At 43.5% G+C, this 72089-nt stretch overlaps 1 protein-coding gene across 1 annotated transcript; it reads left to right on the top strand.

Moving 5' to 3' along the window:
• The first annotated feature begins 29193 nt into the window (after positions 1-29193).
• On the top strand, positions 29194-64868 carry LOC142209163 (uncharacterized). The gene is made up of 9 exons (XM_075278094.1): positions 29194-29265; positions 30835-30918; positions 32367-32444; positions 35282-35365; positions 42578-42655; positions 43796-43879; positions 52625-52702; positions 61205-61288; positions 64644-64868. The coding sequence occupies exons 1-9, from the start codon at positions 29224-29226 to the stop codon at positions 64866-64868; spliced, it is 837 nt and encodes a 278-aa protein (XP_075134195.1). The 5' UTR covers positions 29194-29223.
• The last annotated feature ends 7221 nt before the right edge of the window (positions 64869-72089 follow it).

Raw genomic sequence — 72089 nt, 5'->3', positions numbered from 1 at the left:
TCAAAGAATATATTGGGAATACAAATACCCTCATTTCTTGCTACTGCCATATAGTGCCAGTGTCTGACTGGGAATTCAAAGAATATATTGGGGTTACGTGCACCCACAATTTTTACTACTGGTATACAGTGCCAATTTCTAACTAGGAATTCAAAATGCGCAAGGCTCCCGGAAAGGGACGTGGACGAGGCCGTGGGCGAGGTCGGGGGAATGGTTCTGGGGAGCAAGGTAGCAGTGAAGCCACAGGGCGTCCCGTGCCTACTCCTGTGGGGCAGCAAGCATTGCGCCACTCCACAGTGCCAGGGTTGCTTGCCACATTAACTAAACTGCAGGGTACAAACCTTAGTAGGCCCGAGAACCAGGAACAGGTCTTGCAATGGCTGTCAGAGAACGCTTACAGCACATTGTCCAGCAGCCAGTCAGACTCTGCCTCCTCTCCTCCTATTACCCAACAGTCTTGTCTTCCTTCCTCCCAAAATTCCGAAGCTTTACAGAACAATAACCCAAACTGTCCCTGCTCCCCAGAGCTGTTCTCCGCTCCTTTCATTGTCCCTCAACCTGCCTCTCCACGTCACGATTCCACGAACCTAACAGAGGAGCATCTGTGTCCAGATGCTCAAACACTAGAGTCTCCTCCATCTCCGTTCAATTTGGTGGTGGATGACCAGCAACCCACCCTCATCGACGATGATGTGACGCAGTTGCCGTCAGGGCATCCAGTTGACCGGCGCATTGTGCGGGAGGAGGAGATGAGACAGGAGTTGGAAGAGGAAGTGGTGGATGATGAGGACACTGACCCGACCTGGACAGGGGGGATGTCAAGCGGGGAAAGTAGTGTGGATGTTGAGGCAGGTGCAGCACCAAAAAGGGTAGCTAGAGGCAGAGGCAGAGGTCAGCAGCTTAGGCGAAGCCAGGCCACACCCGGAATCTCCCAAGATGTTCCAGTTCGTACCCAGCCCCGAAAAACTCCCACCTCGAGGGCACGTTTCTCGAAGGTGTGGAGTTTTTTCAAGGAATGCGCCGAGGACAGATATAGTGTTGTCTGCACAATTTGCCTCTCGAAATTGATTAGGGGCTCTGAGAAGAGCAACCTGTCCACCACTTCAATGCGCCGTCATTTGGAATCCAAGCACTGGAATCAGTGGCAGGCAGCAACGGCAGGACAAAGGCCGCCTGCCGTTCACGCCACTGCCACTGCCTCTGCCACTGCCTCTGCCTCTGCCACTGCCACTGCTGACTGTGCTGGCGATGCACTCCAGAGGACGAGCCAGGACACCACTTCATCTGCCTCCGCCACTTTGTTGACTTCTACCTCATCCTCCCCTGGTCCTGTCTTATCTCCTTCTCCTGCACCATCAAAGGCACCATCAGGCGTTTCTTTACAACAACCCACCATCTCTCAGACATTGGAGCGGCGGCAGAAATACACTGCTAACCACCCACACGCGCAAGCCTTGAACGCCAACATCGCTAAACTGCTGGCCCAGGAGATGTTGGCGTTCCGGCTTGTTGAAACTCCCGCCTTCCTGGACCTGATGGCAACTGCGGCACCTCGCTATGCCGTCCCTAGCCGTCACTACTTCTCCCGGTGTGCCGTCCCCGCCTTGCACCAGCACGTGTCACTCAACATCAGGCGGGCCCTTAGTTCCGCGCTTTGCACAAAGGTCCACTTGACCACCGACGCGTGGACAAGTGCATGCGGACAGGGACGCTACATTTCACTGACGGCACACTGGGTGAATGTAGTTGAGGCTGGGACTGCTTCCCAAACTGGCCCGGTGTACCTCGTCTCCCCGCCTAACATTCCTGGCAGGGACACGAGAAGAACACCCCCCTCCTCCTCCTCCTCCTCCACCGCCTCCTCCTCCGCCACCGCCTCCTCCTCCGCCACCGCCTCCTCCTCCGCTGTTAGATTGACCCCAGCTACGAGTTGGAAACGTTGCAGCACTGGCGTTGGTAGACGTCAGCAGGCTGTGCTGAAGCTGATCAGCTTGGGGGACAGACAGCACACTGCCTCCGAGGTGAGGGATGCCCTCCTCGATGAGACGGCAATATGGTTTGAGCCGCTGCACCTGGGCCCAGGCATGGTCGTTTGTGATAACGGCCGGAACCTGGTAGCAGCTCTGGAGCTTGCCGGACTCCAACATGTTCCATGCCTGGCCCACGTCTTCAACCTAGTGGTGCAACGTTTCCTAAAGAGCTACCCCAATGTTCCAGAGCTACTGGTGAAAGTGCGGCGCATGTGCGCCCACTTTCGCAAGTCGACAGTAGCCGCTGCTAGCTTAAAATCTCTCCAGCAACGCCTGCATGTGCCACAACACCGGCTTTTGTGCGACGTCCCCACACGCTGGAACTCAACGTTTCAGATGTTGAATAGAGTGGTTGAGCAGCAGAGACCTTTGATGGAATACCAGCTACAAAACCCTAGGGTGCCACAAAGTCAGCTGCCTCAGTTTCACATCCATGAGTGGCCATGGATGAGAGACCTTTGTGACATCCTACGGGTCTTTGAGGAGTCCACAAGGAGGGTGAGCTCTGAGGATGCGATGGTGAGCCTTACAATCCCGCTCTTGTGTGTTCTGAGAGAATCCCTGATTGACATCAGGGATAACTCAGATCACACAGAGGAGTTAGGGATAGCATCCGATCCGTCACAGCTGGAGAGTAGGTCCACACATCTGTCCGCTTCACTGCGTTTAATGGAGGAGGAGGAGGAGGAGGAGGAGGAAGAAGAGTTGTCCGATGATGTGATGGTGATACAGGAGGCTTCCGGGCAACTTCGAATCGTCCCATTGTTGCAGCGCGGATGGGTAGACATGGAGGATGAGGAGGAAATGGAGATTGAACTTTCCGGTGGGGCCAGAGGAGTCATGCCAACTAACACTGTGGCAGACATGGCTGAGTTCATGTTGGGGTGCTTTACAACCGACAAGCGTATTGTCAAAATCATGGAGGACAACCAGTACTGGATCTTTGCTATCCTTGACCCCCGGTATAAAAACAACATCTCGTCTTTTATTCCGGTAGAGGGGAGGGCCAATCGCATCAATGCTTGCCACAGGCAATTGGTGCAGAATATGATGGAGATGTTTCCAGCATGTGACGTTGGCGGCAGGGAGGGCAGTTCCTCCAGTAGGCAACCAAGTTCTCACCGGTCCACACAAACGAGGGGCACACTGTCTAAGGTCTGGGACACCTTGATGGCACCCCCTCGCCAAAGTGCCGCCACGGAGGGTCCTAGTGTCACCAGGCGTGAGAAGTATAGGCGCATGTTGCGGGAATACCTTTCCGACCACAGCCCTGTCCTCTCCGACCCCTCTGCGCCCTACACGTATTGGGTGTCGAAGTTGGACCTGTGGCTTGAACTTGCCCTATATGCCTTGGAGGTGCTGTCCTGTCCTGCCGCCAGCGTCCTATCTGAGAGGGTGTTCAGTGCAGCCGGTGGCATCATCACTGACAAGCGCACCCGTCTGTCAGCTGAGAGTGCCGACCGGCTCACTTTGATAAAAATGAACCACCACTGGGTAGAGCCGTCATTTTTGTGCCCACCTGTGTAAAGCACCCCAACATGAAACTCCATGTCTGTACTCAACCTCTCCAATTCCTCCGCATCCTCATACTCATCCACCATAAGCGTTGCACAATTCTGCTAATACTAGGCTCCCTCCACCCTGATTTCCCCCAACTCTGCTGGATAGAGGCTCCCTCCACCCTGATTTCCACCAACTCTGCTGGTTAGAGGCTCCCTCCACCATGAATTTGCCCAAACTGGGCTGGTTAGAGGCTCCCTCCACCATGAATTGGTCCAAACTGGGGTTTTTAGAGGCTCCCTCCACCATGAATTGGTCCAAACTGGGCTGTTTAGCGGCTCCCTCCACCATTAATTGGTCCAAACTTGGCTGTTTAGAGGCTCCCTCCACCATTAATTGGTCCAAACTGGGCTGGTTAGAGGCTCCCTCCACCATGAATTGGTCCAAACTGGGTTTTTTAGAGGCTCCCTCCACCATGAATTGGTCCAAACTGGGGTTTTTAGAGGCTCCCTCCACCATGAATTGGTCCAAACTGGGCTGTTTAGCGGCTCCCTCCACCATTAATTGGTCCAAACTAGGCTGGTTAGAGGCTCCCTCCACCATGAATTTGCCCAAACTGGGCTGTTTAGAGGCTCCCTCCACCATGAATTTGCCCAAACTGGGCTGGTTAGAGGCTCCCTCCACCATGAATTGGTCCAAACTGGGGTTTTTAGAGGCTCCCTCCACCATGAATTGGTCCAAACTTGGCTGTTTAGAGGCTCCCTCCACCATTAATTGGTCCAAACTGGGCTGGTTAGAGGCTCCCTCCACCATGAATTGGTCCAAACTGGGTTTTTTAGAGGCTCCCTCCACCATGAATTGGTCCAAACTGGGGTTTTTAGAGGCTCCCTCCACCATGAATTGGTCCAAACTGGGCTGTTTAGCGGCTCCCTCCACCATTAATTGGTCCAAACTGGGCTGGTTAGAGGCTCCCTCCACCATGAATGTGCCCAAACTGGGCTGTTTAGAGGCTCCCTCCACCATGAATTTGCCCAAACTGGGCTGGTTAGAGGCTCCCTCCACCATGAATTGGTCCAAACTGGGGTTTTTAGAGGCTCCCTCCACCATGAATTGGTCCAAACTTGGCTGTTTAGAGGCTCCCTCCACCATTAATTGGTCCAAACTGGGCTGGTTAGAGGCTCCCTCCACCATGAATTTGCCCAAACTGGGCTGGTTAGAGGCTCCCTCCACCATGAATTGGTCCAAACTGGGGTTTTTAGAGGCTCCCTCCACCATGAATTGGTCCAAACTTGGCTGTTTAGAGGCTCCCTCCACCATTAATTGGTCCAAACTGGGCTGGTTAGAGGCTCCCTCCACCATGAATTGGTCCAAACTGGGTTTTTTAGAGGCTCCCTCCACCATGAATTTGCCCAAACTGGGCTGTTTAGAGGCTCCCTCCACCATGAATTGGTCCAAACTGGGCTGGTTAGAGGCTCCCTCCACCATGAATTTCCCAAAACTTGGCTGTTTAGAGGCTCCCTCCACCATTAATTGGTCCAAACTGGGCTGGTTAGAGGCTCCCTCCACCATGAATTTGCCCAAACTGGGCTGTTTAGAGGCTCCCTCCACCATGAATTGGTCCAAACTGGGTTTTTTAGAGGCTCCCTCCACCATGAATTGGTCCAAACTGGGCTGTTTAGAGGCTCCCTCCACCATGAATTTGCCCAAACTGGGCTGGTTAGAGGCTCCCTCCACCATGAATTGGTCCAAACTGGGCTGGTTAGAGGCTCCCTCCACCATGAATTTGCCCAAACTGGGCTGTTTAGAGGCTCCCTCCACCATGAATTGGTCCAAACTGGGTTTTTTAGAGGCTCCCTCCACCATGAATTGGTCCAAACTGGGCTGTTTAGAGGCTCCCTCCACCATGAATTTGCCCAAACTGGGCTGGTTAGAGGCTCCCTCCACCATTAATTGGTCCAAACTGGGCTGGTTAGAGGCTCCCTCCACCATGAATTTGCCCAAACTGGGCTGTTTAGAGGCTCCCTACACCATGAATTTGCCCAAACTGGGCTGTTTAGAGGCTCCCTCCACCATGAATTTGCCCAAACTGGGCTGGTTAGAGGCTCCCTCCACCATGAATTGGTCCAAACTGGGTTTTTTAGAGGCTCCCTCCACCATGAATTTGCCCAAACTGGGCTGGTTAGAGGCTCCCTCCACCATGAATTGGTCCAAACTGGGTTTTTTAGAGGCTCCCTCCACCATGAATTTGCCCAAACTGGGCTGGTTAGAGGCTCCCTCCACCATGAATTGGTCCAAACTGGGTTTTTTAGAGGCTCCCTCCACCATGAATTTGCCCAAACTGGGCTGGTTAGAGGCTCCCTCCACCATGAATTGGTCCAAACTGGGTTTTTTAGAGGCTCCCTCCACCATGAATTTGCCCACACTGGGCTGGTTAGAGGCTCCCTCCACCATGAATTGGTCCAAACTGGGGTTTTTAGAGGCTCCCTCCACCATGAATTTGCCCAAACTGGGGTGTTTAGAGGCTCCCTCCACCATGAATTTGCCCAAACTCTGCTGGTTAGAGGCTCAATCCACCCTGATTTTCAAAACAAATGTTGGTGCCAACCTCAACTTACTACAAGGGCCAAATTCACTGCTGGTGACAAGCTCTCCTCACTGCAAGTGCCAAATACACATGTTTCAAGGTGTTTTCCTACTGTCAGAGAGGTGGTATTGAGTGTGTAAAGTGTGTAGTTGTTAGGCTGTGATGTTGGGGTAATAGAGGGTCTTTGGTGTGTTAGATGCCCCCAGACATGCTTCCCCTGCTGTCCCAGTGTCATTCCAGAGGTGTTGGCATCATTTCCTGGGGTGTCATAGTGGACTTGGTGACCCTCCAGACACGGATTTGGGTTTCCCCCTTAACGAGTATCTGTTCCCCATAGACTATAATGGGGTTCGAAACCCGTTCGAACACACGAACATTGAGCGGCATTTTAGTGTTCGCTCATCTCTAATTACAATCATTTTCTGGAAGAAATTGAGTATTATCTGACAGAACTGCAGGGGTGCCAATACTTTTGGCCAGCACTGTATACACACGCACACACACATGCTTATCTATATACACATTTTCATGCCAAACAGAGGAATAAGAGGTCAGCTTACCTTCCCACAGTGGATAATGGGTATGAAAATAAGGAAGCTGTCAGCTCCTATTTATGGGAAGTGGCTGCAGGGATCAGATGATAGGAAACAACTGATAAAGACACTGGGCTTCATACATACTAGCAGAGCGCTACAGAGGGGATGTGTAGGTGAACACTCCTGGACATATGTGGTAGAGGGTTGCAATTAGAGACAATCGTTGGTGTGAACGTCGGGTCCTGCCCCTCGACTTGCAGTAATGATGGAAGGTCACACTTCAGTTGTGCCAAAATTGTTTGATTTTCATTCAACAATTGTATTGTGAGTAGAGACAGAGTTAAACGTTTTTCGGTATCTAGTCAAATCAGTGAATAATACAGTGCACAATATGTACACAATATATACAAAAAAGCCAAGTGTAGCATTGCAGGTGATAGGATTCCGGATTTAGAATCACAAGTGAAGTAATCCTTTACCGGAATGGTTTGACCGCTGTGGGGATAAAGTTTATCATTAGAGATGAGCGAACACTGTTTGGATCAGCCAATCCGAACAGCACGCTCCCATAGAAGTGAATGGAAACACCTGTGACGCTGACTTTGCCGGTGTCACAGGTGCTTCCATTAATTTCTATGGGAGCGTGCTGTTCGGATCGGCTGATCCGAACAGTATTCACTCATCTCTATTTATCATCCTTAAAGCGGTCAAACCATTCCGGTAAAGGATTACTTCACTTGTGATTCTAACTATGTTGTCTACCTGATAAGATGCCAGTGCGGTGTTGCATATGTTGGGGAGACCACCCAATGTGTGCAGGACCGCATCAAAAAGCATAAGTCCAACATCAGGTGTAAGAACCTGTTGTTACTGATACCAGCCCACTTCGAGACAATTGAATCACAACATTTTGCAACTAAGGTTCTGATTGCACATTTGGTATTCTACACTATGTATATGGTTTATAATCTATCGTATATTTCCACAGTGGCTCTACATACACGGCGATTGCCCCTTTATCACACTAGCTGCTCTCCGTATGTATTACCACCTCCTATCTATTATTAGACTTCACTAGACGGCCGTGCCGTTACGTCACCCATGCTGTGTACGCATGTGCATCGGCAAGTCCAGACCGTCGTGGCATTTACCTACACTGAGCATGCGCGCCAGCCGAGTCCGGCCACCACGTCATCATTTTCTACTGGGCATGCGCCGCGGCCACAATCCGATTGGCTGAGCGGCGCACATATGCCCGGACCCCGGCACCAGCTGTACACGGCTGCTGTTCTAGCATGTTTCTGACTGCATGGTCTCTGTTCATCCTAGTTATCAGAACAGCAGCAGATACACAGCATGTATCACTTTACTGCAGTTATAGCAGGTTGTAGCATGTCTCTGATTACTACTGTTTATAATTAACAGAATCCGCTACTACTCCACTTTTTTCTTGAACCTATGGGGATATTCCCTTCGTGCTACTATAATCTCATACTTAGGTATATATGGCATTTCTCTACAGTTTTGTTTTAATTTTTTTGAGTTTCATCTTACAGAATAATTTAGATCATCCTGCCAGTATGTATGAAGCCCAGTGTCTTTATCAGTTGTTTCCTATCAGCTCATTCCTGCAGCCAGTTCCCATAAATAGGAGCTGACAGCTTCCTTATTTTCACACCCATTATCCACTGTGGGAAGGTAAGCTGACCTCTTATTCCTCTGTTTGGCATGAAAATGTGGCTATAGATAAGCATGTATGTGTATATACTGTATATATATATGTACGTGATCTGTCTGTGACTCATCTGTGAATGAGTCATTGGTTTCTATGAGCTTCAATGTTTGGTATTGTAAAGGTTTTATGGGTTCAACCACCCTACATTTTAGTGTAATACTTATCTTTCTGTTTGTAATTTTTTTTTCTGCTTATTGATGCATTTGTGCAATTTTAAGGTTATCTGTATGCACTTGAGAGAGTAAGATTGGCTCGAAACGCATTGTGCGAATAAAGTTTCCTTTTATTTCCATATGGGCGCGCGTTGCTTTTATACCTACCTTTTGGGGGGTTGGTCCGCTTCTGATGTTGTTGCCTTGACTAGAGATGAGCGAGTAGGTGTTCGATCAAATACTACGGTATTTGAAATACTCGTACTCGATTGAACACTACTCGCTGTTCGAAGTTTAAGGTTCGATGCAGAACCAGCGTTGATTGGCAGAATGCTATACATTGCCAATCAACGCTGGTTCTTCTCTTGCCTTTCCAAAGTCTTCTCCGCGCTGCGTCCCCGCTTCTTCTTCCGGGTGGAATTAACTCTGCCTAGGCATCCGGCCTAGGCATAGCCGACTGCGCATGTGCGGGCATGACCGCGCACGTGCAGTCAGCTCTGCCTAGGCCCCGATGCCTAGGCAGAGTGAATTCCAGCCGGAAGAAGACGCGGGGACGCTGCGCTGGGAGAAGACTTCAAGGAGAATCCAGCCCGACCCTCACTTGTGGACTTGGCAAGTATAATATTATCGAATTTTGTGTACCCCTGAAACGAGCATTTCCCCCCCCTAGACTATAATGGGGTTCGAAATCCGTTCGAAAAGTCGAACAGTGTCCGGCTGTTCGAATCGGATTTCGAACCTCGGACATTTTAGTGTTCGCTCATCTCTACTCGAAACGCGCTGTGCAAATAAAGTTTCCTTTTATTTCCATTTGGGCAAGCGCTGCCTTTATACCTACCTTTTGGGGGGTTGGTCCGCTTCTGATGTTGTTGCCTTGTCTTCTCCTGGATGTGCTTTCTAGCTGCTGCCCTGCCTGTGTCATCTTTATGATATGCCCTAGAGGTTGTTGTGTCCCACACAACCTCATCATGTGAGCAGCCACTTTTTTGCTTACCTTTTGACTATTACTGTGTGTCTAAATTACTACACTAGGGTCGGCTCGGTGCCTCTCCCCTTTTTTCTCAATAGGGGTAACAGGGTAGCGAGACGGGTATGGAGTTGAGGTTAACAGAAGGAGGACCAGGGTTTGAAGAGATGTCCCCAGCAACTATTACCAGGAGAATGGAGAGAGACTGCAGATGGTTCAGTGATTGGTGTAGTGTAAGCTGTTGCATAGAAGCTCAATGTGGATTAAGGTGAAGAGATAATGGGAGGATAGGAGAGATGGACTGATGTGGCTAGAAGTAACAGGAGGTGGGAGTGGGTGGAAAGTTAGTAAAAAAGCAACAAATGGAATAAAAAGAAATGCGGTGAACATGGGGTGATAATTCTCAAATGAAATTAAGAAACTTGTAAGTTTTGTTGGTGCGGTTATTCCACAGATTTGTCTTCTGCCCTAAGTGCAACGTTTAACGCCAGCTAAAACACACTTGTGAATGAATTGCCACACCAAAGATTGACTTGCATCATGCCCAACCCTCTACTTATATGACATAAATATGCCTATGGGAAGAATATGCAAATCTGACTTCCATGATGTAATTAGGATGCCAGTGCCTCAAGTATGCACACCAATAGAGGGCGCTGACTGAGAATGTGCAAATCTGTCTTCCATGATGTAATTAGGAAGACAGAGTCTCAGTCAAGACATCCAATAGAGGGTGCTCCCTTTAACATCATGCCGACCTTCTCAGAGGCCTTTGTTTGCAATGATGTTGGGATTTTACCAGGTACAGTCTTCTCAGCCAAGGACAGCTGTTTCGATGTATTGGTATCTCATCAGCTTGGCGCAGAGAGGACTGATCTGGCAGAGGTGAGAGGCTTAGACAGGGTTGAGGGGATATCGTCACTCCATAGGGAGAGAACCACCATTAAGGTGTGTGGAGTCTTATTAAGCCATGAGCGCTCTACTGTGCAAAGGGACATAGGAAGAATATGCAAATCTGACTTCCATGATGTAATTAGGATGCCAGTACCGCAATTATGCACACCAATAGAGGGCACTGACTGAGAATGTTCAAGTCTATCTTCCATGATGTAATTAGGAAGACAGAGTCTCAGTCTTAGCCTCTATTGGTGTGCATACTTGAGGCACTGGCATCCTAATTACATCATGGAAGTCAGATTTGCAAATTCTTCCCATGTTCCTTTGCACAGTGGAGCGCTCATGGCTCAATAAGACTCCACACACCTATATGGTGGTCTCTCCCTATGGAGTGACGATATCCCCTCATAAATATGCCTAGGCATAGGACTAACTCTAGGTTCAGACTAGCATTCGGATTTCCATCTTTTGGGCCCACGTCTTCTTTCCAGGAAAATTCCAATTTGCGCAAAATATTTATAATTTTTTTATGCCTTGTAATAATACTAATTCATTCCCCCTCATGTGTCCTGTTAGTATGCGAGGCAGGTGAGTTACTTACATTAGACCTGGCTGTTCTATATCTATGGGTTGGGTTATTTATTATGAGGAAATGTTCCGGATAATTGGCTTTTATCTCAGACTCCATATCCAGGACTGCGAAAAGAAAGTGAAAGATTGATTGCAAGCTGCTCAGAAGCAAAACAAAGCAGACAAGACTGCAACGTTGTAAGAAATCTCATAAGGAATCGCAAGGTGACTAAAGGTAGGTGATAGTAAGGATAAGGATGTATATAGAGGGACATACATCCGTATACTGTACAGGAGATGTTACTTTATTAAATCTACAGTTGCTTAGGATGTTGTGGCTCACTTTGACAACTGTAAAAAGTGTTGTCAAAGGGGTTTGCCTAAAAAGTCGCAAACTACCTAAAATGTATTCAGTTTCATAACATGTCTTGCTCTCCCATTATCTGTATATACATAAGACTAAGAATTAGAGATTGGTGAACCGTTCCGTTTAGACCGGGATTGTACCAAAAATTTATGGAAATTTTGTGTTCACCCGAGTGTGAAACTTTTGGTGTCCATTACACATGAAACACCATCACTATTACATTGGCTCAGCCGCACAAAAAGAATCATTAACTCCCATCTAGATGATATGGATGATGGACCTAACTCAACTCAATATTCTCCTCTGCAATGTTGAATTGTGGAGCTGTGGAATGGAACAGGGGACCAAGATACACACGTAGTGGGGATGTAGGGGAGTATGACCCATCTGAGATAGAGTTGAGAACCCTCCTAAGATGGTATTCTTGTGTTTTCATTTAACCCTTTCCTGACATCCCCACCAAATCCAGAATTTGTTTGACGAATCCCAATTTGCTCAATTTTGTTAAAAAAAACCTAACAATTTGGACTATTTGTTACAAACATGACTACATGACTCTCAATATTCCTCAGTTATCAAGGTTTCAGTCAGATATGTGACCTTCAGGAACCCTTGTATGGGGCAGGCATCTGCTGTGAGGTGTTTTGTAAGATATGGGAGCTCCAACGTTCAGTTAATTGTCATGGCGCGTTTTTAGGTTCTGAATTTCAGATCCAATATGGCACCCACCACATGAGACATTACAAGGACATTATATTTATATAAAATAAGCATATGAGGACTGAAATGAGAACCTCTACTGTTTTAGATGCTGGACTTACTGATGGAGTGCTGTAAGAGAGTTAAGGATTTTTTTGTTAACTACTGGCTCCATCTGCTGATTCTACTCTTGGTAAGCGTGATCTCTTAATGCATGCTCTTAAAGCGTATCTCCACTTCTCCACATAATATTTTTAAGTCAAAAATTTTGCGCTAAATAATTTTGTGAGAAAACTTTACAAAGGTCAAAACTCAATTTTAATGATACAGATTTGCAAACCCAATGCCTTTAAAAGATAAAATTTTGTCCGCCGCTATAAGAGGATGATGATTTATTCATGATCGACCCCCTGAGAACCCTGCGCATCAGTGGATCAGTTCTGAAGTGGTAGTTGTGCTGTTTCACATTCAGGCTGGGGCCTCACAAGTTGGAAGCACCACGATTTGCCCACGGTGGGAAAAATCGCGGCAGTTTAGAGTAAGTGAAAAGTGAATGGGATTCTAGTGAATCCCATGCCCTCTGTGCGGTAAAAACCACCGTGTGGACACGACACAGTTTCCAAAACCGGCACGATTTTGGAAATCGCAACGTGTCAATTATATCTATGGTAACGCTCCATAGATATAATTGTTAAAGAAAGTCCGTGGAGGAAACTTTGTGAACTTTCTGTTTAAAGTGCTGCGAGAAGAACCGTGATGCATTGCCGTCACGGTTTTTCCCACAGCGCGTTTTAGTCCTGTGAGGCCTTAGCCTCATTGATCACATGTTCTGATCACAGGTCATAAGGATCACCAGGATATATAAAGATTATAACTCCTAAACTGAAAGGGTTTGTCTCATGAACATAACCATATTATATTTGTAGCAATTTAAAGTTAAACAATTTTGTTAATATAAATTATTACAACGTTTGAAGAGTTTTAAACATTTTCTCAAGTAACAGTCTTGGTGGTTACAGTCTTTTGTCTTGGGAAGTTTCTATGGTCTGGGACTTGTCAGAAACCCAGCCATGATTTCCTTATTGTAGCTAGATTATAAGGCAGATGCACTACATGTATCAGAAGATCACGCTGGCTGGGTTTCAGAATATAGAAAGTTACTGCACTCATGCAGTATTGTACTCATTGTATCAATCAGCAAATCTTTAAAATGTCGAAAAATCTTTATTTATATTTACAAAAATGTTTAACTTGTAATTGTCAATAATGTTAGACATGGTTATGTTCAAGGAGATTATTATTATTATTATTATTATTATTATTATTATTATTATTATTATTATTATTATTATTCAGTATGCAGCAACTCCATGTAAAAGGGTTGAAAACTGACAGTGAAAGTTTGTTTCTCACTGCCCTCCCCCCTTCCCCCTTCCCCATTACTACTTTAAGACCAACATTGAGAGACCAATGTTATTGTTTGTATAATAAAAAGTTGTTCAATTTGTTCAAATTTCAAATATATTTTCTGTATCAATTCTTCAGTTTTCTAGATCTCTGATTGCTTTCATTCATTCAGTTCCTTCTAGTGGATAGGGTAGTGTGTGTGTATATATATATATATATATATATATATATATATATATATTATTAATCAGGAATAAAATGATAAAGATGGAGACGAGATGAATAGCAAGTCATCGGGGTGAGGGACAGACTCATTCGCAATTAGTTGTATCAATTAAGATGTGTAACTATCCTCTTATACTTACCTGACCTAGAAGTGTTATGTTATCCCACTATTTATCTCCTGGTAATTATTTCACGTATATGATTCCAAAGTCCCATCTGCGGGAAGACACCTGTCATTTCACAATATACTCTATTGTTTTGTGTCAAACTATAAATATAATGTAATATATATGAACTCTATGAGGAGACCTGAATTGACACAACCATGAATGAGTCTTTGTCCCTGACACCAATGACTATCACTATTTATGTCTCATCTCCATCATGACCTTCCCACTGTAAGAAATATGAAATATTGGGTCCTTATAGATATTTACCCCACATTATACCCTGTCCCTTTCTGTCAGCTGTCTCCTGTGAACAGCTCTTGTCCATTGGATGGTGGCAGATGGTGGACCATATAACTGTGCAAGTCCCTCAGTCTCCTTCTCTGAACCTGTGTAAGTTTGCGGAGCTCAGTGTGTTATAGTTGAGGAGACTGAGTGCCATGTATAGTTGCATTGTCCATCTGTCGTCATATTGGCCTCCTATCTATAGGAGAATGGGGGTGTGCTGGGGAAATATGGTTCACGTACTATTCCTGATGCGCTTGCCGGGGCTTGCTAGCCCCTGATATAAGCTAGAGCCCTACAGATAGTTTGGAGATATAGATTAGAAAGTAAATCTCTGAGAGTTATGTATATGGTAGTATTTTGTTATATTTCTGTACTATATATAATGAGTTCACTATAACTTGGGCAGGGGCACTCTTTGTGAGGAACTATGATTTTGGGGGGCATAAGCATACATAGCACATTTTCTGTATGGTATTAGAATACGTGGTCAGGTGGGGTCTGGATCATAGAGGCCACATGAAGTCTGCCACTTCTTATTTTGCTATGGACCTTCACAATCCTTATTATCTGCCTTGGTACAGAAGGGGTACTTTGTCACCTTTGCCTCAACCATGCATGCTTGGATAAGAATTCTGGCAAAGGAATTTTGAAATAAGTTCTCATTGGTGGAAAAGAGGAACTTGTTCTAATGCCACGCTTTGGAAGATAGAAAACCTGGACTCCCAGGCATTGATCTATAAGGAGTTACTTTCTATAAGGTTGCACTAGAGCAGACCTGGGCAAAGCCCGGGCTCTGGGCCACATCCGGACCTCTGACTGATTCAGTCCGGCCCGCACAGCTTGACTTGGGGGCGTGTCTTAGTGCCAGCAGGAAGATGGAGAGATGTGGAGTGTGTCATAAGGTATTGAGAGACGTAAGGTGAGATGCAGGGGGGAGAGTGTGTGCGTGTGTCTATATGTGTCTGTATGTTTGTGTGTCTATATGTGTCTGTATGTATGTGTGTCTATATGTGTCTGTATGTGTGTCTATATGTGTCTGTGTGTCTGTGTGTCTATATGTGTCTGTGTGTCTATATGTGTCTGTATGTTTGTGTGTCTATATGTGTCTGTATGTATGTGTGTCTATATGTGTCTGTATGTGTGTCTATATGTGTCTGTATGTGTGTCTATATGTGTCTGTGTGTCTATATGTGTCTGTCTGTGTCTATATGTGTCTGTATGTGTGTCTATATGTGTCTGTATGTATGTGTGTGTGTTTGTCTATATCTGTCTGTCTGTCTGTATGTGTGTGTCTCAGTAACCTAGGGCCAGACATGGAAGGGGAATGTTATACTAGGGCAGAGATGGCAGATGGAAGGGGAGGGCATGAAACTGGAGGAGAGATGGAGGGGGGGGGGGCATGAAATGGGACAAATAAAGGGGGATATGAAACAGAGAGAAATGGAGGGGGGGACATGAAACTGGGGTAGATGAAGAGAGCACTTAAACTGGGGGACATTAAACTGGGGACAACTGGAGGGGGCATTAAACCGTGGAGGAAGCTGTAGGGGGACCCGTCTGCCTCTAGTTGCCCCCAGTTTAATGTCACCCTCCAGCTACCCCTACGGTTTAATGTCTGCTTCCAGCTTCCCGATTTTAATGTCCCCCTCTAGTTGCCCCCAGTTTCATGCCCCCCTCCAACTACCCCCACTGTTTAATGTCCCCCTCCAGCTGCCCCAGTTTCATGTCCCCTCCAGTTTCTGCTGGTTTATACTGGGGCACCAGGAGAGGGACTTAATACTGTGGGACTTTTGGAGGAGAACGTTATAATGTGGGGGCATATAATGTACGGGTGACTGTAGGAGGATTATACTTTGTAGGGGAACATGGAAAGATGATTGGGAATGGGCGGAGTCAACATAGAAGTGGGTTGAGCTAAATTTGCCGTGGCACGGCCCTCTAGCATAGTTTCAATTTCTTATGCGGCCCCATGGGAAAATTAATTGCCCACTCCTGCACTTCCTTTCCCAAAATTGGCTGTATTCCCAGATCATGCTATTAGGTTTTAGGAAAACCAGGCACTGATCTATGGGGAGCAACCTTCCAAAATGTGGGCTAAAGCAAAGAGATCTTATTTGTATATCCCTTTCCTATTATCTGACTTGTTAGGAATATTCTGCAATTTTTCATTTCATACTGCAAGGTTAGCAATAGTTATGGTTTTTACAGAGCAGCAAAGAGCTAAAGACAGAGACACCTATCCCTTTAACTGAATGCATTGTACCTTTTAGAGGGTCTTGTTTTGGCAACAGTGGCGAATACATTCATTGGCAGAGGAAGCGAAAGCCATGAAGAAAAAAATTGATCATACTGACATAGTAAAGGAATATTCTGAAATCGTCAAAGTGATACTCAAGATCTTGCAAACGATCATTGCCTTTTTCAAATAAAGTTCTTTAACATGGAATTAAACTTTTTTTTATCTAATTGCGATTTGTCTTTAGAATTTACTTCTAGAATCAGGTTCAGTATAGTCATGTCATTACCATTACAGGGAGGGATTAATATAATACAGAGGTCATCAGTATCATAATGGCCACAGTAGTCTCAGGGAATGGTCGGATAGTAGAGGTGGCAGAGTCAACTTACTATTACGGTGATATAGTAGGGTCAGCAGAGTCATCACATTATCTTTGGGGAGCAGAGGTGTCTAATTATAGTTGAAGGGCAGTTTCAGGGGAGTCATTACATTATCTTTGGGGGGCAGAGTCATCTAATTATAGTTAAAAGGCCGGGTCGGCAGAGTCATCTCATATCTTCAGAGATTGGGGATTTTGATGACGGATAATAGAGATGAGCGAGTAGTATTCGATCGAGTAGGTATTCGATCGAATACTACGGTATTCAAAATACTCGTACTCGATCGAGTACCACTCACTATTCGAATGGAAAAATTTGATGCAGAACCAGCATTGATTGGCCGAATGCTATACAGTCGGCCAATCAACGCTGGTTCTTCTCCTACCTTTAGAAGTCTTCTCCGCACAGCGTCCCTGCAGCATCTTCCGGCTCTGAATTCACTCTGCTAGGCATCGGGCCTGGGCAGAGCCGACTGCGCATGCCCGCGCTACAAGAAAATGGCGGCTTTGGCATGGCATGCTCAGTAGTCTATGCCCAGGCCCGATGCCTAGCAGAGTGAATTCATTGCTGGATGACGATGCGGGGACGCTGCGCAGAGAAGACTTCTCGGAGGATCCAGCCCAACCCTCACTCGAGGACTTGGTAAGTTCAGTTTGATTGAACGTTGCCTACCCTTGAAACAAACATTTTCCCCCCATAGACTATAATAGGATTCAATATTCGATTTGAGTAGTCGAATATTGAGGGGCTACTTGAAACGAATATTGAGTATTTAACTACTCGCTCATCTCTAATGGATAACAGTTCTGTTTAGAGATGATTGATCCAGTTTTGTATTGAGTTGGGTTTGTTGTTATTTTTCCAAAAATTTTAGGTTGCTGATCTTGAGATTTTTGAGGTTCACCATCCACAAATTATTTTTAGACTCGGTGGTGTCTTCAGATCCAAGAGTGTAATAATTGGGGGCTCAGATGGGTGCAGAAAAATAATAAACAGTCACATTTACCTTCTCTCACCTCTCTTGGAATCTCTCGATGAATCTGGTTTCCTTGCCCCGGTATCTTCTTGACTCCTGGGTGATATTAGCAGAAGCCTGCAGTTGAGCCTTAGCGGTAACTTAGGATGAATCAACAATCCTGACACTTTGTACATGTACCATGTGACTGTGATGTCTGAACATTGGTAGAAGATCTCAGTGCCATTGGATAGAAAGACATGAATCTTCGAACTACTTGGTAGAAGGTAAAAAATTGTGACACCATTGGGTGGAAGGTCCAGAATTTCTGCACTACAGCATGGATGATCTTAAACCTCAGAAAGAAGATTCTGAATCTTGGTTCCAATGGGTAGAAGATCTTGAATCTTAACATTGGGTGGAAGGTCCAGAATCTCAGCGCTGCTCAATGGACAGTTCCAAATCACAGGCCCATTAAGATAAAAGTTTTGAATCTCACCAACAATGGTTGGAAGGTCTCAAGTCTCACCACCATTGGAGGTAATGTCTAGAATCTCAGCACCACTGGATAAGACGTCCTGGCTTGGAGCCATTCGATGAAAGGTTAGTAATATTATTTATTATGCTTACTTATATAGCGCCATCATATTCATTGTCAGTTACTGTCCCATATAGGACTCGCAATCTACATTCCCTACCAGTATGTCTTTGTATTGCAGGAGGAAACTGGAGAACTCGTCGGAACCCTGCGTAAACACAAGGAAAACATACAAGCTCCTTGCAAATGTTGTCCTTGTAAGGATTGGAACCCAGGACTACAGCGCTGCAAGGCTACAGTGCTAACCACTGAGCCACCATAATTTATGAGCTGGTAAGTATACTGTATGTTCATAAAATATTGTGATTGTGGTAATGGAATGGTCTTGGATTGTAATGGGAAGGACCAGGATCATACATTATGCTGCACCTACTAAAAGCAATACATGTGTAAAGCAGGACTACACCCTAAACACATGATGTGTACCACCCTAAGTACAAGTACCATACTTTAATGTTGTATAGCGACCACATAATATTCATTTTATACTCTGTTAAGTAACAAAAGCGTAACAAGTCTCATCTAAAGAGGAAATAGTGACTGATCTATCACACAATGCTATCTCCGCCTAGTGGTAGGAAGCATAGCTGCAATATGTTTCAGTAGGTCAGTAGGTGTGCTATGTCTCCTTAGGGAGACAGCTTTTGCAGGTCACCTTACAGTGTGCAGAGTATAATATCATTAGAAAAACAGGCATTGATCTATAGGGAGCTACCTTCCAAAAGGTGGCGCTAGAGTGAGTTTTCCTTTTTTTGATAAAGGAATTGAAATATTCCTATGATTTATTGTGAAATTCATCACATTGGAGCATGTTAGCTAGTTAGGATATTACAAAGGTCATAATATCTACCCTGATGTCCGTGTGAGACTCTGGGGGTTTATATAAATGTATACATAGTGCAGCTGCCAACAGTCCCAATATTCAGGGAATAATCCTGCAAACCTCGCCCCAAAGGAGGAGGGATTATGGTAAATTGCTATGGAAGGGGCCAAATATTATAGGCAGGAAATGGCAGCGTTTAAAATGCCCCACAATTTGCTTTTCATAGAGGTTACATTATTTATTCTCATCCAAAGCTGCTGCAGAACCTCTTTCCTGTTCATTAAGAGTATTTGCAGAATCTGAAGTGTGTATTATGATGTTCTGCAGCAGCTGAGGTGTGTATTACGATGTTCTGCAGCAGATGAGGTGTGTATTATGAGGTTCTGCAGCAGATGAGGTGTGTATTATGAAGTTCTGCAGCAGCTGAGGTGAGTATTATGATGTTGTGCAGCAGCTGAGGTGTGTATTATGAGGTTCTGCAGCAGATGAGGTGTGTATTATGAGGTTCTGCAGCAGATGAGGTGTGTATTATGAGGTTCTGCAGCAGCTGAGGTGTGTATTATGTTGTGCAGCAGCTGAGGTGTGTATTATGAGGTTGTGCAGCAGCTGAGGTGTGTATTATGAGGTTCTGAAGCAGCTGAGGTGTGTATTATAAGGTTCTGCAGCAGCTGAGGTGTGTATTATAATGTTCTTCAGCAGCTGAGGTGTGTATTATAATGTTCTTCAGCAGCTGAGGTGTGTATTATGAGGTTCTGCAGCAGCTTAGGTGTGTATTATGAGGTTCTGCAGCAGCTGAGGTGTGTATTATGAGGTTCTGCAGCAGGTGAGATGTGTACTATGAGGTTCTGCAGCAGCTGAGGTGTGTATTATGAGGTTCTGCAGCAGCTGAGGTGTGTATTATAATGTTCTGCAGCAGCTGAGGTGTGTATTATAATGTTCTGCAGCAGCTGAGGTGTGTATTATGAGGTTCTGCAGCAGGTGAGATGTGTATTATGAGGTTCTGCAGCAGCTGAGGTGTGTATTAAGAGGTTCTGCAGCAGCTGAGGTGTATTATGATGTTCTGCAGCAGCTGAGGTGTGTATTAGGATGTTCTGCAGCAGCTGAGGTGTATTATGATGTTCTGCAGCAGCTGTGGTGTGTATTAGGATGTTCTGCAGCAGCTGAGGTGTGTATTATAATGTTCTGCAGCAGCTGAGGTGTGTATTATGAGGTTCTGCAGCAGCTGAGGTGTGTATTATGATGTTCTGCAGCAGCTGAGGTGTGTATTATAATGTTCTTCAGCAGCTGAGGTGTGTATTATAATGTTCTGCAGCAGCTGAGGTGTGTATTATGAGGTTCTGCAGCAGCTGAGATGTGTATTATGATGTTCTGCAGCAGCTGAAGTGTGTATTATGATGTTCTGCAGCAGCTGAGGTGTGCATTATGAGGTTCTGCAGCAGCTGAGGTGTGTATTTTGATCCTCTGTAGCAGATGAGGTGTGTATTATGTATCATGTTACAATTTGGATGTGCCATGTTGGATGCTAGTAGCAAATTTCTGTAAGAGTGCCTGCCTTTGGTTGGCTGGTGCCCTGTTTGGTACATTCTATTGACCCCCTCTTATGGTGTGCCCTATATGCTTGAATATGAGAAAACAGATACATATAAGATTACTACATTACACCATTCAGTCAAAAAACTGAGCTATATCCTGAGCAGCTGAAACTTTGTAAGTGCAGACACTAAGGCTGGGATTCAGAGTGCAAACTATGGCTGCCTTGGTGCAGGACACAGAAGTCTAAGGCCTGTCTTTGAGATGAGTGAACTGGTTTGTAATGAGCGGGGTTCATTAAAAATTTTCCAAAAGTTTCAGGACAACCAAAACACCACCTTTGGGGTTTGTCACCAGGAATCACTAATATACTCTGGGGTCTTTTTGGATGCCAGAGTATAAAAAGTGAAGACGAATAGGAGGTGGAGTACTGGTAACATAATAACCACCTCTCCCGGGGTCCCTCTGTACCCTCTTTTGTCCTCTTCTGTCCTCTTGGACATCACAACCCCTGGAGGACCACTGAGGCCTGTCACCGGGCCTCAGTGGTCATACAGGATATGCAGACATCATGACGTTTGCATCAAAGCATAATGAGGTCAGGGTCGTATTAGAGGCCTCAAGTATCCCATAGGGCCTATGACATTACCCGGAGGCCATAACAAATTGATCCAAAATGAAACAGGTGGATGAACCTTGCAAATTTTTGCAAAAAAAATCTTGCAAGATTTGCCCAACTCTTCCCTACTCTTTGCTTAGTTACTCACCTGTAGACATTTTGGTTCCATTTGTGGTAGTCAATGAGATACCAGAGTTATCTGTGGTGGCCAAGAGGGACCGAGACATGCAAGGGAAAGATCTGAAAATGTAAGAATAACTTCTTATATCATAAAGTATATACAAAATAAAACAGGAACATAAATCCATGTTGATGGTATTATTGAGGATTTGTGCCGGATGCTAGGGTCTCCATGGCTTAGAGGGCCCCATCATTATTGTGGTTTATACTTTATACTTGTTACACCAAGGTCATGGTAGACATGGACATAGTTGCCAACCATCCATAACTTGGTATTGTTTCAAATTTACAAAACCGGGGGGTATTTATTATGGGCTACCTTCGATTTGGGGCAGTCCCAGGGAGGGGCTTACATGACCCTATATGAGCGGGTCCTTCTGTATTCTAGGAAACACCAATAAATACTTGGAACCATTCTTGATATGTTTTGTAGGAATATTGATATTGCTGAGTACTCACCAATGAGAACAATCGGTAGTAAAATGGAAAATCTCATCTTGAATGGTTTCCAGAGACTGGACCAAGTTATCTTATATCATCTGTAGAGTTGAGCGATCGTGTTCGGAAAAGATCGGATTGCGATCGGCGATCGAGAAAATTTCACGATCACCATCGGAATTCCGAACACGATCTTTTTATGTGGGATCGAGATCGGTGATTTTTCCCACAATGCTTTGCTTAGCCTTCACACTGAGTATACGCTGTATACTCAGTGTGAAGGCTCCGCTGCAGTTCCATAGGAATGAATGGAAGCAGCCGGCACACAGCCTTAACCCCCTGTGCGCCGGCTGCCTCCATTCATTGGAATGGGAGGCTAAACTAAACATCTCTAGCAGCTACTTACCTCTAGAGATGGCTGCTCCGTCCAGTGCCCTCCTTCTTGTCTCGCTGCCCCACCTCCCAGGTTAGTGTTTAAAGTGCTAGGTAGGCGGGGCTTGTGGCTTAGGAGAGTGTGGGCAGGTACAGGGTGGGGAGACGTGATGTCTCCCCTCCCAGTATCTGCCCACACTCTCCTAACCTGGCAGGGAGCAGCGTGGAGCGGCAGCGAAGCAAAGAAGAAGGAAGGCACCGGAGCAGCCATCTCTGCAGGTAAGTGGACACCAGGGGGGACTAAGTAGCCAGAGGATTAAAAAAAAATCCTCTGGCTACTTAGTGATTCACTACACAGCGTGGATTCTAACAATTGTTAGATTTCATGCTGTATAGTGAATAGGATGGCTTTTAAAATCTGATCTCCGATTAATTAAAAAATCCCATTGACTTGCATCGGGATCGGAATTGGGATCGAAATCGGGTTCGAATGAAAAATGATCGGAAATCGGATTTTAAGATCGATCCTGAAAAGTCAAGATCGGCTCAACCCTAGTGCCAGATCATAGAAGGGTTCTGGATTCATAGTCATCTGCTGAAGTGAAAGAGAGCAAATGTAAAATGCCGGCGTTCTACAGAAATGCAATAAAATATCAGTGCTGATAGATTTCTGTATATGTATTGTTTTCTGGCAAACTAGTACCCGGAGTTCCTTATGTTTCACGTTAATACTCTTCATATGTTTTACTTGCAGTACTGCGCCAGACCACACGGTGTGCTATACAGGACCACTAGGGTAACAATTGCTGGAAATTATTTTGGAATTTTCCATTTTCCCAAATAATCCTTATTTCTGACCAACCCTACTGCCACCCATTGCTACCCCTAACCATATTCTGCTGCTTTCCTCCTTTCTGGAGATAAAGGGAAGGCCAGAGAGCAGCCCTGGGCTAGTGGGCACCCTAGTAGTCATTGTTAGCAGTTTGTAGGGAAGCCTTGTAAGATACCTGCCCATTTGTGCTATCAATGCTGTACTGCTTTCACTTGTAGGGCATCTACTAATATCATTGCCATTTTGTAAAGCATTGTCCAGATAGAACGTATAGACTGATAGAAGCGACATAGTGGAGAACTGCTGTACAAAGGACCCTGACGCGTTTTGAACTTGACGACTAAGAACGTCAAGTTCGAAACGCGTCAGTCTGACTATTATGTCTCATGTTCAACTTTTTCTCTTGGAGTATATACATTTTAACATGCTGATCTAAATAAAGAAAAGGAATTTTTATTCGGAAGAAAGTTTTGCTGGATTCTCTTTTGTTGCTTGCTAAGTATTCCTACAAAGGTCGTGTCCTGGGTCAGAGGAAATTTGCAGAGGTCCGGGCAACATCTTCACCCAAGGGATTGTGAGTGTGTCTCAGATTCATTTCCTTATTTTTGCTCTTACTAGTACAAAGAACACGTCCTTACTAAGATCTTCTCCTTCATAAGATTGTCACCTTTACATATGATCTTATACCTATCCTTAATTGAAGCTGAACAAAGGATTGTTACTTTATATTGCTGCAATATTTCACTTTGTTAGATGGCAGGGTGCACTTTATATACATATATATTTTTTTAATTTTTGCACTATATGATTTTTAGGACATTTATCTGATTTTATATTTCTACATTTACATATTTATACAGTTATACATGTATATATTTATTTTCGTGTCCCTTACGTGTTGTGACCTGTGGCTGAGTTGCAGTAACCTGAGATCTCACTCACCATACAGGATCTGGAAGTGATTATTCCTGTTCTGCTGCTGAGGAGAGAAAGTGAAAGTTGTTCCTCCTGCCAAATCTACTTGACTGGAGGGAAGGAAATGAAACCCAGAGATTTACACAGCAGGCGAGACTGACATTGTACGAAAGCTCACAAGAGATCCCTCCGTTACTGAAGGTACGGGATAATAAGAATAATGATGTATATAAGAGGTGTCATCTACATAGGGAACTTTATTATGTCTATTGTTATATTGTTTATTGTCTATTGTTCTATAATGTTAGGTTATTGGTGTTTAGCTTGACAGCTGTAAAAAGTGTCCAGAGCCAGTGATGTGGCTAAAATCCATCCAAAGTGTTTGATTCACTTGATATTTCTCTATCTATCTATCTATCTATCTATCTATCTATCTATCTATCTATCTATCTCCTATCTATCTATCTATCTCCTATCTATCTATCTATCTATCTATCTATCTATCTATCTATGTATCTATCTATCTATCTATCTCCTATCTATCTATCTATCTATCTATCTATCTATCTATCTATCTATCTATCTATCTATCTCCTATCTATCTATCTCCTATCTATCTATCTATCTCCTATCTATCTATCTATCTATCTATCTATCTATCTATCTATCTATCTATCTATGTATCTATCTATGTATCTATCTATCTATCTATCTATCTATCTATCTATCTATCTATCTATCTCCTATCTATCTATCTCCTATCTATCTATCTATCTATCTATCTCCTATCTATCTATCTATCTATCTATCTATCTATCTATCTATCTATCTATCTATCTATCTATCTATCTATGTATCTATCTATCTATCTCCTATCTATCTATCTCCTATCTATCTATCTCCTATCTATCTATCTCCTATCTATCTATCTATCTATCTATCTATCTATCTATCTATCTATCTATCTATCTATCTATCTATCTATCTATCTATCTATCTAGAGGCTGTACATTTCCATAGTAGATCCTCCATACAGTCTTTCCTAGATGCTGCATATACTGTGTGTAGATATTCACTCCTTACATATTCTCCCTATGTATATATGGATACTGACAATTACAAAGAAGGGGTTAAAGTCCAAAAGATGAGAAATTGGATGAACAATAAAAACAATCTAATCTATGTACAGAGATGTCTCCAGTCCAACATGTAAAGCAGTGTGGTCGGACCCTACCAGGATGAGCTGTACGGCACTGTAATGTAATGTATACTTGTTACAATGTTTTCTATGCAGATACTCTCAGCTCCCGCCACGTCACATATGTTGGACAGTCACGTATGGTGCGGGCTACTGAAAAACTCTGAATGCTTGTGCCTGTTATATAAGTTGTATAAATAGGGAGTTTCACTTTAAATCCAGCTCTAAACAACCCGATATAGAAGGTGTGATGGTCGCCACGTCATCGTATACATGTCCAAGCTTATAGTCAGAGCTCAGTGCACGGTATTCTCTGGGAATGCGGATATTCACTTCCTGTGTTCTCGACTACAACAGACAGCAAGATGGAGGAAAGAGTTTGTGTTAAGTGAATTATTACAATAGAAGTTTTTCTCTTTGTATGGACGTGAAGAATAGATGATCATTCACCGGTGATGTCCGTTTGGAGGACTCGACTACATGACCTACATCTGTGACAACTACGTTTAGTCTTTGTTGAACTATTTTCAGTGACTTTTATTGGCCCCATGTTCTGCAGTTCACAGTTTGCTTTTATATTATTTGCATGGTTTTGTTTTTGCAATTGGTGCGAAAGTCACAGTGAGAATGGTCCCTGTAAAAATAATAAAAGCCAATGCAAACAATAAGGCTTGATATCATGTGATATGTGAAAAACAAACTTTGAATTAAAAAGAAAATCTTGTGATATGTTTATGAGGGCATCAAATAGGGAGGAACTCGGATTCAGACTTCCACGACCTATGGCAACTATTAGAATCCCAATCATGCGACAGGGGTATCCCCAACACGTACTCAGGAGAGCAAAGATGGGCACACAATCCTGTGTGCCGTCTTACCTGCTTGGACCTCCTAAACGGGAAAGTCGGGGGGAATGGTCTGATTTATTGGCACCTTTGATCAGAATTGGGGCCTAGCCTATCAGTCTCTGTGAGCATATTGGGACATCCTGAAACAGGATACTGATATTCAGGAGGTCATTTTAGCAACTCCCACTATCACATTCTGGAGGGATCGCAACGTCAGGGAAGAACTTATTCATAGTCTCCTTACTCCATTGAGTACTTTAAGTAGGTGCATGTTGAGCATGTGCTTTTATCTGCAAGGAAATAACATTGGCATCTACTGGCATTACCTACCTGATAAAAGAATTCATCTATTGCCGCACAGAGGGAGTGGTGTATGTGGCCTCCTGTCCCTGCCCTCTGAACTATATAGGAAAGACCAACAGACAGTTTCGGAAGCTAAACACATACAGTGGGGCAAAAAAGTATTTAGTCAGTCACCAATAGTGCAAGTTCCACCACTTAAAAAGATGAGAGGCGTCTGTAATTTACATCATAGGTAGACCTCAACTATGAGAGACAAAATGAGAAAACAAATCCAGAAAATCACATTGTCTGATTTTGTAAGAATTTATTTGCAAATTATGGTGGAAAATAAGTATTTGGTCAGTAACAAAATTTCATCTCAATACTTTGTTCTATATCCTTTGTTGGCAATGACAGAGGTCAGAGGTTTTCTGTAAGTCTTCACAAGGTTGGCACACACTGTTGTTGGTATGTTGGCCCATTCCTCCATGCAGATCTCCTCTAGAGCAGTGATGTTTTGGGGCTGTCGCTTGGCAACACGGACTTCCAACTCCCTCCAAAGGTTTTCTATAGGGTTGAGATCTGGAGACTGGCTAGGCCACTCCAGGACCTTGAAATGCTTCTTACAAAGCCACTCCTTCGTTGCCCTGGCGGTGTGCTTTGGATCATTGTCATGTTGAAAGACCCAGCCACGTTTCATCTTCAATGCCCTTGCTGATGGAAGGAGGTTTGCACTCAAAATCTCACGATGCATGGCCCCATTCATTCTTTCATGTACCCGGATCAGTCGTCCTGGCCCCTTTGCAGAGAAACAGCCCCAAAGCATGATGTTTCCACCCCCATGCTTTACAGTAGGTATGGTGTTTGATGGATGCAACTCAGTGTTCTTTTTCCTCCAAACACGAAAAGTTGTGTTTCTACCAAACAGTTCCAGTTTGGTTTCATCAGACCATAGGACATTCTCCCAATACTCTTCTGGATCATCCAAATGCTCTCTAGCAAACTTCAGACGGGCCCGGACATGTACTGGCTTAAGCAGTGGGACACGTCTGGCACTGCAGGATCTGAGTCCCTGGCGGCATAGTGTGTTACTGATGGTAGGCTTTGTTACATTGGTCCCAGCTCTCTGCAGTTCATTCACTAGGTCCCCCCGCGTGGTTCTGGGATTTTTGCTCACCGTTCTTGTGATCATTTTGACCCCACGGGGTGAGATTTTGCGTGGAGCCCCAGATCGAGGGAGATTATCAGTGGTCTTGTATGTCTTCCATTTTCTAATTATTGCTCCCACAGTTGATTTCTTCAATCTAAGCTGGTTGCCTATTGCAAATTCAGTCTTCCCAGCCTGGTGCAGGGCTACAATTTTGTTTCTGGTGTCCTTTGACAGCTCTTTGGTCTTCACCATAGTGGAGTTTGGAGTCTGACTGTTTGAGGGTGTGCACAGGTGTCTTTTTATACTGATAACAAGTTTAAACAGGTGCCATTACTACAGGTAATGAGTGGAGGAAAGAGGAGACTCTTAAAGAAGAAGTTACAGGTCTGTGAGAGCCAGAAATCTTGATTGTTTGTAGGTGACCAAATACTTATTTTCCACCATAATTTGCAAATAAATTTTTACAAAATCAGACAATGTGATTTTCTGGATTTGTTTTCTCATTTTGTCTCTCATAGTTGAGGACTACCTATGATGTAAATTACAGACGCCTCTCATCTTTTTAAGTGGTGGAACTTGCACTATTGGTGACTGACTAAATACTTTTTTGCCCCACTGTACATACTCCACACATACTCAACCACATAGGGCACATCACATGCAAAGAGGATAGACCCTTGCAACCTATGTAAGGCAATGCCATGGGGGAAATCCCTCCACTATTACTTTTCAGGCCATTGAGAACATTTGCAGGTCTTCAAGGGGTGGCAACTGGGATCATGTCATTTTACAAAAAGAGGCTCGATGGATTCAATCTCCTTCATCTGATACCTGGTCCTTGTGGGACTGTTATTGGGGTTTCTTTTCTTTATTTACTTACTTTATCTATCATCTCATGTATGGTCTATTGAGGCCAGATGTGGAACACCATTCCGTCCAGACCAGAAGTAGTGTTGCTGTTTGCCACACACGTTCTTTTTGTTAGTAGTTGCACAAGAGTTTCCTCCACTCTCTCCTTTTGCCTGTCTCCTGCCTGTCATTTTACTGCAACTTGCTTAATTCTACTAGTTATTGGCAACTAATCTGACATGGTGTCTTTTTTTTTTTTTTTTTTTTTTTTATAGATTTTATAACATAAAACTATTTCAAGAAAAATAGCAAATCACTAAAAACAGTAAAAGATTGACCTGGTTAGTGCGTATTAGACTAGAACTGCTTCAGCTTGTTACTTTTTTACCATTACAATGGCGGCAGTTTGTATGTACTTTGGGTAACTCCAAAAAAAACCTTAATAAACTGAAATTTTTGAGATCAGCAGCACACTGTTTACTGGGTGAGGAAAAGAAAATTTAAGAAACAGATTTTTTTTGGATTAGGGAAGGCAACAAGATGGCATAGTAGTGAAGTAGCAAAGACAGATTTAGTGTTTTGTTGTCAGCAAAGCATTTGTATGTATTTTCAAAAAAAATGTAAACTTTTATCAGGCGGCCATTTTAATTTGTCCAAGACAAATTGACGCAGTTTCAGTTTTGTTAAAAAAAATTCTGACTCTGGTTAATCATCACAGCCCATTATTGGTTGCTGAATTTCAGGTCTAGTATGGCGCCCCTCAGGTGTGACATTACAACAATATTATTACATGTTCTGATGCAAAAAATAAGGATAAAATAAGAAAAATTAAATAAGAATTGTGGTTTTTTTTAGATGCTGGATGAGTTGATAAGATGTTTTCATGACGCTATGAACATTCTGGGTAACCACTGTTATCTACTTGTGGGATTGGTAAGTCTGAATTAGTTTAAACCATGTCTTTGTTCCAGAATCTACTTAAAGGGAATGTCCACTTTTGCATTTTTTTTTTTTTTTAATTCGGTGACTAATTTTAACAGAGATAAGAGTTCTTCATCTTCACTGACACTAATCCATAGCATGAATGTGGAACCTTCTAGAATATTATGATTTTCTTGGAGGTAGTATTTGGCAACTGGGTCAGGGTGACAGGGTCACATCAGAGGAACAGGGTGGTGCCAGAGGTAGTATAGTCCCAACATAGTCCAAGAACAGCTACGTGGTTGTCTTGTGTGAATTTTTTTGTACATTACCAAATGACAAATCTATGGCAAGGTGTAATATCGACAAGAAGAAAATTAGCTGTGGCCATGAAAGATCCAATGTAGGAACTAAGACTTCACCAGCTCCTTTGGGAAAATACAATTGGCAGTGGCACTGGCAAGGAAAGTGAGCAAATCTGTCCTACTCCTTCTCCTACTGATCTTCCTTGTAGACAGATCACATCCACACCTAGCAGATGGTCATGACTATTCTCATCATCACCATTTGCTTCTTTTCCTTCTCCTCTATTCCAGTATCTTCCATGCTTGAAGGAATGCGTGTCCAGAAAAAAGCAATATGCGGCCTGTCAACTGGTGGTTCTGCAACTTATCTTGCACAAGGCCAAGTTGCTATCGGTGCAGTCGCTGTCCAATCAGTGGATTCCACTGTGTTTTACCAACTGATGGCATGGGCTGAGCCTTGATGGAGGATACATAGCTCCAGTTACTTAATTTGGAAAATTATCCCTTCTTTATCTTCTTGCCAAGTGATAGAGAATGTGGACTTCTCCTTGGATATGTCAGTGTGGGGAAATGTGCACGCCACCATTGTCACGACACCACACCATGACACTTTAATGCATGCATCATTAAGGTAGTGTTCGTCTCATGTGACCCTGGGGCTCTTGATGTCACTCCTGTGGACAGGGAGAACAGGACACTGCAAGGAAGCCCAGGAGACATGAGGGAAGGTGAGTATAATTGCTACGTTTCCACACCAGTCCTGGTCGTCCATTTATAATATGGGGTCTGAAAAGACCCCAGAGTATAATCATTTCACCATCCAAGCCCAAAATCAATCCACAGAGGTTTACCCATCACTAATAGAGTTCTAGGAGCCGTGACAGTGTCATACACTATGCTGTATAGATATATAGTCCTAGGAGCCCTGACAGTGTTATACACCATGCTGTATAGATATAGTCGTAGGAGCTCTGAGCGTCTTACAGTAATTTTATTGAATCTTAGGAATCCAGACATTATCATGTGCTATGCTTTATAGACACTGCAGTCCAGTTTTAAGTCAATAAATTCCAATATTTAAGAAACGTATTCAACACGAAACAAATCTGGGACTGAGCCACCCAATGCTGAAATAAATTTTTAGAAGTTCGACCATATCTATGCCAATCATATGTGACATTACAAAGAAATTACACTGTTTTCTGATGTATTTCTTGATGTATACAAAGTAAGCATATATGAAGAATGAAATGAGATTCTCTTCTGTTTGTTTCAGACATTGAATCTTCTGATAAAATTATATGACATATCTAGGGATGGCTTGGATAAGTTCTGCCATCTATTGCTGCTTCTAGAAGTGGTGAGTCTGACCTCTTTTAGTGCATGTCCTTGTTTCACAGATTGCTTTAAGGGAATGTTCACTTTTGCACATACATTTTTAGATCCAATATTTAGCACTAATTATTTCATGACAATTCTTTATTAAGGTCAGAGCTCCATTTTGCTGACACAGATCTCCAAATCCAATGTTATATATGTACAGACAAAGGATAAAATTCTGTTTGTCTGCATCCACCATTAGAGGGCGTTATTGAGTGTGCTGTATATTAAAATTATTAATAATAATAATTATTACAATATATAGCAAACTCAATGTAAAATGGTTGAACCCTGATGGGGACTGTCCTCAAGCTGTTACTGTTATTGTTACTGTGCTTTATTTATGTTGCCATGGCATGTGGAAAAGCCCATATAAAATGTATGTCCTTATCAGGCAGCTTCATCCGATTCTATGTATAGGTCATCAATATTGTTTATGGGTGCAAACAGCAGGTCTAGACTGGTCAAGGTCGCATGTTGAACGCTCAGTGTTATATATTTGGGTGCAAAAGTGGGAACGCTGGAATGCTGACAGTGTGCTACAAATTTTTCTTGAAATTCTGTAAACTGTAAACACAATGAGGATGTGGCATTTGCTCCCATACAGGGATAATCAGAAGGATAATCCAGGTTCTTTTCTGCTTGCCACGGTGCTAGAATCTGTTTCATTTCTGAGTATTTTCTAGCATTTTCAGCTAACAGTCATGGTACTCTGATCATTTGCTTTTTTTTTTCTTGAAATTCTATAATTGTCTCTCCTGAGTGCTACCATAAAAATAAATAATTCCTTATAGCTTCATTTTTCAAGTGGCAGGCACAATGACAATGTGTCAAAAAATTTTCATCAAATTCTGTAATTTTAAGCAGGCACACAACCACAAATATTTCTTCAAAATGACAAGCCTGTAGTAATGATAAGTCATATTTTGTCATCTTTTTTACAAACTCATTCCTTTTTGTAATATAAATGTCGCGTGTACAAAAAACCATGAGCAAGAACCATTCCTAAATAGGGGTAATTTTTGGAGCGTTATCCAAAACTCAGTGTATAGTTAAACTAGGAGTTTCTTAGAATTGGAAATTGGTAACAGGCTCAAAAAATTTTCCTACATGGTTGATGCCTAATTTTCCCAAGTAAACAACATTCAAGTCTGTGACCTTCATGAGCCCTTTTATAGGGTAATCTTATAATGTGAGGTGTTCTTATAAGATAAGTTTGATCAAACCGGAGAACCACCATTCACTATATTCCAGTCCCAACAATCAGTTCATTGTCACGGCCTATTCTTGGTTTCTGAATTTCAGATCTAGTATGGCGCCCATCACGTGTCACATTACAAGTACATTATATCGTTTTCTGATGTGTTTCCATTGTAAAAAAAATAATCATATGAAGAATGAAATAAGACTCTCTTATGTTTGTTTTAGAGGCTGAATGAGCTGATAAGATGGTGTCATGGAGCACTGGACATTTTGGGTAACAAGTTAAATCTACTTCTGGGATTGGTAAGTGTGAGTTCATGTAATGAATGTTCTTGTTTCAAATATTACTTAAAGTGAATGTCCAATTTTCCATATTCATTTTTTTCTATTGAAAATTGCACATTTAAAACAGAGGTCAGAGATCTATTTTGCTGATACAGGTCCTCCACCCCCCTGACTATGTGGAATGTGGATGGCAACAGCAGCACCACTTCTGGTCTTAACAGTCTTGCCGATAGCCACAGGGTTGTTGTAGTTTCTGAGAATGAAAATGACATTTTTGGTTTCAAAATTTCAATTTACTGCCTACCATATGTTTTACATTCACTGCCTACCACACACTTTCCCACAGATATACGTGTTACTTTAACATTAATGATATGTTTTTGCCATAGGGAGCTAAAAATAGGTTAGACGGGGTTCTCTGAACCTGACAATGTAATACACTATCTTTTATAGCTCTCTATCTATAAGTCTATTTGAGACAAATCTATCCAGGATTCTACTCAAATTATATAAAATAAAAAGAAAAAAAAACATCCAGGAGGTCAAATAAGGCTGAAGATGGCTCCAATGGAGCATTAGATGGTGCAAGAATTCCCAGGAAGGGCGAGGAATAGTAACAAACTGTTATTTGTGTTTCCACACCCTTCCTGGGCCACCAAGAAGTTGAAACTTTGGGGGTTTGTCACTCATGAACCAGAAATGAAATTATTATAGTCTTCAGTCCTTAGAATATAATAAGTGGAGCCCCAAAGGGATGTGTGAAAGCATAACAAACTATTATACGCACTTTCCCTCTCCTCTACTGAACAACCTCACAACTTCTTCACCCTCTTCCGATTTCTTTTGGCTTTCTGGATGATGTCACAACATTATGACACTTAGGAGGCCAGAAGAGTCTGGAAGAGGCCCCCAAGGGGGCACAGGACGTTGCAGGGATGCACAGGTGAGGTAAGGTAAGGGAAGGAGAGGACAACTGTTTAAGTTTCCTCAGTGCCCACTTATTATACTCTGAGGTCTGAACAGACCCCAAAGAATAACCATTTCAATTTGTGACATATAGATGCAAAGTGAATCTTAAAGGGGTATTCCCATGTACATAATTATTTTTACATTTGTAGATAATTAAAATTAAAACATTTTTGCACATATAAGTAATTAAACATTTTGCAGAGTTTTAAAGATTTTCTCTAAATATCTCATGGTCACAGTCTTGTTGTCTTGATCAGTTGCCAGCAGATACGACCACTAATGCAGGAACTTTCTAAGGGCAGAAAATCAGCTGTGATTGCCTTATTGTGGCCGGGATATCTTCCAATACATGTAGTGTCCCTGCATGATATCTCAGCTACAATAAGAAAATCATAGCTGGGTTCCTGACAAGTCCCAGACCATAGAAAGTGTCTGCATTAGTGGTCGTAACCATCGGCAACCGATCAAAACAACAGACTCACCACTAAGAATGTTAGAGAAAATCTTTAAAACTTTGCAGAATTTTTAATTACTTATATTTGCAAATATGTTTAACTTTTAATTATCTACAAATATAGATATGATCATGTACATGGGAATAGCCCTTTAAGGTTGAACCATCTGAACCCAAAACACTTTTCTCAGAGATGTACTCATCTATAATAGCGTTCTTGAAGTTCTGACAGTGACATACATTGTTTTATAGATATATTCCTAGGATCCCTGACAGTGTTCTACACTATATTTTATAGATGTGTTCCTAGGAGTCCTAAGAGTATTCTACACTATGTTTTATATATATAGATAGGTTCCTAGGAGCCCTGACAGTATTCTACACTTTGTTTTATAGATAGGTTCCTAGGAGTCCTAAGAGTATTCTACACTATGTATTATAGATATATAGTCCTAGGAGCCCTGACAGTGTCATACACTATGTATTATAGATATATAGTCCTAGGAGCCGTGACAGTGTCATACACTATGTATTATAGATATATAGTCCTAGGAGCCCTGACAGTGTTATACACTATGTATTAGATATATAGTCCTAGGAGCCCTGACAGTGTCATACACTATGTATTATAGATATATAGTCCTAGGAGCCCTGACAGTGTCATACACTATGTATTATAGATATATAGTCCTAGGAGCCCTGACAGTGTCATACACTATGTATTATAGATATATAGTCCTAGGAGCCCTGACAGTGTCATACACTATGTATTATAGATATATAGTCCTAGGAGCCCTGACAGTGTTATACACTATGCTGTATAGATATATAGCCCTAGGAGCCCTGACAGTGTCATACACTATGTATTATAGATATATAGTCCTAGGAGCCCTGACAGTGTCATACACTATGTATTATAGATATATAGTCCTAGGAGCCCTGACAGTGTCATACACTATGTATTATAGATAGAGTCCTAGGAGCCCTGACAGTGTTATACACTATGCTGTATAGATATATAGCCCTAGGAGCCCTGACAGTGTCATACACTATGTATTATAGATAGAGTCCTAGGAGCCCTGACAGTGTTATACACTATGCTGTATAGATATAGTCGTAGGAGCTCTGAGAGTGTCTTACAGTAATTTTATTGAGTCTTAGGAATCCAGACATTATCATGTGCTATGCTTTATAGACACTGTAGTCCAGTTTTAAGTCAATAAATTCCAATATTTAAGGAACGTATTCAACACGAAACAAATCTGGGACTGAGCCACCCAATGCTGAAATGAATTTTTAGAAGTTCGACCATATCTATGCCAATCATATGTGATATTACAAAGGAATTACACTGTTTTCTGAAGTGTTTCTTGATGTATACAAAGTAAGCATATATGAAGAATGAAATGAGAATCTCTTCTGTTTGTTTCAGACATTGAATCTTCTGATAAAATTATATGACATATCTAGGGATGGCTTGGATAAGTTCTGGCATCTATTGCTGCTTCTAGAAGTGGTGAGTCTGACCTCTTTTAATGCATGTCCTTGTTCTACAGACTGCTTTAAGGGAATGTTCACTTTTGCACATACATTTTTAGATCCAATATTTTGCACTAATTATTTCATGACAATTATTTATTAAAGGGGTTGTCCCGTAACAAGGATCCTATCTATACTGCTAGTTTATGTGGATGTAAGACTTTTCCTAAATACATTGCTTTATCAAAACTGCTTTGTTTGGCCGCTATCTTAATTTATTCACTTCATTGTTTACACTCAGTTTCTTTTTTTTTTTTTTTTTTTTTTAAATGTAGATTGTGAGCCCCACATAGAGCTCACAATGTACATTTTTCCCTATCAGTATGTCTTTTTTTGGAATATGGGATGGAAATCCATGCAAACACGGGGAGAACATACAAACTCCTTGCAGATGGTTTTATGCCCTTGGCGGGATTTGAACACCAGGACCCAGCGCTGCAAGGCTGCAGTGCTAACCACTGAGCCACCGTGTGGCCCCTACACTCAGTTTCTATGGTCACTGGGCTCATTTCCCAAGTGACATAGCTGCCTGCTCTCAGGGGGGGAGGGAGGGGCTGACAAGCAATGGAGCTCCTCAGATAGGGGAGGGGGAGGTGAGAGCTCTGGGATTACTGTGCTGTCTATCTTCAGCTCTTCCACTTATCAGCCGGTTTAATTGAATTTGGCTGATAAGGGCTGAGATAGGGAGTCCGATATCTCTGTATGTAATACAAGCTGACTCAAATCCAGCTCTGCTACATCAGCCTCTACATCAGCGTCATACTGTGGTAATGCATTTACAACCAATCCCTCATTACTAACTGCAAACATAGCAGATAGCAGAGCAAGTGAAACCCCGCCCACCAATGTGCCCAGAAAACCAGGAAGTGAACAGAGCACAAAGCCTGCAGGTTGGTGAACAAGGGTTATGGGAATACCCTTTTAAGGTCAGAGCTCCATTTTGCTGATACAGATCTCCAAATCCAATGTTATATATGTACAGTCAAAGGATAAAATTATGTTTGTCTGCATTCACCATTAGAAGGCATTATTGAGTTTGCTATAAAACTTATTAATAATAATAATAATAATAATAATAATAATAATAATTATACAATATATCGCAAACTCAATGTAAAATGGTTGAAACCCGATAGGGACTGTCCTCACAGCTGTTACTGTTATTGTTACTGTTTTATTTATGTTGCAATGTTCTGCAATATATTTGTGGAAAAGCCCAAATAAAATGTTTGTCCTTATCACGCAGCTTCATCCGATTCTATGTATAGGTCATCAATACTGTTTATGGGTGCAAACAGCAGGTCTAGACTGGTCAAGGTCACATGTTGAATGCAAATTGTTTTGGAAATTCTGTAAACACAATGAGGATGTGGCATTTGCTCCGATACAGGGATAATCAGAAGGATAATCCAGGTTCTTTTCTGCTTGCCACAGTCCTAGAATGTTTAATTTCAGAGTATTTTCTAGCATTTTCAGCTAACAGGCCTGGTACTCTCATTGTTTGCTGTATTTATTTATTTTTTTAAATTCTATAATTGTCTTTCCCGGGTGCTCCCATAAAAATAAATAATTCTTTATAGCTTCATTTTTCAAGTGGCAGGCACAATGACAATGTGTCAAAAAATTTTCATCAGATTCTGTAGTTTTAACCCCTTAGCGACCCATGACGTACTATTACTTCATGGATGTCTGGTACTTAACGACCCATGAAGTAATAGTACGTCATGGATGTAAACAATCCCCGCAGCGCAGTGCGGGCGTTCTTGGAGCGGATGTTAATTGTATCTGACACCTAACATCCTGCTCCATCCCCCTCCATCAGACATGAGTGCTGATTTTGGGTTTTAACCCGTTGATTGCCGTGATCAAACATGATCACGGCAAACAACGGGTTGCCCGATCTTGTAGGGATCCCCGGCACCCTCCGCTGCGAGATCGGGGGGTGCTGGTATCCCTACTATGTAGCCAGGGGTCTAATTAGTCACCCCAGCCAGCTCTGAGTCCCACTTACCTTTGTATCCTGGCCGGCGTCTTCTGGAGCTGTACTGTCCCGTCCGTCTGCACGAGCTGAGCCTCACTTCCTGTTTACAGAGTGATAACGTGCAGGCTCTTACTGCAGCCTGTGACTCACTCTGTAAACAGGATCAGTGATGCAATCTTCACTCATGTAAGTGTCCCATAGGGGACACATGAAAAAGTTAAAAAAAAAAAGTGGAAAAAAAAATAAAGTGTTTTGAAACAATTAATAAAGTTATCAAGCCCCAAAAACCCTTTTTTTTCTATAGAAAATGAATTATAAAAAAAAAACTAAAAATTAATCAAAACAATACATATTTGGTATCGCCGCATCCGTAACAATCTGTACAATAAAACTGAAACAATATTTAATGTACACGGTGAATGACGGAGAAAAAAAACGGAAAAAACCCGCCAGAAGTAGTGATTTTTCGCCATCTCACCTTACAGAATGTGCTATAAAAAGTGATCAAAAAGTCAAATGCACCTCACAACAGTGCCAATAAAAAGCACACATTGTCCCGCAAAAAATAAGCCCCCAACCAACACTGTCAACCAAAAAATAAAAATGTTACGCCTCTCAGAAGATGGCGATGCAAAAAACATTGATTTATGTCTCCAAATGTGTTTTTGTTCTGCAGAATTAGTTACGCATAAAAAAAAATAATATAAATGAGGTATCGCCGTAACCGTACCGACCCACAGAATGAAGATAATATGTTACTTATACTGTACGCTGCATGGTGAAAAATTTAAAAGGTAAAACGCAATGCCGGAATTGATTTTTTTAATTTAAATCCAGCAAAAAAAGAGTTAATAAAATGTATTCAGTAAGTTGTAGGCACCCCAAAATGGTGTCATTACAAAATACATCTCATCCCGCAAACAACAAGCCCTTATATGGCTGCGTCACCAGAAAAATAAAGAAAATATAGCATCTAGTAATGCAAGAACAAAAACCCGCAAAAATCGCCAAATTATTAGAACTCAACTGGCTGCGTCATGTAGGGAATATATAAGCTGTGCAAGCGAATATCAGGGGACACCCCAGATTTAGAGCTTACGAGGGAAAATATACCAGAAGTGACCCCCAAAGTGACCCCCAGAGTGACTCCCCCAATTATAGGAGCTACTAGGACATAGTAGGGAATGTGGTGTTCCCAATGTACTCCGCACAGCTTATATATTCCCTCTTCGCCATCCGCTGTGCAGTCACGTCCGGGATACTAATACTCACTACACCCCCTGAGAAATTCTTTGAGGGGTGCAGTTTTCAAACTGGGGTCACACCTTTGGGGAATCCACTTTTCTGGTACCTTACAGGCTCTACAAACATGACATGGCGTCCAGATACCAAACATCTGAATCTGTACTCCAAAAGCCGCATCGCGCTCCTTCCCTTCTGCGCCCTGCTGTACGTCCAAACTGCAGTTTATGACACATGTATGACACATGTATGACACTGGTGTACCCCGGATAATGCACGTAATGTCATATGTGGGTATAAATTGATATTAGGGCACAGCCAGACACAGAAGGGAAGAAGGTTATTTGGTTTTTGTAGCACAGACTTAGACGGTTTGGGGTTTTTTTTTTGGATGCCATGACACTTTTGCAGAGACCCTAAAATTGCCCTTACAAAATGGGGTCACTTCTTGGGGAATTCTATTTCACTGTCACCTCCAGGGCTCTACAAAAACATCATGGCACCCAGAAAGTCCCTCTAAATCTGTACCCCAAAAGCTAAAAAGCGCAGTGCTCCTTCCCTTCTGAACCCTGCTGTGTGCCCAAGCAGCAGTTTACACCCACATATATAATTTTTTGCCCCTCGAGATGGCCCACTTAATAGTTTTAGGAGTGCAGGTCTCTGACAACACAAAGTGGGTGCAACGTATTGGGCACCGAAAAGACATATTTCTTTAAAAATTAAAATTTTCATTTTGTACATTAATTTTTGGGAAGCATTTTTAGGCTCAAAATGATAATACCCCTTTATTCATTCCTTGACAGGTGCAGTTTCTAAAATGGGGTCACTTTTGAGGGGTTTCCATTGTATTGGTACTTTAGGGGCTCAGCAAATGCGACATGGCACCTGAAAACTGCCCTCAAAAGCCAAATAGCCCTCTTTCCATTCTGAGCCCCGCCATGTTCCTATACAGCAGATTATGACCACATATGGGGTATTGCCATGTTCAGGAGAAATTGTGTAACAAACTGGGGGGGCTTTTAATTCTCTAACTACTTGTAAAAATTTAAAATATGGCGCTAAATGGACGATTTATTGGAAAAAAGTAATTTTTCATTTTCACATCTCAATGGTAAAAAAATCTGTGAAACACCTGTAGGGTCCAAGTGCTCACTAAACCCCTTGATAAATTCCTTGAGGGGTCTAGTTTTCAAAATGGGGTCATTTGGGGGGGGGGGGGGGGGTTTCCACTGTTCTAGCACTTCAGGGGCTTTGCAAATGCAACATGGTGCCTGAAACAGATTTCAGCTAAATTTGCCCACCAAAATCCCAATAGCGATCCTTCAGCTCTGGACCTCACAGCGTGCCCATACATCACTTTACATCCACATGTGGGGCATTTCTGTAGTTGGGACAAAATGCTTGACAATTTGTGGGGTGCATTTTCTCTTTTATCCCCTTGTGGAAATGCAAAATTTGGGGTTAAAGCAACATTTTATAGCAAAAAATGTCACTTTTCCTTTTGTTGGGCCAATTCTGTTACACTCCTGTAGGGTCAAAGGGCTCACTATACCCCTTAGTAAATTCTTTGAGGGGTATAGTTTCCAAAATGGGGTCACATTTGGGGGTTTCCACTGTTTTGGCACCTTGGGGCCTCTGCAAACGGAACATGGTGCCTGAAAAGTATTGTACCAAAATCTGGCCTACAAAATCCAATTAGCGCTCCATCCGCTCTGAGAGCGACCGTGTGCCCGTACATTAGGGTACCAGCACATATGGGGTACTGTCATGTTCGGGAGAAATTGTGTAACAAAATTTGGGGTGCAATTTTTCCTTTAACCCCTTGTGAAGATGAAAAATTTGGGGCTACAGTGACATTTTATTATAAAAAAAGTAATTTTTCATTTTCACATATCAATGGTAAAAAAATCTGTGAAACACCTGTAGGGTCAAAGGGCTCACTATACCCCTTGATAAATTCCTTGAGGGGTCTAGTTTCCAAAATGGGGTGACATTTTGGGGTTTTCCACTGTTTTGGCACCTTGGGGGCTCTGCAAACGGGACATGGCGCCTGAAAAGTATTCTAGCAAAATCTGGCCTACAAAATCCAATTAGTGCTCCATCCGCTCTGAGAGCGACCATGTGCCCGTACATTAGGGTACCAGCACATATGGGGTACTGTCGTGTTCGGGAGAAATTGTGTAACAAAATGTGGGATGCAGTTTCTCCTTTAACCCTTAGTAAATGTGTAAATTCTAGGGCTAAATGAATATATTAGCGACAGAAATTGAAAAATGTAAATTTGACCTCCATTTTGTTGTAATTGTTGTGAAATGCTGAAAGGGTTAAGAAACTTTCTAGCTGCTGTTTTGGATTCTTTCAGGAGTGCCGTTTTTAGAATGGGGTGACTTTCGGGGGGTTTTATTAGAGAGGCCTTTCAAGTACCCTTCAGAACTGAACTGGTCCCTTGAAAAATGTGTTTTGGAAATTTTCTTGAAAATTTGGAAAATTACTGCTTGACTTGTAAGCCTTATAATATCTGAAAAAATGAAAGGGTAATTAAAATTTGACTGCTACATAAATCAGAGACATGATTAATTATATTTATGAAAAAATTTGGGTGGTATGGATTTCTATTTGAAAGGCTTGCAATTTCAAAGTTTGAAAACTGAATTTTTTAAAAAATTTTCACCAAATTTCCTATTTTTTCATAATTAAAGACAAAACATATCGACTAAAATTTACTACTGACATGAAGTACAATGTGTTACGAAAAAACAATCTCAGAATCACTTGTGTAAGTTAAAGCGTCTCAAAGTTATTGCCATTTAAAGTGACACATGTCAGTTTTGAAAAAAGAGGCCTGGTCCTCAAGTCACTTTTGAGCTGTGTTTCTATAGGGTTAAGCAGGCACACAGACATAAATATTTCTTCAAAATGACAAGCCTGTAGTAAGGACAAGTTATATTGTGATCTTTTTTGCAAACCCATTCCTTTTTGTAATATCAATGTCACGTGTACAAAAAACCACGAGGAAGAACCATTCCCAAATAGGAGTAATTTTTGGAGTGTGATCCAAAACTCAGTGTATGGTTAAACTAGGAGTTTCTTAGAATTGGAAATTGGTAACAGGTAGAGATGAGCGAGTAGTACCACTCACTATTTGAATGGAAAATTTTGATGCAGAACCAGCATTGATTGGCTGAATGCTATTCAGTTGGCCAATCAACGCTAGTTCTTCTCCTACCTTTAGAAGTCTTCTCCGTGCAGCTTCCCCGCGGCGTCTTCCGGCTCTGAATTCACTGTCAGGCATCGGGCCTGGGCAGAGCCGACTGCGCATGCCCGCTTGTAGTGCAGACATGCGCAGTCGGCTCTGCCCAGGCCCGATGCCTGGCAGAGTGAATTCAGAGCCAGAAGATGCCGCGGGGACGCTGCACGGAGAAGACTTCTCGGAGGATCCAGCCCGACCCTCACTTGTGGACTTGGTAAGTATAATTTGATCGAACGTTGCCTACCCCTGAAACAAGCATTTCCCCCCCCATAGACTATAATAGGGTTCGATATTCGATTCGAGTAGTCGAATATTGAGGGGCTACTCGAAACGAATATCGAATCTCGAACATTTTACTGTTCGCTCATCTCTAGTAACAGGCTCAAAAAATTTTCTTACATGGTTAATGCCTAATTTTCCCAAGTTAACAAGGTTCAGGTCTGTGACCTTCATGAGCCCTTGTATGGGGTAAACATATAATGTGAGGTGTTCTTACAACATAAGTTTGATCAAACCGGAGAACCACCATTCACTATATTACAGTCCCAACAATCAGTTAATTGTCACGGCCTATTCTTGGTTTCTGAATTTCAGATCTAGTATGGCGCCCATCACGTGTCACATTATAAGTACATTATATTGTTTTCTGATGTGTTTCCAGTGTAAAAAAATAATCATATGAAGAATGAAATAAGACTCTCTTATGTTTGTTTTAGAGGCTGAATGAGCTGATAAGATGGTGTCATGGAGCACTGGACGTTTTGGGTAACAAGTTTAATCTACTTCTGGGATTGGTAAGTGTGAGTTCATGTAATGAATGTTCTTGTTTCAAATATTACTTAAAGTGAATGTCCAATTTTCCATATTCATTTTTTTCTATTGAAAATTGCACATTTAAAACAGAGGTCAGAGATCTATTTTACTGATACAGGTCCTCCACCCCCCTGACTATGTAGAATGTGGATGGCAACAGCAGCACCACTTCTGGTCTTAACAGTCTTGCCGATAGCCACAGGGTTGTAGTTTCTGAAAATGAAAATGAAATTTTTGGTTTCAAAATTTCAATTTACCATATGTTTCACAATCACTGGAGAACAAGAAGAGGACAACCGTTTAAGTTTCCTCAGTGCCCACTTATTATACTCTGAGGTCTGAACAGACCTAATCATTTCAATTTGTGACATATAGATGCAAAGTGAATCTTAAGGCTGAACCATCTGAACCCAAAACACTTTTCTCAGAGTTCACTCATCAATAATAGAGTTCTTGAAGTTCAGTTCTGTTCTCTGAAGTTTATAGATATATTCCTAGGATCCCTGACAGTGTCCTACACTATGTTTTATAGATAGGTTCCTAGGAGCCCTAAGAGTATTCTACACTATGTTTTATAGATAGGTTCCTAGGAGCCCTAAGGCAGCATTCACGCTGGCGTTTTTTGTGCTTATTTGGGCACGTAGCGCCGCGTAAACGCCGTGTTTGCGCCACGCTATTTTGCGGTAGTGTTGTACGGCGCAAACGTGGTGCAATCGCGGTGTTTACGCGGCGCTACGTGCCCAAATAAGCACAAAAAAACGCCAGCGTTACTCAGTGTGAATGCTGCTTAAGAATATTCTACACTATGTTTTATATATAGGTTCCTAGGAGTCCTAAGAGTATTCTACACTATGTATTATATATAGGTTCCTAGGAGTCCTGACAGTGTTATAATACTATAACACTAAGCCAATATAAACTCCAATTCATAAAAAAGTTATTGAACCCCACATAAGTCTAGTACTGAGTCATCTGAAGCTGAAATTAATCTTTACAGTTTCAGCCATATCTATGCCTATTATATGTGACATTACAAAGAAATAGCACTGTTTTCTGATGTATTTCTGGTGTACAAAGTAAGCATATATGAAGAATGAAATAATCTCTTGTGCTTGTTTTAGACACTGGATCAAATGATAAGATTATATGACATATCTAGAGATGGTTTGGATAAGTGCTGGCATCTATTGCCTCTTCTAGGAGTGGTAAGTATGAACTATTAATGCATGTTTTTTTCTCTATGGACTATTTATCGGCAATGTCCACTTTTACACATACATTTTTGGATCCATTTCCATGACAAATCTTTGAGGTCAGAGCTTCATTTTGCTGATTTATATCTCAAGATCCGATGCATATACGTACAGTTAAAGGATAAAATTCTACTTATCTGCATCTACCACTAGAGGGCGCTCAGAGCAAATGTGATCTGTCCTCAAGCTGTTACTGTTGTTATGTTGCAATACTCTGAAATATATATATGTGTTAATACTCGCCCATTACAATATGATATTCATTATATGGAAAAATAGCCCAAAAAGAATATGTTTATGTCCTTATCATGTAGCTTCATCCTATTCTAAGTATAGGTCATCAATATCTTAACCCTTTATGGGTGCAGACAGCAGGTCTAGACTGGTCAAGGTCACATGTTGAATGCTCGAGACTAGAGATGTTCGAACACTAAAATGTTCGAGGTTCGAAATTCGATTCGAACAGCCGCTCAATGTTCGTGTGTTCGAACGGGTTTCGAACCCCATTATAGTCTATGGGGAACAGATACTCGTTAAGGGGGAAACCCAAATCCGTGTCTGGAGGGTCACCAAGTTCACTATGACACCCCAGGAAATGATGTCAACACCTCTGGAATGACACTGGGACAGCAGGGGAAGCATGTCTGGGGGCATCTAACACACCAAAGACCCTCTATTACCCCACTATCACAGCCTAACAACTACACACTTTACACACTCAATACCACCTCTCTGACAGTAGGAAAACACCTTGAAACATGTGTATTTGGCACTTGCAGTGAGGAGAGCTTGTCACCAACAGTGAATTTGGCCCTTGTAGTAAGTTGAGGTTGGCACCAACATTTGTTTTGAAAATCAGGGTGGATTGAGCCTCTAACCAGCAGAGTTTGGGCAAATTCATGGTGGAGGGAGCCTCTAAAAACCCCAGTTTGGACCAATTCATGGTGGAGGGAGCCTCTAAAAACCCCAGTTTGGACCAATTCATGGTGGAGGGAGCCTCTAAAAACCCCAGTTTGGACCAATTCATGGTGGAGGGAGCCTCTAAAAACCCCAGTTTGGACCAATTCATGGTGGAGGGAGCCTCTAAAAACCCCAGTTTGGACCAATTCATGGTGGAGGGAGCCTCTAAAAACCCCAGTTTGGACCAATTCATGGTGGAGGGAGCCTCTAAAAACCCCAGTTTGGGCCAATTCATGGTGGAGGGAGCCTCTAAACAGCCCAGTTTGGGCAAATTCATGGTGGAGGGAGCCTCTAAAAACCCCAGTTTGGACCAATTCATGGTGGAGGGAGCCTCTAAACAGCCCAGTTTGGACCAATTCATGGTGGAGGGAGCCTCTAAACAGCCCAGTTTGGACCAATTCATGGTGGAGGAAGCCTCTAAACAGCCCAGTTTGGACCAATTCATGGTGGAGGGAGCCTCTAACCAGCAGAGTTGGTGGAAATCAGGGTGGAGGGAGCCTCTAACCAGCAGAGTTGTGGGAAAGCAGGGTGGAGGGAGCCTCTAACCAGCAGAGTTGGTGGAAATCAGGGTGGAGGGAGCATCTAACCAGCAGAGTTGGTGGAAATCAGGGTGGAGGGAGCCTCTAACCAGCAGAGTTGTGGGAAAGCAGGGTGGAGGGAGCCTCTAACCAGCAGAGTTGTGGGAAAGCAGGGTGGAGGGAGCCTCTAACCAGCAGAGTTGGGGGAAATCAGGGTGGAGGGAGCCTAGTATTAGCAGAATTGTGCAACGCTTATGGTGGATGAGTATGAGGATGCGGAGGAATTGGAGAGGTTGAGTACAGACATGGAGTTTCATGTTGGGGTGCTTTACACAGGTGGGCACAAAAATGAAGGCTCTATCCAGTGGTGGTTCATTTTTATCAAAGTGAGCCGGTCGGCACTCTCAGCTGACAGACGGGTGCGCTTGTCAGTGATGATGCCACCGGCTGCACTGAACACCCTCTCAGATAGGACGCTGGCGGCAGGACAGGACAGCACCTCCAAGGCATATAGGGCAAGTTCAAGCCACAGGTCCAACTTCGACACCCAATACGTGTAGGGCGCAGAGGGGTCGGAGAGGACAGGGCTGTGGTCGGAAAGGTATTCCCGCAACATGCGCCTATACTTCTCACGCCTGGTGACACTAGGACCCTCCATGGCGGCACTTTGGCGAGGGGGTGCCATCAAGGTGTCCCAGACCTTAGACAGTGTGCCCCTCGTTTGTGTGGACCGGTGAGAACTTGGTTGCCTACTGGAGGAACTGCCCTCCCTGCCGCCAACGTCACATGCTGGAAACATCTCCATCATATTCTGCACCAATTGCCTGTGGCAAGCATTGATGCGATTGGCCCTCCCCTCTACCGGAATAAAAGACGAGATGTTGTTTTTATACCGGGGGTCAAGGATAGCAAAGATCCAGTACTGGTTGTCCTCCATTATTTTGACAATACGCTTGTCGGTTGTAAAGCACCCCAACAAGAACTCAGCCATGTCTGCCACAGTGTTAGTTGGCATGACTCCTCTGGCCCCACCGGAAAGTTCAATCTCCATTTCCTCCTCATCCTCCATGTCTACCCATCCGCGCTGCAACAATGGGACGATTCAAAGTTGCCCGGAAGCCTCTTGTATCACCATCACATCATCGGACAACTCTTCTTCCTCCTCCTCCTCCTCCTCCTCCTCCTCCATTAAACGCAGTGAAGCGGACAGATGTGTGGACCTACTCTCCAGCTGTGACGGATCGGATGCTATCCCTAACTCCTCTGTGTGATCTGAGTTATCCCTGATGTCAATCAGGGATTCTCTCAGAACACACAAGAGCGGGATTGTAAGGCTCACCATCGCATCCTCAGAGCTCACCCTCCTTGTGGTTTCCTCAAAGACCCGTAGGATGTCACTAAGGTCTCTCATCCATGGCCACTCATGGATGTGAAACTGAGGCAGCTGACTTTGTGGCACCCTAGGGTTTTGTAGCTGGTATTCCATCAAAGGTCTCTGCTGCTCAACCACTCTATTCAACATCTGAAACATTGAGTTCCAGCGTGTGGGGACGTCGCACAAAAGCCGGTGTTGTGGCACATGCAGGCGTTGCTGGAGAGATTTTAAGCTAGCAGCGGCTACTGTCGACTTGCGAAAGTGGGCGCACATGCGCCGCACTTTCACCAGTAGCTCTGGAACATTGGGGTAGCTCTTTAGGAAACGTTGCACCACTAGGTTGAAGACGTGGGCCAGGCATGGAACATGTTGGAGTCCGGCAAGCTCCAGAGCTGCTACCAGGTTCCGGCCGTTATCACAAACGACCATGCCTGTGCCCAGGTGCAGCGGCTCAAACCATATTGCCGTCTCATCGAGGAGGGCATCCCTCACCTCGGAGGCAGTGTGCTGTCTGTCCCCCAAGCTGATCAGCTTCAGCACAGCCTGCTGACGTCTACCAACGCCAGTGCTGCAACGTTTCCAACTCGTAGCTGGGGTCAATCTAACAGCGGAGGAGGAGGCGGTGGCGGAGGAGGAGGCGGTGGCGGAGGAGGAGGCGGTAGAGGAGGAGGAGGAGGGGGGTGTTCTTCTCGTGTCCCTGCCAGGAATGTTAGGCGGGGAGACGAGGTACACCGGGCCAGTTTGGGAAGCAGTCCCAGCCTCAACTACATTCACCCAGTGTGCCGTCAGTGAAATGTAGCGTCCCTGTCCGCATGCACTTGTCCACGCGTCGGTGGTCAAGTGGACCTTTGTGCAAAGCGCGGAACTAAGGGCCCGCCTGATGTTGAGTGACACGTGCTGGTGCAAGGTGGGGACGGCACACCGGGAGAAGTAGTGACGGCTAGGGACGGCATAGCGTGGTGCCGCAGTTGCCATCAGGTCCAGGAAGGCGGGAGTTTCAACAAGCCGGAAAGCCAACATCTCCTGGGCCAGCAGTTTAGCGATGTTGGCGTTCAAGGCTTGCGCGTGTGGGTGGTTAGCAGTGTATTTCTGCCGCCACTCCAATGTCTGAGAGATGGTGGGTTGTTGTAAAGAAGCGCCTGATGGTGCCTTTGATGGTGCAGGAGAAGGAGATAAGACAGGAACAGGGGAGGATGAGGGAGAAGTCAACAGTGGCGGAGGCAGATGAAGTGGTGTCCTGGCTCGTCCTCTGGAGTGCATCGCCAGCACAGTCAGCAGTGGCAGTGGCAGAGGCAGTGGCGTGAACGGCAGGCGGCCTTTGTCCTGCCGTTGCTGCCTGCCACTGATTCCAGTGCTTGGATTCCAAATGATGGCGCATTGAAGTGGTGGACAGGTTGCTCTTCTCAGAGCCCCTAATCAATTTCGAGAGGCAAATTGTGCAGACAACACTATATCTGTCCTCGGCGCATTCCTTGAAAAACTCCACACCTTCGAGAAACGTGCCCTCGAGGTGGGAGTTTTTCGGGGCTGGGTACGAACTGGAACATCTTGGGAGATTCCGGGTGTGGCCTGGCTTCGCCTAAGCTGCTGACCTCTGCCTCTGCCTCTAGCTACCCTTTTTGGTGCTGCACCTGCCTCACATCCACACTACTTTCCCCGCTTGACATCCCCCCTGTCCAGGTCGGGTCAGTGTCCTCATCATCCACCACTTCCTCTTCCAACTCCTGTCTCATCTCCTCCTCCCGCACAATGCGCCGGTCAACTGGATGCCCTGACGGCAACTGCGTCACATCATCGTCGATGAGGGTGGGTTGCTGGTCATCCACCACCAAATCGAACGGAGATGGAGGAGACTCTAGTGTTTGAGCATCTGGACTCAGATGCTCCTCTGTTAGGTTCGTGGAATCGTGACATCGAGAGGCAGGTTGAGGGACAATGAAAGGAGCGGAGAACAGCTCTGGGGAGCAGGGACAGTTGGGGTTATTGTTCTGTGAAGCTTGGGAATTTTGGGAGGAAGGAGGACAAGACTGTTGGGTAATAGGAGGAGAGGAGGCAGAGTCTGACTGGCTGCTGGACAATGTGCTGTAAGCGTTCTCTGACAGCCATTGCAAGACCTGTTCCTGGTTCTCGGGCCTACTAAGGTTTGTACCCTGCAGTTTAGTTAATGTGGCAAGCAACCCTGGCACTGTGGAGTGGCGCAATGCTTGCTGCCCCACAGGAGTAGGCACGGGACGCCTTGTGGCTTCACTGCTACCTTGCTCCCCAAAACCATTCCCCCGACCTCGCCCACGGCCTCGTCCACGTCCCTTTCCGGGAGCCTTGCGCATTTTGAATTCCCAGTTAGAAATTGGCACTATATACCAGTAGCAAAAATTGTGGGTGCACGTAACCCCAATATATTCTTTGAATTCCCAGTCAGAAACTGGCACTATATGGCAGTAGCAAGAAATGAGGGTATTTATAACCCCAATATATTCTTTGAATTCCCAGTCAGACAATGGCACTGTATACCAGTAGCAAAAATTGTGGGTGCACGTAACCCCAATATATTCTTTGAATTCCCAGTCAGACAATGGCACTATATGGCAGTAGCAAAAATAGTGGGTGTATATAGCCCCAATTCTATTGCTAGGGGACTTGCAGGGTATTTCTGGGGTGAAGGTGGGGGGGCACACCGTTGGAACGGGTATCGGGGGTATATATCGGGTATACGGGAATACACTGTCAGTGTATTCCATTCAGGATCCTGGGAAAGCTGGGTTGCGGCGATTGAGCCCGTCAGTGCCACGTTACACTGACAAGCTTCTCCCTGGAATTTAGCTCTTACAAGAGCTGTTGGTTGTCTTCTCCTTCCTATCCTAGCCTGTCCCTGCCTACCCAGAATCTAAGCCCTAGCTAGCTGGACGGAAACCTCTGTCCCCGGTGAATTGCAAGCTCAGAATGACGCGAAGCTGGGCGGCGCTGTTCTTTTAAATTAGAGGTCACATGTTTTCGGCAGCCAATGGGTTTTGCCTACTTTTTTCAACGTCACCGGTGTCGTAGTTCCTGTCCCACCTACCCTGCGCTGTTATTGGAGCAAAAAAGGCGCCAGGGAAGGTGGGAGGGGAATCGAGTAATGGCGCACTTTACCACGCGGTGTTCGATTCGATTCGAACATGCCGAACAGCCTAATATCCGATCGAACATGAGTTCGATAGAACACTGTTCGCTCATCTCTACTCGAGACGGCTCTGTAATATATTTATGTGCAAAAGCGTGCCCTATGGCAGTACAGTAGTTACATCATAGCAGATAAACAGGTAATAAATTGTCTCACCACCCTGAGATTAAAAGCACAGCAATTGTGTGCAGTGAGAGAAGGCAATAAGTAGGGGCAATGCTTAAAGGGATTCTACCATTGAAATGAATTTTTTTGGCGATCACACGTCAGAATAGCCTTTAGAAAGGCTATTTGTCTTTTACCTTTAGACGTGGTCTCCATTGTGCCGTTCCTTAGAAATACCGTTTTTTACCAGTATGCAAATTAGTTCTCTCACAGCGATGGGGGCGGGCCCCAGTGCTGAAAATGCGATGGGGGCGTCCCCACTGCTGCTTGAGAACTGCTCCAGTGACGCCTCTATCTTCGGCTGGATCCTCCCCTTTTTTCGTCATCTTCCTCCTGCGTCACCTCCGACGTCTGTGCAGTGAGACACTAGCAGAGCCGACTGCAAATGCCGGCCGGCGGCCATTTTTGGGAGGCCGCTCTTGTAGTTTAATGCAGGAGCAGCCTCCCAAAAAATGGCCACCGGCATGCGCACTCGGCTCTGCTCGTGTCTCACGGGCAGAGCCAACTGTGCAGGCGTCGGAGGTGACGCAGGAGGAAGGTGACAGAGAAGGGGAAGATCCAGCCGAAGATAGAGGCTTCGCTGGAGCGTGTTCTCAAGCAGCAGTGGGGACACCCCCATCATGTTTTCAGTGCTGGGGCCCGCCCCCATCGCTGCAAGAGAACTAATTTGCATACTGGTAAAAAACGGTATTTCTAAGGAACGGCGCAGCGGAGACCACGTCTAAAGGTAAGAGACAAATAGCCTTTCTAAAGGTTATTCCGACGTGTGATCGCCAAAAAAATTCATTTCAATGGTAGAATCCCTTTAAAGGGGTTTTTGCAGCAGAATTTTTTTATTTTTTAGGAAGGTCTGTTGGTGCTAGAAATGGGTTAATGAATAAACCTATATACCTTGCAGTTTGGAGTGATTTCTGGGTGTCTCTATTTGGTGCTGGCATACTCTGCATTTGTTTCCATGGTGAACCTTCCTGCTCTGCAGTTTCCTGTGTAGCTTCTACTCTAGTTCCCTCTCACTCAGCCCCCCTCCTCTGTCACTCCGTTAGACTCCCCTTCCCTGTCTCCCTAGCTTAGTGTTACGGTTCTGTCTATATATATATATATATATATATATATATATATATATATATGAAAATATTTTAACAATGACAGAACCGCTGGACTGCAGACACTGCAGTGAGGTCCACAAGCCCCAGGGGGAAGGGGCGGCCATGTGCCTGAAAGGCTAACCAGCAGATAACTGCACTGGCAGTGGTGTTTGTGCGGTTCTGGTGTGAACTAACTGCAAGCACACTGTCACCAGTTAACCTCACTGGGAGAGTGCACCTGTGCAAAGCCGCTGGGTGAAGCTTAATGAAGCCTTGCACAAAACCTCTGCTAAAATACAGCAGAGGGACAGGCACTAGTACAAGCTTCAGCCTGCTACACAGGAAAGACTGCCAGGGGTTAAACGTCACCCCTGGTCAGTAACACAAAGGGCTCCAAAACAGCTAGGGAACAACAATATGATTGGACAGTACCAATAGGCTATCTGATTCCCACTGGCAGAGCCAAGGTATCCTAGCTTTGATCCCTAGCCCTGACTTCCTGTCTGAAATTTTAGTCAAAGTGTGAGCACCGGGCGGGTGTCGGCTCACATTATATAAAGGCTAGTCCCCGCCCAACAGGGGCGGTGGCATGACGTCACCGATCATGCTCAGTATGGCCAAAATGGGACTTAGCCTCTGAGCGGACCCAAAATGTCTGAGCATGCTCAGTAGGGAAAGAATGGCACTTAGCCTTTGAGCAGCTCCAAAATGTCTGAGCATGCTCAGTGGGCCGAAAGTTGGACTTAGACTCCAGACATCTCACTGCACAACGCCGAGGGCGAGGTTTGGATTGGCCCGCAGGTGGCGCTATGCGCTGGACGGGAAGCCTGCGGGAACCCAATCCTAACACTTAGCGATCCCACCCATTACTAGCCCCTCCCCCGTCTCCCTATCTTAGTGATCCTGCTCATTACTATCCCCTCCCACCCTCTACCTAGTGTTTTTCAGCCCTAAACAGTACGTCCAAATGTAAAGCACCATGGAATTAATGGTGCTATATAAATAAACAATAATAATAATACGTGGTATGATAAGATTTTAATGGTGGATTCCTTGGAAGATTGTTGGATGACACCCCTCATAGGTGAGCACAGATTGTGAAAGTCTTCACTCACACAGAGATATATCCTAAAAGCCGAATACTCCGAACCCATGATCAAAAATTTCTGTGTCTCTAACCCTTGGTATATGGAAGAAAATGGTCTCAAATAAAGATATAATTGAATTCCCACTAAAGCACATAGAAACCTATGAGGTCCCCTCCATTGTCTCTACAGATATAGCACCATGCATGTGGTTGTGGCTGAGCCTGGTACTGCATGGCGTCCATCGCCTGTGACATTACAACTATATGGTACCATTTTCTGATCTGTTTCCTGTGTACAAAAATAAGCATATGAAGAATGAAATAAGAATCTGTTATCTTTGCTTTAGAGGCTGAATGAGCTGATAAGATGGTGTCTCGGAGCCCTGGTCTTCTTGGGTAACAAGGTTCATCTACTTATGGTATTGGTAAGTTGGAATTCATTTAATGCATGTTCTTATTCCACAAACCACTTAAAGGAAATCACATGTTTTGCATATTCTTTTTTTTTAACTCTACACTTATTAGTTTCATGAAAAATTTTACTAGAGTTAAAATCCAATCCAATAGAGGGCTCTTATTAAATATAGTGTCAGATCCGCCATGTTGGAATGTAATCTGTCCACTGACTGTCCACAGAGTGCATTACATTATTTTGACTGGTCAAGTTACCCTTTCAGTGTCAAATCTCATTTTGTTAATCATTTTCTGCAACAGAGTGTTGTTCCAAAAAATATCTAAAACCTGCTCACACTCACTCCGTCACTCACTCCGTCACTCACTCACTCAGTCCTGTCTGACTGTTATACAGGTTTGTTACTATATAATTTTGACTGGCCAGGTCACCCTTTGAGTGCCAAATTTATACCTCTCTTGGACCTGTTGTTCTAAATAGGTATTTTTGAGAAAGCATACGCATAATCTGCTATCACTCACTTAATCTAATCTGACTCTGTGACGTAGTGTGTTATTACATCATTATGACTGGCCTAGCCATTTGAGCCCAAATCTCAGTGTGTTAGAGGGAACCTGTCACATATTATTTGCACCCAAAAAACAGACCCTAGCACGTGAAGTATTATTAAATGACTTTTACTATCATGACCTATCATGACCTTAAATTACCTGAATGATGTGGCAAAGTCAGGCTGTAGAGGTTGTTTGCAACATAAATCAACCACAATGACAAAACATGACCTGCATGACTAGGTGAACCGGTTCCCCGCTCCCTGACTACTCGGGGTTCATTTACATGCAGAGAATAATCTTCACTTTAACACATCAATCAGGTAATTCAGTTGCATAATAGTAAAGCCATGAATTGATGTTTCCCCTGCAAGGGCTTATTTGGGATGCAAAAAACAGGTTTCTTTAACCACTTCCGGACCGCCCATAGAGTATATACGTCCGGATAGTGCTTGCCTAGTTCTGACAGGACGTATCGGTACATCCAGTCAGAACACAGTAGCTGCACGGAGAACGTGCTGCTGCTGAAGCTGGGAGCCGGCTGTAACTTCAGCCAGAGCTCCCAGAGAGATGGCAGGGAAGGTTTATTACCTCCCCTGCCTTCTCGGTTGCTGTGTATATGAGTTGCCCCGGCTCGGCCTATGTAGATTCACGGTGCGAGCAGGCCCAACACCGGGGGCGGCAGCGCCTTGAAAAAGGGGAGTTTTAAGCAAAAATGGATGAAAGAAAAATAAAGAAAAATAAAAGCTTGTCGTGACGCCAGTTGGGGTTTCGGCTTGAGGTGAAGCCGGGCACTGTAGGCAGGGCCTCTGGGAATAGGTGGTGATGCAGTGCTAGATGTTATACCCTCCCCAACCAGGGCAGGTCCCAGGGCCAGATGATATAGGTGAAGAAGGGATGATTTCCAGGAGGAGTAATAGAGGATCGATGAAAGAATACAGTCCAGACAGGGGTTAACCAAACACTTACAGTTTACTTCTGTAGTCAGCAGGAGATACCAGATGTTACAGGAGGATTCACCTTGCTCCAGTATAGTGAGGTGCCAGTCTTCCCTTTTACCACTAGTATGATTCAGCCTTCCATTGCTGCTCACACTCTCTAATAGGCTTCATCTGGTCCTGGGTTCCAGGAGCTCAGAGGTTAAGTACAACTGGGTAGATCCCCCTTCTGGACAGCAGGTAACGCGAGTTCTTTGGGATGCTGGATGCAGACACCCCAACTCTGTATGTTACTGAGCCTCCAGGAATCTTGCATTCACAAGGCCTCAGTCCAGTGAGTTTCTCAATGTTATTAGTGATTCACACACTAGTTAGGAATTGATGGTCCTATGACTGCAGCTCCATCCCTACAAGGTCTTGTCTCACCTCTGCAGGTCTCCGGCCTCCTGTGCTATCACACCATGCAGCTTGCAGCACACACTGCACCTCCACACACCTCTGCTCTCTCCTGCACACACTCTCACTCTCTGACCTGGAACTGAAAGAGACCCTCTTCCAGTCTGTAGCTCCACCCCTCTTCCTAAAGGGACAGTGTCTGTGGAACTTTGTGTATGCTAACAGGGTGACTGGATCTCACTATACCTTCACAGTACACAGTATAGATCACATAAGATGACATTTGTAGTGTCCCACACCCTGTGGGGCGCTACATATACAGCACTCAATGAGCGCTGTATACACAGCTATGGACGCTGCCATAATTCAGCCGCCCTCTGACCCAGCGGTTACATGATCCGCCAAGAGCAGAGTCTTGCAAGAGCTGCTGGGTCCTACAGGACCCCAGATCAGCTCAGTAAGCACTGTATACAGTGTGCGGGAGGCTGGATTCCTCCTGCATCTGGGGTTAAATGTAGCAGCCCCAGTTATAGGAGAAATCAGCCTCCAGTACAAAAAAAAGTGATCAGATGTCCCCAAAGGTCTCTTATCACCTTATGGGGACACAATCTGAAAAAAAAAAAAAAAAATAATAATAATAAAAAAGTTTTTAAAAAAATTGAAATAAAATAAAAAAAATTAATAATACACTAATAAAATGGCGTTATTAAAGGTTATAGCCCCACCCCCAACGACACCATACAAAATAAAAATTACCGTAATGGAGAGGAAAAACTATTTTATAAAGTTTTTCAGTAGCACTTTGTGTTATTAAATAAAAAAATAAAAAAATAATAAAGTGAAAACCAGACACAATTTCCCTCCTATTATGTTTATATTTTCCCGGATATAAAAAAAAATGAAAACACATTTGAAAATAAAAACAACATAAAAATAAAGCCCTATGTGTCCCTGAAAAAAGACGCAAAAATTAGTTGAATGAGACGTACAAGAAAAATGTTACAGGCCTAGTGGAAGCTCAGGGGTGGTGATGGTGGTGGTGGCAGTTGCAGATACAATTCCAATGTTACTACTATTGGCAGCAACAGCTACATATCTCGTGTGTTTCTTTTGTATATTATTGATTTGCAATTCCATGGTAAGCTGCAAGATTTGAAAGTGGAAAATTAGCCATGGGGATGCCAGAACTAATCTAGGATCTCTCCGTATTCACATGAAAAATCATCACCAGATTCTTTGGGAAAAAAATATTTGGCAATGGCATTGGCAGGGAAAGTAAGAGACTATTGTACTCCTTCTGTGCATGATCTTCCTTGTAGGAAGGTCACATCTGTACCATGCATAAGAGAATTATTGACCTAGAAACTGAAATATGCACCCAGTTATCTAGGTGTTCTATAACTTAACTCGCACCAGTGCAGTCCTTACCAGACCACTCAGTGGATTCCACTGTGCTTCCTCATCTGATGGCTTGCGCTCAACCTGAGTAAAGGACATCAACCTGAGCAGAAGATACCTAGCCATAATGCACGTGCGGCATACAGGGAACATCCCCATGTCACCTGTGTACTGTCCGACTGATTGCAGCATGGTCGTCTGCAACTGGCCTCAGAGAACACAAAATGGACTAGATAGAATTCTAGGAGATCTGACAGTGTCATACAGCAAGTCAATATTTGCAGAGTTGACCCTTCTTCTTCAGGACCTCTGCAATTCTCCCTGGCAGCTCTCAATCAACTTCTGGACCAAATCCTGACTGATAGCAGTCCATTCTTGCACAATCAATGCTTGCATTTTGTCAGAATTTGTAGGTTTTTGTTTGTCCATCCGTCTCTTGATGATTGACCACAAGTTCTCAATGGGATTAATATCTGGGGATTTTCCAGGCCATGGACCCAAAATCTCTATGTTTTGTTCCCTGAGCCATTTAGTTATCACCTTTGCTTTATGGCAAGGTGCTCCATCATGCTGGAAAAGGCATTGTTGATCGCCAAACTGCTCTTGGACGGTTGGGAGAAGTTGATCTTGGAGAACATTCTGGTACCATTTTTTATTCATGGCTGTGTTTTTAGGCAAGACTGTGAGAGAGCCGATTCCCTTGGCTGAGAAGCAACCCCGCACATGAATGGTTTCAGGATGCTTTACAGTTGGCATGAGACAAGACTGGTGGTAGCGCTCACCTCGTCTTCTCCGAATAAGCTGTTTTACAGATGCCCCAAACAATCGAAAAGGGGATTCATCAGAGAAAATGACTTTACCCCAGTCCTCAGCCGTCCACTCCCTGTACCTTTTGCAGAATATCAGTCTGTCCCTGATGTTTTTTCTGGAGAGAAGTGGCTTCTTTGCTGCCCTCCTTGAGACCAGGCCTTGCTCCAAGATTCTCCGCCTCACAGTGCGTGCAGATGCACTCACACCTGCCTGCTGCCATTCCTGAGCAAGCTCTGCACTACTGGTAGCCCGATCCCGCAGCTGAAACACTTTTACGAGACGGTCCTGGCGCTTGCTGGTCTTTCTTGGGCACCCTGGAGCCTTTTTGCCAACAATGGAACCTCTCTCCTTGAAGTTCTTGATGATGCGATAGATTGTTGACTGAGGTGCAGTCTTTCTAGCTGCGATACTCTTCCCTGTTAGGCCATTTTTGTGCAGTGCAATGATGACTGCACGTGTTTCTTTAGAGATAACCATGGTTAACAGAAGAGAAATAATGATGCCAAGCACCAGCCTCCTTTTAAAGTGTCCAGTGGTGTCATTCTTACTTAATCATGACAGATTGATCTCCAGCCCTGTCCTCATCAACACCCACACCTGTGTTAATGGAGCAATCACTGAAACGATGTTAGCTGGTCCTTTTAAGGCAGGGCTGCAATGATGTTGAAATGTGTTTTGGGGGATAAAGTTCATTTTCTAGGCAAATATTGACTTTGCAAGTAATTGCTGTTAAACTGATTAGAGATGAGCGAACAGTGTTCTATCGAACACATGTTCGATCGGATATCAGGCTGTTCGATGTGTTCGATTCGAATCGAACATCACGTGGCAAACTCCAAAAAAATTTGATTCCCCTCCCACCTTCCCTGGCGCTTTTTTTGAACCAATAACAGCGCAGGGGAGGTGGGACAGGAACTACGACACCAGAGGCATCGAAAAAAATCGGAAAAAGTCATTGGCTGCCGAAATCAGGTGACCTCCATTTTAGACGAATAGTGGATTTCAAATCCGGGTCATATGAGAATGTGAACTTTGTGACTAAGAGACAGGGATAGCTGTACAGGCAGGGATAGCTAGGGATAACCTTTATTTAGGTAGGAATGTTATTAAAAATAACTTTTTGGGGCTCTATCGGGGGTGTAATTGTGATTTTTGTGACATAAACTTTTTCCAATAGGAATGCATTGGCCAGTGCTGATTGGCCAGAGTACGGAACTCGACCAATCAGCGCTGGCTCTGCTGGAGGAGGCGGAGTCTAAGATCGCTCCACACCAGTCTCCATTCAGGTCCGACCTTAGACTCCGCCTCCTCCGGCAGAGCCAGCGCTGATTGGCCGAAGGCTGGTCAATGCATTCCTATGTGAATTCAGAGACTTAGCAGTGCTGAGCAATCTGATGTAGCAGAGCCGAGGGTGCACTAGAACCCCTGTGCAAACTCAGCTCACGCTAATAGAATGCATTGGCCAGCGCTGATTGGCCAATGCATTCTATTAGCCCGATGAAGTAGAGCTGAATGTGTGTGCTGATTGGTCGAATTCCGTACTCTGGCCAATCAGCGCTGATTGGCCAATGCATTCTATTAGCCCGATGAAGTAGAGCTGAATGTGTGTGCTAAGCACACACATTCAGCTCTACTTCATCGGGCTAATAGAATGCATTGGCCAGCGCTGATTGGCCAGAGTACGGAATTCGACCAATCAGCACTGGCTCTGCTGGAGGAGGCGGAGTCTAAGATCGTTCCACACCAGTCTCCATTCAGGTCCGACCTTAGACTCCGCCTCCTCCGGCAGAGCCAGCGCTGATTGGCCGAAGGCTGGTCAATGCATTCCTATGTGAATGCAGAGACTTAGCAGTGCTGAGCCAGTTCTGCTCAACTACACATCTGATGTAGCAGAGCCGAGTGTGCACACTCGGCTCTGCTACATCAGATGTAGCAATCTGATGTAGCAGAGCCAAGGGTGCACTAGAACCCCTGTGCAAACTCAGCTCACGCTAATAGAATGCATTGGCCAGCGCTGATTGGCCAATGCATTCTATTAGCCCGATGAAGTAGAGCTGAATGTGTGTGCTGATTGGTCGAATTCCGTACTCTGGCCAATCAGCGCTGATTGGCCAATGCATTCTATTAGCCCGATGAAGTAGAGCTGAATGTGTGTGCTAAGCACACACATTCAGCTCTACTTCATCGGGCTAATAGAATGCATTGGCCAGCGCTGATTGGCCAGAGTACGGAATTCGACCAATCAGCGCTGGCTCTGCTGGAGGAGGCGGAGTCTAAGATCGCTCCACACCAGTCTCCATTCAGGTCCGACCTTAGACTCCGCCTCCTCCGGCAGAGCCAGCGCTGATTGGCCGAAGGCTGGCCAATGCATTCCTATGCGAATGCAGAGACTTAGCAGTGCTGAGCCAGTTCTGCTCAACTACACATCTGATGTAGCAGAGCCGAGTGTGCATCAGATGTGTAGTTGAGCAGAACTGGCTCAGCACTGCTAAGTCTTTGCATTCGCATAGGAATGCATTGGCCAGCCTTCGGCCAATCAGCGCTGGCTCTGCCGGAGGAGGCGGAGTCTAAGGTCGGACCTGAATGGAGACTGGTATGGAGCGATCTTAGACTCTGCCTCCTCCAGCAGAGCCAGCGCTGATTGGTCGAATTCCGTACTCTGGCCAATCAGCGCTGGCCAATGCATTTCTATGGGGAAAAGTTAGCTTGCGAAAATCGCAAGCTGACAGGGATTTCCATGAAATAAAGTGACTTTTATGCCCCCAGACATGCTTCCCCTGCTGTCCCAGTGTCATTCCAGGGTGTTGGTATCATTTCCTGGGGTGTCAGTGGACTTGGTGACCCTCCAGACACGGATTTGGGTTTCCCCCTTAACGAGTATATGTTCCCCATAGACTATAATGGGGTTCGAAACCCGTTCGAACACTCGAACAGTGAGCGGCTGTTCGAATCGAATTTCGAACCTCGAACATTTTAGTGTTCACTCATCTCTAAAGCTGATCACTTTTTATAACATTCTGGAGTATATGCAAATTGCCATTAGAAAAACTGAAGCGGTAGACTTTGTAAAAATTAATATTTGTATCATTCTCAAAACTTTTGGCCATGACTGTAGATAGAGATGTCGGAGCCTTGACAATGTTATACAGTGTGTTTTATAAATAGTCATTGGAGCCCTGACAGTGTCATACACTGTGTTTTATACATAGTCATTGGAGCCCTGACAGTGTCATACACTATGTTTTATAGATAGGTTCCTAGGAGCCCTGGCAGTGTCATACACTGTTTTATACATAGTCAGTGGAGCCCTGACAGTGTCATACACTATGTTTTATACATAGTCATTGGAGCCCTGACAATGTCATACACTATTTTTTATACATAGAGTCAGTGGAGCCATGACAGTGTCATACACTGTTTTATACATAGTCAGTGGAGCCCTGGCAGTGTCATACACTGTTTTATACATAGTCAGTGGAGCCCTGACAATGTCATACACTATTTTTTATACATAGAGTCAGTGGAGCCATGACAGTGTCATACACTGTTTTATACATAGTCAGTGAAGCCCTGGCAGTGTCATACACTGTTTTATACATAGTCAGTGGAGCCCTGACAGTGTCATACACTATGTTTTATAGATAGGTTCCTAGGAGCCCTGGCAGTGTCATACACTATTTTATACATAGCCAGTGAAGCCCTGACAGTGTCATACACTATGTTTTATACATAGTCATTGGAGCCCTGACAGTGTCATACACTATGTTTTATAGATAGGTTCCTAGGAGCCCTGACAGTGTCATACACTGTTTTATACATAGTCAGTGGAGCCCTGACAGTGTCATACACTATGTTTTATACATAGTCATTGGAGCCCTGACAGTGTCATACACTTTTTTATATATATATATATATATATATATATATATATATATATATATATATATATATATAGTCATTGGAGCCCTGACAATGTCATACACTATTTTTTATACATAGAGTCAGTGGAGCCCTGACAGTGTCATACACTGTTTTATACATAGTCAGTGGAGCCCTGACAGTGTCATACACTATGTTGTATACATAGTCATTGGAGCCCTGACAATGTCATACACTATTTTTTATACATAGAGTCAGTGGAGCCCTGACAGTGTCATACACTGTTTTATACATAGTCATTGGAGCCCTGACAGTGTCATACACTGTTTAACCCATTTAAACAATTTACTACAAATTCACTCAACTCAAAACAAATTTGAGACCAAACCAGCCAAAGCTGAAATTAATCTGTAGAGATTTGACCGTATCTACGCCCATCATGTATGACAATATAAAGTAATTACACTGGTTTCTCATTTGTTTCCTTTGTACAAAGTAATTATATATGACAAATGAAATGACATTCTCTCTTGTTTGTTTTAGATACTGAATCTGCTGATAAGAACATGTGACATAGTTAGGAACGTCTTCAATGCCTGCTGGCACATATTGCTGCTTCTAGGAGTGGTAAGTCTGAACTCTTTTAATGCCTGTCCTTGTTCCATGGGCTGCTAGGGAATGTTCACTTTTGCTCAGACATTTTGGACACAATATTTTGCACAATGAATTTCATGACAATTCTTTACTGAGGTCAGAGCTACATCTTACTGATACAGATCTCCAAATCAAAAGCATATATGTATAGTTAATGGATAAAATTCTGTTTACCTTAATCCACCACTAGAGGACGCTTTGGAGTTTGCTGCTAAATTAAACAGGTAACAAAGGTAAACAGGTAAAAAATTGTCTCAACACTTCTGAGATGTGCAGCACAGAATGGTGTGCAGTGAGTGAGGGCAATAAGAAGAAGACCAAAATGGCTAACTCTTAAATACCCAGGAAGATGATAGAATTTGCACTGACTGTCTCTGATGAGACTTGTAGAGTCTTTGGTACTATGGAGTCTGTAAGATCCCAGTCCATTGATGTTTCTACTGGCCTCATCAGACATTAGACGAGTTCCCTGAAACCCTGACGTACTGAAACTGCTTAGCAGAGACCATGCCCTGTACATGAGTAAGCAACACCTTTGTTGCATTGTGTCTAGTCATCTCTGAGAAATTGCAGACTGAGGGACTAAAGCATATTACACCTGTACTATTAACACTCTAAGCCCCCTCTCACACGATTGTATGAGAGGGCAGTCTGCTATCCGGATTTTTGCTAGATAGCACACTGACCCATTCATTTCTATAGGCCCATACACATGACAATGAATTACATAGTCACATGTGTGGGCTAACAGTGTGTGACACAGGTGACATTCATGTGTCGCCCATGCGTTGCCCATACTGTTCATTCATGGTTGCCAGTTAGTGCACTCTCAGGTCTCCTAGGAACCTATCTATAAAGCATAGTGTAGAATACTCTTAGGGCTCCTAGGAACCTATCTATAAAACATAGTGTAGAATACTCTCAGGGCTCCTAGGAACCTATCTATAAAACATAGTGTAGAATACTCTTAGGGCTCCTAGGAACCTATCTATAAAACATAGTGTAGAATACTCTCAGGGCTCCTAGGAACCTATCTATAAAACATAGTGTAGAACACTCTTAGGACTCCTAGGAACCTATCTATAAAACATAGTGTAGAATACTCTCAGGGCTCCTAGGAACCTATCTATTAGAGATGAGTGAGTAGTTAAATACTCGATATTCGATATTCGTTTCGAGTAGCCCCTCAATATTCGACTACTTGAATCAAATATCGAATCCTATTATAGTCTATGGGGGAAAAATGCTGGTTTCAGGGGTAGGCAACATTCGATCAAATTGAACTTACCAAATCCACGAGTGAGGGTCGGGCTGGATTCTCCGAGAAGTCTTCTCTGCGCAGCGTCCCCGCATCGTCATCCAGCAATGAATTCACTCTGCCAGGCATCGGGCCTGGGCAGAGACGACTGCGCATGCCCGCACTACAAGAAAATGGCCGCTTACAGTCAAAGCGGCCATTTTCTTGTAGTGCGGTCATTCACAGTCAGCTCTGCCCAGGCCTGATGTCTAGCAGAGTGAATTCAGAGCCGGAAGACACCACGGGGACACTGCACGGAGAAGACTTCTAAAGGTAGGAGAAGAACCAGCGTTGATTGGCCGACTGTATAGCATTCGGCCAATCAATGCTGGTTCTGCATCAAATTTTTCCATTTAAATAGCGAGTGGTACTCGATCGAGTACGAGTATTTCGAATACCATAGTATTCGATTGAATACCTACTCGATCGAATACTACTCGCTCATCTCTACTATCTATATAACATAGTGTAGAACACTCTTAGGACTCCTAGGAGCCTATTTATCCAAATTTCGAGCTGTCCAAAGCAAACACAGCCAAAGTTATGTCAAAGTGAAAAGTGACATTAATATACTCTGGGGTCTCTCCAAACCCTATAGTATAATAGGTGGAGACCCCGGTGAGTTATAAAAAAAAAAAACCCCAAAAAACATTCATACTCACTTTCTGTTCTGCAGAGTCCCCAGAGTATAATGTGGTGGCCATTTTAGTTCATACAAGATGATTTCTCTATTTGTTTGGCTTTGTAAAAGACAGAAATAATTTGGAATATCCAGAATAAACCTGGATCACGGTGAGCCGATTTGCCCATCTCTAGTCCTGTGGGTAACATGGTGAGACCCCTGTTTGTCTCCCTGAGGGCAATGGACCATTGGATACAATTCTTCTCTAAGGACTATGTTCTGTTTTTCAAGCTGTATGACTCTACTAAGACCTGTGCTGACCACTAGCACTCTATTGTACTAACCACCGAGCCACCGTGCTACCCACTATACTCAACACGGACAACAGATTTGCCACTTACTGGCCCAAAAATCCAGGTAAGGTTTGACATTACATCCTGGGCGACCTCTAGTGGTCGATGTAAAGACTCAGAAACCTGTTATATTAACTATGGCTATAGGTGGTTTAGAGATCTGTATTAGAAAACAAAACTCTGACTGATATGTATATGGGTGCTATGTATAAATAATTTACTATTATAACAGTTGTGTTTTTTACAGCATGTGCAGAGTTATAGGTAACTACTAGGGTTGAGCGATCGGGATCGAAAAAGATAGTATCCCGATCGGCGATCGAGTAAATCTCACGATCGCGATCAGGTTACCATCCCGCCTAAAAAGATCAGGAATGGAATCCGGATCGCTTAACTGACTTACCTGCACAGAACAGCTGCCGCTCCACAGAGCTCCGGGCCGTTGTTCTCTCCTCTCTCTCTTTGCACGCCGGTAGAGCACTGTGCGCACCCTCGCCTCCTTAGGCTAGTGTTACTGCTGGGAGTAGGCGGGGCTTTTTGTGGCTTAGGAGAGTGTGGGCGGGTACAGGGAGGGGAGACGTGAGTGATGCACTCACGTCTCGCTGCCCTGTACGCGCCCACACTCTCCTAAGCCACAACAAGCCCCGCCTTCTCCCAGCATCAGTCACACTAGCCTGGGAGGCAGGGGGGTGCACGGCGCTCTGCCAGCGTGCGAAGAGAGAGAGGAGAGAACAACGGCCTGGAGCTCCGGGGAGTGGTGTACACATCGGGAGAGGAGGCAGCAGCAGTTCTGTGTAGGTAAATGGGGGGGCTAAGTAACAGGCGGATTTTTTAATCACTACACAGCGTGGAGGCTTCAATTTCTGGACTACATGCTGTGTAGTGAATAGGATCGTTTTAAAAATCCGATCTTCGATTATTAAAAAAAATCCCATTGACTTGCATTGGGATCGGGTTCGAATGGAAAATGATCGGAAATCGGATTTTAAAATTGATCCTGAAATCTCAAGATCGGCTGAACCCTAATAACTACATGTATTGTATTGTACCTTTTAGGGATTGTTGATTTGGCAGCAATGGCAAATGCAATTATTGACCAAGGAAGTTTTGGTGGTCTTACAGAACAATGAGCAGCATCTAAGACACCTAAGACATCAGGCTCATCAAAGACCTGAACAGAGCAACGATGCTTTCGATATACTAAATCTATATATGGGCAGATTCGAAATGATCAGTAAGGTCTCTGGATGGATCTTCAATGCTGTTACTAAACTATTTTAACAGAAAATAAAATAACTTGACACAACTGCAATTTATCTTTGGAATTTATTGCTAGAAAGTTTGGTCAGCATAGTCACCTCACTACAATTAGAGGGTCAGAAGAGTCATTTCATTATAATTAGAAAGCAGTTGTCTTATCAAAATAGAGCCGGTCAGGAGTATCATCAAATTATGGTCAGATTGTTGGGAGTCTTCATAATATTACTAGAAGGTGGGGTCAGCAGAGTCACCTTATTAAAATTGGTAGGGAGAGTCAGCAGAGTCACATTGTTGTAATTTTAGGGAAAGATCAGCAGAGTCATCTTAATATTATAGGGAAAGGTCAGCAGAGTCATCTTAATATTATTAGAGGTTAGTGTCAGCAGAGTCATCTTAATATTATTAGAGGTTAGTGTCAGCAGAGTCATCTTAATATTATAGGGAAAGGTCAGCAGAATCACATTATTATTAGAGGTTAGTGTCACCATAGTTATCTTAATATTATTAGAGGGCAGGGTAATCTCATTATTATTAGAGGGTAAGGATTCTGTTTTATTGTTAACACCCTAAGGGTCTGTTCGAACTGAGTTTTTTTGGCAGCGGATTTTGATGCGATGACTCTGAGCTATGAGAAACGCCCCCTCTGACAGTACACGTTTATGGAAGGGTACTATCAGGGTGGAGGCGTTCCTCACAGCCCAGCATTGACACAGTTTTACATCCTCCTCTTCCAGAGTCTATAACTGTTATTACCTCCACTGATATAGCCATACGATTTTTGCAGGACAAATTGTATTTCACCATGTCGCCATTCATTATAATTATATTCAAAATGGGGTGAAATTGGGAAAAATATTGCAGTTGCGCCATGTTGTAAAGGTTTCCATGTACACAGCTGTGTAAGGTGTATTTCTGTAGAGCAAGTGGTCGTTATTATTTATATCGTTTTGGGGAATGTCTGTCCTACTATTCACCTTATTAATAAAAAATGGGGAAGAGTTGTTTGTATTTTTTTTCGTATTTGCTACAACGGGATCAGGCGTTTTCAGACATGATGATAACTGATAGATTTATTTTTATTAATTTTGAATTAATTTCATATGTAAACTAGAGAAAAGGGGGGTGATTTTTAATTTTTTTTCCTAATTTTTTTTAATACTATTATTAGCCCTCCCTAGGTGGCTTGAACTATCCTAGCGTTCCTATGCTACGGATGAGCTCGGCCACTGGGTCTTTCTATTTTTTTTTTTTTAATGTAGATTGTGAGCCCCACATAGAGCTCACAATGTACATTTTTCCCTATCAGTATGTCTTTTTGTAATATGGGATGGAAATCCATGCAAACACGGGGAGAACATACAAACTCCTTGCAGATGGTTTCCTGCCCTTGGCGGGATTTGAACACCAGGACTCCAGCGCTGCAAGGCTGCAGTGCTAACCACTGAACCACCGTGTGGCCCCTTGGGTTTTTCTATTTTTTTCGTTGTGTAGTTTCGTTTTCATGCTCAGTCTTACAACTACAGTATATAATTGCCCTTTATGGCGCACATCTTAATATAAAAATATTTGGGCAACTCAATAGATAAAGTAGAGATCTCTTGACTGAGTCTGAACAGAAGGTCCAATGTGTTGCCAGTTTCCAACAATCCTCAGCTACGCATATGATCATCATCCAGTCTGTCTGAGATGACATGAAGAGACAGACGGATTGGATGGAAACTACATCCACAGAAGACCTGGGCTTAGCTCTCCAAGATGGCGGGAACAACCTCCCTGCCAAAAACTGTCTGCAAGTACCGAGAAGAACTGATGGAAGGCAAAGAGCAAAGGTCACTCCGAATATTGATGGGATTTACATTTCTCTTTTCTTCATTCACTTAATTTTCTTAATTGACAAAAATAAACTATTAACCCTTCTATTTCTGAAACCATTCCTACTGCGTAGTATTTTCCCACGCCTGTCTAAACTTTGTGCACGGTTCTGTATGTGTTTTCAATAAAGACTATAAATTGGATACCTCCTTTGATGGGTTTATTTGGCTTTTTGCATCCATTGTAGGTTATATTCCAGGCTGCAGAATATCTGAGGTTTTATATCTATGACATATGAAATAATTATCCAGGTTGTGTTTGTATACAGGCTGGGGTATTTCCAAACCCACCATTGGGTAGTCCCTTTGTGTCATTGATTTCTTCCCTGTTGTCCACTTGATGTCAGCAGAGCTGTACAGGATGAAAGTCTTCAGTGCTCAGGACGGCACGAAACACGTTCAACTTGCAAATGTATCATATGACATGTGGATGAAGTCTATATAAGCCATATGTGGTACATTTATAAGAATGTGGATATATGGGAACATAATCTGTTATCTATTTGATTCAGGTGTCAATCACAGACTGTGGAGACCCCTAAAAGTTTCCCGTTCGGTTCTAACCCAAAACTTATAAAAATTTTTGGACTAATATGGTTTATGGTTTATTGTGAACCAGTTTGCGAAATCTCTATTATCAATAGCACACCATGTGGTCACTCTTAGTATTGCAAGTGAAACCTAGAGGGCAGGATTTACTAAATAGAAACAAATCTATTATTATAAAAATTGCTGAGAATGGTGGATTAGAATAAACCTGTCGTACTGAATCCATTGATTCCCCACCACTCCAGTTCTGATACCACCTTGACCCCGACGGTCTCTACTTGCTGATTAACCATGATACATTGACAGCTGCACCCTATCCCTGGCAGTGGTGGGTCATCTCTATGGCAGTGGTCACACCTCCCTGTTTCAACATGTCAATTCTGTAGCAGGAAGTAGAGACCAATGGGGCAGAGTCAACCCCTGAACAACTACACCTTCCACTGGGGGCCATGGGTGTTTAATTTTGTGGAAAGGGTTACAGTTATGCTACACTGTAAACCCAGTCTTGTGGAATAGCAGAGGGCTTTTGAACCATCCTATGATAACTATGACGAAACAACGTCACTCTAGGTTACTGGAATTAACCCACAGAGTCAGAAAAACATGTTTATGAGAAATAAGAAAATGACATGGAAAAAAAGTAAAACTTCATTGGCCAAATAAAGGTTCACTGGAGAATGTAACGGTGCAAGAAGGAATCTACCGGAAGTACACGCGGAATTGGATTATAGCATAGGCAAAAGTGGCTACAAAGACACAAGGAACAGCTTAAAATACTAAAATAAAGCATCTATCTCCTATCTATCTTCTATCTATCTGCAATTTTTTTTTTTTAATGCTTTATTAATGCAAACAAAAACGGTACATAGTTGAGAGAAAACATAACATTTCAGCTATAGAACAATAATAGCTTCAAAATGAGAAAATAAATGAATCATACAAGAAAGGGTTGGGGGAGAGAAAAAATCTATAATAAAACAATAATAAGGGAATTACAAAGGTAAGCTAGGCGAGCTGACAAGAAACAATGAGTACGTCTACTTAGTAGCTCAAGAACACTTAAGTGGGGGAGAGAGAGAGAAAGAGAGAGAGAGTGAGGACAAATAAGCAATGCGAGAGATAGTCGGTGGAAAAGGGAGGAGAGGGGAGCGGAAAGGAGAAGGGGAGGAGAACACAGATAAGTGCGCACAAAAGGGAATTTGGTGAGGCGAAAAGAGAGGGGGGGGGGAGGGTGAAGGTCTCAATGGACCTAGAGTGGCTGAGTGCATCTCCAGAATTGTATCTCCCAATGCCCATCGGGCAATCAGTGAGCGAACAGGGATCTCCAGGGAGCCCAGATCTTTGCAAATTTAATATGGGTGCGCAGTTTCCAGCTGGACAATTCTTCGAAGCGTGCGATTTGATTTACTTTACTCACCCATTCCGATTTGGCGGGAGGGACAAGGTTAAGCCATTTGGCCAGAATGAGTGAATTCGCAGCAGATATCAGAAAAGATAGTAGATTCGATTTGGATGGTTGGTATTCTGAGGATGGTAGGGAGAGGATAACCATTTGTGGGGTCAGCGAGAAGGACGAAGAGGTGAGTGTCCGGATGGTAGACTGGACTTCTTGCCAGAAATCTGCTATGACAGGGCAAGACCACCAGATGTGGTACAAGGAGCCGATGGCAGCATGGCATCTCCAGCATTCATCTGTGTCTGCAAGTTTCATTTTGTGCATCAACTGTGGGGTTTGGTACCACCGAGTCAAAAGTTTGTAATGGGTTTCTTGCAGTCGCACACACCTAGAAAAACCCTGAGAGTGAGATAAGATCTGGTTGACTTGTTCGTCAGTAAGCGAACATTTTAACTCTATCTCCCAGGAGGTCAGGAATGCAGGCTTGGAAACCTGAGAGGGGCATACATATTTTGGCAGAACAAACGAGGTTTTGTATCTGCAAAAAAATTTGTTGGACTCTGTGTTCAATGTGCAATGTTTCAGTCCTCTTTCAAGCAAATAAATGGTCTAATGACCATTTATAGGAGTCAATAATAAATCCATCAATTCACATGTAAAGTACAAATAGCTAAAACTAATGTAACACATTATCCTTCCTTGTTGCATCGCTTGATGTTTAGTCATTACTTAATTTGAGAACGTATTGTGGAAACATGCAAATAACCTTATATGCAAATGCCCTATAAATGTCCAACCAGAACGCTGCAGCCATCAGGTGACAGACAACTGTCCTAATAGGTAAGTGCAGAATAAGTAAGGCTTTGTGTGTGTTCACATTGTTATGGTCCCTTTATCTGTATATTGTTTAGTCTTTAGTTACAATGTTATAGATCTGCTATAAACATGCGTGTAATGTATCTGTGTCCATATCAGTCCCTTCAGCTGTCCTATCAGAAGACATGGGCTTCTTCAGACTCTCTGTTCTCTTCTTGGTGGCTGGTGAGTATTCTTCTACCTCTAAGGCTTGGTTTTTATCCCTCTTCATTGTTAGACTTTGTGAATATTGTAATAGTTGTAATATTTGTGAGTATTGGTTATTTCTTTAGACAACAGCATTTCCATTGGTTCTACAATTCTGTACCACATGCAACCTTCTACACCATCAGTGTAATATCCCTTTAATGGGGGTCTTAAACTTTCCAAGGTCAAATAGCAATAGATGAGAAGGGTCGATTTTTTTTTATTATAGTTTTTATATATATATATATATATATATATATATATATATATATATATACAGTGTTGGGCAAAAGTATTGGCACCCCTGCCATACGTCAGATAATACTCATTTTCTTCCAGAAACTGATTGCAATCACAAATTCTTTGGTATTATCTTCATTTAATTTGTCTTCAATGGAAAACCACAAAAAGAATTGTCAAAAAGCCAAATTGGATATAATTCCACAGCAAACATAAAAAAAGGGGGTGGACAAAAGTATTGGCACTGTTTGAAAAATCATGTGATGCTTCTCTAATTTGTGTAATTAACAGCACCTGTTACTTACTTGAGGCACCTAACAGGTGGTGGCAATAATTAAATCAAACTTGCAGCCAGTTGAAATGAATTAAAGTTGACTCAACCTCTGTCCTGTGTCCTTGTGTGTACCACATCGAGCATGGAGAAAAGAAAGAAGACCAAAGAACTGTCTCAGGACTTGAGAAGCAAAATTGTGAGGAAGCATGAGCAATCTCAAGGCTACAAGTCCATCTCCAAAGACCTGAATGTTCCTGTGTCTACCGTGCACAGTGTCATCAAGAAGTTTAAAGCCCTTGGCACTGTGGCTAACCTCCCTAGATGTGGACGCAAAAGAAAAATTGACGAGAGATTTTACTGCAAGATTGTGCAGATGGTGGATAAAGAACCTCGACTAACATCCATCCTGTTTCAAACTTTGTCCCATAATATATACAGTCGGACACGTCTTCTAGAGCCTCCTTTCCCCAATGAGTACATGTGCATTTTCGGGTTGTAAATATCATCATGGTACATATATTAGATCCATCCTTGACTTTTTCTGTAAAACAAGTAGACTTTAGTGCTCTTTTATAGAGATGAGTGAGTAGGTGTTCGATCGAGTAGGTATTCAAAATACTCGTACTCGATCGAACACTACTAGCTGTTCGAAGTTAAGATTCGATGCAGAACCAGCGTTGATTGGCAGAATGCTATACATTGCCAATCAACGCTGGTTCTTCTCTTACCTTTAGAAGTCTTCTCCCCGCACAGCGTCCACACGTCTTCTTGCAGCTGGAATTCACTCTGCCTAGGCATCCGGCCTGGGCAGAGCCAACTGCGCATGCCCCGCGCATGCCCGCGCATGTGCAGTCAGCTCTGCCTAGGCTTGATGCCTAGTCAGAGTTTATTCCAGCCGGAAGAAGACGCAGGGATGCTGCGCAGGGAGAAGACTTTGCGGAGAATCAAGTCCGACCCTCACTCGTGGACTTGGTAAGTATAATTTGATCAAATGTTGCCTACCCCTGAAATGAGCATTTCCCTCCCCCCATAGACTATAATGGGGTTCGAAACCCGTTCGAACAGTCGAACAGTGTGCAGCTGTTCAAATCGGATTTCGAACCTTGAACATTTTAGTGTTCGCTCATCTCTACTCTGTTACAGATTAATATGATAATAATAACTTAATTAGAATACACAAGATTAACCAAAGAAGATATGCTTGTAGCACAAAATGAAGAACACCTCAAATGCATCCTCCTAAACCTTTAAACCAATTGACTGGGTTTAACCAAGATAGCCAACTTGGCCAAAAACCATCTCCTTCTGCATGACTTTCCCGGAAATTCTCCTTCAGTGTTTGTGCCTTCATTATGTCATGGGCAACTCTAAATACTCCTTGGTCATCAATATAATGGCAACAAGTGGGACCACAATCTGACATAAGCCTTCTTGAGCTGTAGTCGAGTAATCTAAATTCATAACATGCTGACTAGTGTCTAGAATTAACTGCTTTATATAACAAATACTAGTATTAATGGTTTACTTTATCTGCCTGTCATCATAAGTATCAGATGTTCTGACCTAAAACATAAACAAAAACATAACATTGAAAAATCAGATAATTTCTGAGACTCATGATTGAGGAATCGGTTGCAGTGTGAGGCTTGAATCCAGGTAGGCTTTGACTGAGGTGGATGTGTTTAGCTGGACCTGGAATGGACCATCGAACCGCGGATCCAAGGATCTCCTGATGTGTCGCCTCACAGTAACCCAATCTCCAGGCTGTAGAGAATGAGTCTCCTCCAATGAGTCAGGATCTGGAATAGAGCTGAGACCACGGTTAGGAATCTATGGGAGATTCTTACACA

Source organism: Leptodactylus fuscus, chromosome 6, assembly GCF_031893055.1.
Source record: "Leptodactylus fuscus isolate aLepFus1 chromosome 6, aLepFus1.hap2, whole genome shotgun sequence".
NCBI lineage: Eukaryota > Metazoa > Chordata > Amphibia > Anura > Leptodactylidae > Leptodactylus > Leptodactylus fuscus.
Note: the sequence above shows the minus strand (reverse complement) of the source record. Positions and strands in the feature narration are given on the sequence as shown.

What these genes read in the sequence shown, in the direction of transcription:
- LOC142209163 (XM_075278094.1), top strand. Translation starts at nt 29,224, where the DNA reads ATGAACATTCTGGGTAACCACTGTTATCTACTTGTGGGATTG. An exon ending in TATTGCTGCTTCTAGAAGTG is followed by an intron (nt 30,919 to 32,366) that starts GTGAGTCTGACC and finishes TGTTTGTTTTAG; the next exon opens with AGGCTGAATGAGCTGATAAG. An exon ending in TATTGCTGCTTCTAGAAGTG is followed by an intron (nt 35,366 to 42,577) that starts GTGAGTCTGACC and finishes TGTTTGTTTTAG; the next exon opens with AGGCTGAATGAGCTGATAAG.